Source organism: Nicotiana tomentosiformis, chromosome 3 (assembly GCF_000390325.3).
Source record: "Nicotiana tomentosiformis chromosome 3, ASM39032v3, whole genome shotgun sequence".
NCBI lineage: Eukaryota > Viridiplantae > Streptophyta > Magnoliopsida > Solanales > Solanaceae > Nicotiana > Nicotiana tomentosiformis.
The window spans coordinates 126,244,231-126,316,319 of record NC_090814.1 but is presented as its reverse complement, the minus strand read 5'-3'; the positions used below and the strand labels follow the sequence as shown (position 1 = coordinate 126,316,319).

At 37.9% G+C, this 72,089-nt stretch overlaps 2 protein-coding genes across 2 annotated transcripts; one reads left to right on the top strand and one right to left on the bottom strand.

Annotated features, from left to right (window-relative positions):
* Nucleotides 1–12,660: 12,660 nt before the first annotated feature.
* Nucleotides 12,661–22,972, bottom strand: LOC104108314 (uncharacterized). The gene is made up of 9 exons (XM_009617317.4): nt 22,836–22,972; nt 19,003–19,331; nt 16,409–18,924; nt 16,147–16,289; nt 14,051–15,955; nt 13,844–13,892; nt 13,513–13,757; nt 13,318–13,425; nt 12,661–13,213 (listed from the first exon to the last, which is right to left on the bottom strand). Exons 2-9 carry the CDS (start codon nt 19,190–19,192, stop codon nt 12,982–12,984), a joined length of 5,388 nt encoding a protein of 1,795 aa, XP_009615612.1. The 5' UTR covers nt 19,193–19,331; nt 22,836–22,972; the 3' UTR covers nt 12,661–12,981.
* A 19,289-nt stretch (nt 22,973–42,261) lies between these two features.
* Nucleotides 42,262–56,303, top strand: LOC104108315 (protein LEO1 homolog). The gene is made up of 12 exons (XM_009617318.4): nt 42,262–42,511; nt 43,521–43,885; nt 45,239–45,371; nt 45,459–45,641; nt 46,613–46,789; nt 47,996–48,127; nt 50,724–50,903; nt 50,990–51,121; nt 51,365–51,475; nt 51,564–51,800; nt 55,034–55,192; nt 56,018–56,303. Exons 1-11 carry the CDS (start codon nt 42,383–42,385, stop codon nt 55,163–55,165), a joined length of 1,911 nt encoding a protein of 636 aa, XP_009615613.1. The 5' UTR covers nt 42,262–42,382; the 3' UTR covers nt 55,166–55,192; nt 56,018–56,303.
* The last annotated feature ends 15,786 nt before the right edge of the window (nt 56,304–72,089 follow it).

Genomic DNA, 72,089 nt, shown 5'->3' with positions numbered 1-72,089 from the left:
CACGCCCTCCCCAGCGCACGCAGCCAAGCCATGATCTTCTTCTCAGATTTTGCATTTTGGGTGGCCAGTGCATCAACTCGAGTCCCCAAATCCATGACAGAAGTGCGTAACACTGCCATTTCATGTTCTAGGGCTGTCATCCGCGTATCCCATCTGACCACAGATGTTCGTGTGGGGGTGAACAGCCACAACCTCAGCCTGCCCTTCATCTCCCTCCTCTGGCGCATCAGACTCATCACTATTAGCTTTGCCATATACCACAGGATCCTTCCCAATGGTCACTTTATCTGCCCGGAACTTTGGTTCTTTTTTCACTCTTCCATCCACGTTCTTGTTCTCCGGCACCCGTGATTCCCGGCATAATCTAGTGACTAGTGAAGGGAAGAAGAACCCATACCTTTGCATTGGACAACAGATGAACATCTCGTCGTGAATTCTCTGGCACCCGTGATTCCCGGCATAATCTAGTGACTAGTGAAGGGAAGAAGAACCCATACCTCTACATTGGACAACAGATGAACATCTTGTCGTGAATAACCTTAGCCACATCAAAATCGTGGCCATTCATGAAGCACCAGATCAATGCAGCTCTAAGACCGTTCACCTCAGTGGTGTTGGGAGAAGGCAGCAGGCGGCTATTGATGATATAAGGCCAGCACTCCCCTTCAAAGGTGAGTGAGGCCAAGTGAAACTTCCGCCCCGGCGTAACCCACACTATGTCTTTGTTTGGCACACAGATTGTTCTGAAAAATAGGTTCCAGGAGGTTGGTTCTCACCTATACGTATCATAATAGTTCTCCTTCCCACCAAATACTGGCAGCTGATACGCCCTCCTAATGGCGTCTATCGATGCATCAACATTCTTTTGTCGCACAGTGCAAATATGGTCCTCATGTTCAGAGCAGTTCGCGTAGAACTCTCGTACAACCATCAAGTTGGCCTCCTCAGGTTCTTCAAAAAAAAATTATCCAGCCTGCATCGAACCAACTCCTGATACATATTGGGGAAATAAATCTGGAGGGACCCCCTATGTCATGACCCAAACCGATGGCCCGCGATGGGCACCCGGTACCTTACTCAACCGAGTACCAACGTAACGTATCTTTCTTATGAATCTCTCATTGCCTTTCACCATAGGGATGGATAAATATTCTTGCCTTAAGATTCCTTATCAAGAGGCTTACACGTCTTAGTATACACATGATCTGCTGAATACCACATATTTATCCATCATAAGCATGATGCAAAAATTGAGTTCCTCTGACTCAACTCTTCCACAGTTATATCTCTTACCAACCATCTTTCTGGATGTGCGCATCGTTGTATTACGAATAAGATAGAGTTTAGAAAATTGAGTTCTTACAACTGAGCTCTACCACACGATCTAGAGTAAAAAGAAATAGTGACAGTCCTAAATGCCATGTAGCCTCCTGCTTATAAGTGTGGTGCACAATACACCCATAAACAAGACTCTACTAGACACGGCTTGTAGACTCCCTAGGACAGAACTGCTCTGATACCACTTTTGCCACGGTCCATCGGTTTGGGTCTTGACACCCTATCAACACCCAGTTCCGGTATGGGCTTCTTAGGAGCCTTCTGACTAAAATGTTCCTAGGCTGAGCTTGATATAAATCTTGTGCTATCAAACTGAGGCGCATTGGTTGAGGCCCGTGCCCGAGACGAGCCTACATGACCACTAGAAGAGGCGCATGTGGTTCGTCTTTTCTTTGAGGGTGTTATAGTACCAACAAAACAAATACCACTATCAGTACAAGGCAGGATGTGTGAACCAATAGCGGTTACTCAGATTTCACCCACACAATTGGTCACAAATTACATTCACGAACTCACTGTGGCATTTAAACAAACACTTGATGTGCAAATTCATCCCAAATTCCCCAAACACCCAATTATACCTCAATTCCACCACAATTATAACAATGTCTAATCCAACCCAACAAGATAAAATTCCACTACCCTCACATACCGACAAGTATACTTAGTAATACAAAGCAAAGAAAAGAACAACAATGACTTCTACTACCATACAATTAAAAGAGAAAAAGAAAAGAAAAAAATTGGAAAAACTAAAAAAATAGAAACTAAAGGAAAAGGAAAATAGAAGCCATGGCACTTACCCGAAGAAGCTTGTGAGGAATAGAGATTGGTGAGTGATTGAGTAGGGAAGAGAGGAAAGGGGGGTAGGTTTTTGCTTTCGAAATTGGGGAGAAGGGAGGGTTTGAGCATATGTTTGTTGTGAGAGAGGAGGGTTTGTTTTGTTTTTATTCAGATTTTAGGGGAGGAATAAGGGGGGTCGGTTATTAGTAAGGGAGAAATAAAATAAATGAAAAGAAAAGAAAGGGAAAAAAATAAAAAAAATTAACTAATGAAATAACCTAAAAACGTCGCCCAGTGCGCGGCCGCGCACGTGGGGCAGTAGAGGTCAAAAAATACGCGGTCAGTGCGCAGCCGCGCATGTGCAACAGTAGGGGTCCAAAAGTGCGTGGCATGTGCGCGGTCAGTGCACGGCCACGCACATTTGTCCTTCGAAATTTCTCCCTTTTAGCCACTTTTTACCTATCTCCGGATGGATTTCTTCACCCCGAGTCCTTCCGTCGCGCACAATTTTATCCCTGCACACTAATAGACCTGTCAATACTTTCACTGTTCAAAATTAAATACGAAAAATAAGAACAAAGAAAAAAATATTGGGTTGCCTCCCAAGAAGCGCCTGATTTAACGTCGCGGCACGACGAACTACAACAAAATCATGGGTTGCCTCCCAGGAAGCGCCTGATTTAACGTCGCGGCACGACGCAGGCTTTCATGATTGCACTTCGATCACATATTGGGGCTCTTCTAAAGACATCACAACTTTATCCCCTTTTTCTTCAACCATTCCAAGGTAGTGTTTCAACCTTTGCCCATTCACTTTAAACCTATTCGTTCCATCTTCGGACTCAGTTTCTACTGCTCCACTTGAGAATACTTTTCCCAACTCTAAATGGTCCTAACTATCTAGATTTCAGCTTACCCGGAAACAATCTTAATTTTGAGTTGTATAACAACACTAGATCTCCGGGTTTGAAGTTCCAATCTAGAATGTGCTTATCATGCATCATCTTCATCCTTTCTTTGTACAATCTTGCATTCTCGAATGCATGGAACCGGAATTCCTCAAGTTCATGTAGCTTTGTGACTCTACTTGTGCATGCGGTTTCCATATCCAAGTTCAACTACCGCAGTGCCCATAAGGCTTTATGCTCAAGCTCCACCGGAAGATGGCATGCTTTTCCAAACACCAACTTGTATGGAGACATACCAATTGGAGTTTTAAATGTTGTGTGGTATGCCCATAATGCATCATCTAACTTCTTTGCCCAATCAGTCCTTGTCGCATTCACCGTTTTGGTCAGGATACTTTTGATTTCCTTGTTGGACACTTCCACTTGCCCACTCGTTTGTGGATGGTAAGGTGTGGCAACCTTATAGCGAACTCTATACATTTCTAACAGTCTTGCGAACGCTCTATTGCAAAAATGGGTTCCACCATCACTGATTATAGCTCTCGGAGTGCCAAAACGTGTGAAAATATTTTTCTTTAGAAAGCATGTCACTCCTTTGGCATCATTTGTTGGAAGGGCCATAGCTTCAACCCATTTAGAGACATAGTCAACTGCTACCAATATGTACTTGTTACCATACGAGCTGACAAATGGTCCCATAAAATCAATCCCACACATATCAAATACTTCCACCTCTTGAATTGTAGTCATCGGCATCTTGTGATGGCGAGATATGTTGCCTGTCCTTTGGCACTCATCACAACTTTTCACCCAAGCATGGGCATCCTTGAATAAATTCGGCCAATACAAACCCAACTCCAACACCTTCGTCGTTGTCCGAATTCCTCCAAAGTGCCCACCATATAGTAAAGCATGGCAAGCCTGCAAAACAGAAGATTGATCTTTCTCGGGGATACACCTCTGGATCATGTTATCTACACATATTTTAAAAAGTATAGGTTCATCCCAGTAATAAGACCGATAATCGCAAAAGAACTTTTTCTTTTGAATCGAAGAGAGTTCATAAGGTACAATATCGCTTGCCAAATAATTAGCAATATCAGCATACCATGGAGTCTCCTCAATTGCCACTGCTAGTAATTGTTCATCCGGGAATGTCTCAGTTATATCTTCAACCTCTACTTTCTTTTCAGCTCCCTCCAACCTTGAAAGGTGGTCTGCCACTTGGTTATCTGTCCCTTTCCTATCGCGGATCTCCAAATCGAATTCTTATTGCAACAGAACCCAACGGATCAAGCGTGGCTTTGACTCCTTCTTTGCTATCAAGTACCTAAGTGCTACATGGTTAGTACAAACAATCACTTTTGAACCAATAAAATAAGACCTGAATTTCTCGAATACAAACACCACAACCAACATCTCTTTCTCAGTCACGGTATAATTGAGTTGTGCACCGCTTAGCGTTCTGCTTGCATAGTAAATTAGGTGCACCAGCTTGTCCTTTTGCTGCCCCAGGATTGCTCCTATAGCATAGTCACTTGCGTCACATATGAGCTCGAACGGCTGCTCCCAATTGGGTGCAATGATGATTGGTTCAGTCACCAGTCTCTTCTTTAGCTCCTCAAATGCCAACCTGCAATCATCAGAGAACACAAAGGGATGATCCTTTTCAAGGAGTTTACATAAGGGGTTAGCAATTTTAAAGAAATCTTTTATAAATCGCCTGTAGAACCCGGCGTACCCAAGGAAACTTCTCACTGCCTTGACCGAAGTGGGCGGTGGAAATTTCTCAATCACGTCAACCTTAGCATGGTCGACCTCAATACCTTTATTGTACACTCGATTCCCCAACACTATACCTTCTTGTACCATAAAATGGTACTTCTCCCAGTTCAGCACTAAATTTGTCTCTACATACCTTTTTAGCACTCTCCTTAAATTGTGAAGACAGTCTTCGAATGAATCCCCCACCACTGAGAAATCATCCATAAAGACTTCCTTAATATCTTCAACCATATCAGTGAAAATGGCTAACATACACCTCTGAAATGTAGCCGGTGCATTGCATAGGCCAAACGGCATTTTCCGAAAGTCAAAGATGCCATACAGACAAGTAAAGGATGTTTTCTCTCTATCTTCAGGGGCTATTGAGATCTGATTGTACCCTGAATATCCATCCAAAAAGCAGAAGTGAGACCGCCCAGCCAACCTATCCAACATTTGGTCAATGAATAGCAAGGGGAAATGGTCTTTCCGGGTGGCTGTGTTCAGTTTTTTATAATCCATGCAAATTTGCCAACCCATGACTGTACAAGTCGAGATCAACTTGTTATTCTCATTTTGCACGACCGTCATTCCACCCTTCTTTAGCACACACTGAACTGGGCTAACCCAGTTACTGTCAGAGATGGGGAAGGTGATACCCGCATCTAACCACTTGATCACTTCTTTCTTCACCACTTCTTTCATGTTTGGGTTTAGCCTTCTTTGATGTTTTCTAGAAGGTTTGTGCCCCTCTTCCAAGAGAATCTTGTGCATACAAAAGGCCGGGCTGATACCCTTTATATCTGCCATGGTCCAACCAATAGCAGTCTTACATTCCTGTAACACTTGTAGGAGTTATTCTACCTGCACAACTAATAAACCAGATAAGATAATAACGGGTAAAGTAGAGTTAGGCCCTAAGAAAGCGTACCTGAGGTGAGCGGGAAGCGGTTTCAGGTCCAACTGTGGTAGCTCCTCTATTGATGGCTTCGCAGGTGGTGTTGTCCTTTCTTCTAAGTGTAATGGCTCGAACTGGGGTTCCCTTTTCCAGAACCCTTGACCTTCGAGAGCCATGACCCACTCTGCCAACTCTTCACCATCCACATCTTACAAATTCATCAAGCAAGCTTCTAACGGATCTCTGACATTAAGGGTCTCATCCTCCTCTTGTAGTATTACATACACCGCCTCCGCTAGTGAACAATTTGCAAATTCGCCAGGCCTCCTTATAGATTGTTGAACATTGAATATTATTTCCTCATTATTCAACCTCATTTTTAACTCTCCGATCTCACAGTCGAGCAATGCTCTCCCAGTGGCTAAGAACGGCCTCCCCAAAATTATTGGTATTTCTTCATCAACTTGATAGTAAAGAATAACGAAGTCGGCAGGAAATACAAACTTTCCCACTTGGACGAGCACATCATCCAGAATTCCTCTCGGCCTTTTGACTGTGCGATCAGCCAGTTGCAACCACATTGAGGTCAGTCTAGCTCTGCCAATGCCTAATTTTGTGTAGATTGCCAAAGGCATCAAGTTAATACTGGCTCCTAAGTCACACAATGCTTTAGCAAAAGCATAACTTCCAATTGTGCATGGGATAGTGAAACTACCGGGATTAGACAATTTTTGAGACATAGTTCTTGTCACTACCGCGCTGCAAGTTTGAGTTAGAGTTACAGTAGATAGGTCCTGGAAGTCAGATTTTTGAGGCATCAGATCCTTCATCATTTTTGCATAGCCTGGCATTTCCCTCAAAGCATCCATCAGCGGAACATTCAATTGAACTTGTCTAAGCATTTCCATGAATTTTCTGTATTGATCATCTTTCTTTTGATTTGCCAAACTTTGAGGGAATGGTGTAGGAGTTAGCTTCTGCCCACTGCTTGGTGTTTTTTCTTTATTAGGAGCCTTTTCCACCACCTGTTCTGGGAGTTGTTCAAATTCCTTCTCCTTGCCTTTGTCCACTTGTGCCTGTTCAATTACAACTTCTGTGAGCTCCGTTGACTCGTCGGACTCTAATGTCACTGGAGTAATTGGCACTGCGTCTCTCCTAGATTGAGCAACTTCTTGCTCTCTGTCTAAATCCCTTCCATTCCTAAGACTCACTGCCATTAGCTGATTTGGGTTCTGCTCATTTGGATTGATGTTTGTGTCTGCAGGCAACGTTCCTTGTGGGTGATTGTTCAAGGCCATAGATAACTGGCCTAATTGAGTTTCAATTCCTTTAATAGCCGAATCATGTGCGGCTAACTTTTCTTGCATCTTTCCATTTGTCACAATGATTTGTTGCAGCATGCCCTTAATTTCTATCATATTACTGTCCTGCTGTTGATGAGGCGGTTGGTAAGCCAATTGTTGTTGGTGCTGCTGATTGTAGCCATGCTGCTTTTGATAAGGCACGACTTGGCCTTGTGGTCGTGCTCCCCCTGGAATGGTATTGTATTGTTGTTGGATTGGTCTGTATTGCTGATTTTGAGGTCCCCATTGATATCCACCTTGCCTCTGATCCCCAAAATTATTGACGTAATTCATGTATTCTCTGAAGCCATGGTTATCATTCTCTCCACTCCACGAGCAAACATATGACTGATTTATGCAGGGAGTGCATAGGCCTCCATTTGTCGTATCAACAATGTGTACCTGTTTCGTACCCATCTCATCAATTTTCTTTGTCAATAAGCTCATCTGGGTCATGAGAATGGCTATGTTTTCTGCATTTGTATTGTTTGGGTCAAGAGCAACAGAATGTACTATTGGAGTGAGTGTTGTATCTCTCGTCATCCAGTCTAAATTTTGAGTCATCTTGTCAAGAAGAATCTTGCAATCTGTGAATGTTTTGCTCAAGAATGCACCCCCAGCTGAAGCATCTACATTGGCCTTTAGACCGTCAGCCAAACCCATATAGAATCTCTATCCTAGCATCTGATCTGGAATGCCATGGTGTGGATACTTCACTAGCATACCCTTAAACCTCTTCCAGGTTTCCTGCAAATTTTCGGTCGGTTTCTGCCTCAATTGCAATATCTCATCAATTTGCCTCGCAGTTTTATTGGGTGGATAGAACTTGTTTAAGAACTACTTGACTAGTTCCTCCCAAGTAGCAATGGAGTTTATTGGGAGCGAATTCAGCCAAGTTTGAGCCTCCCCAGTCACTGAGAATGGGAACAGTAATAATCTGATTGCTTCAGAAGTCACATTCGACTGTCTTTGAGTGACACATATTGATAGAAAGTTCTTCAGATGTTGTTGTGGGTCTTCGATGTACGAACCAGAGAACAGCCCTTTATTCTGCAGCAAGTGCAGCATGTTGTTGGTAATCTGAAACGTCTCCACTTGTATCGGAGGGACTGCAATTGTGGTGGCCAGGTTATCAGTAGTTGGTTGCGCCCAATCATATAGAGCAGCTTCCGGCATAAGAGGTGCTACCACTCCGATGTTTGGGTCAACTCGGTCATTCTTATTGTTCTCGTTGACGTTCTCGACGTTGTCCATTTCAATTTCGAATTGTTCGTCTTGTTTTAGTTGTTTGCCCTTCTTGTTAGCCCGATTCATTGCCCTGAATGCTTTCTCGGGATTTGAGAGTCCTTCAAAAAGTTCACCGGTTCTCAAGGAGCTTCTAGGCATGCACCTGAGTCACAGAAGAGTTCAAACGTGAGAATTTCAATGGAAATATTTTTAACACCACAAAAAATTGATCTAAACTAAAAATCCTAGCAATTCTTCCAAGTTGTAATAAATAACACCGTTAGTTCCCCGGCAACGGCGCCAAAATTTAATCATGCCTAACTATGCCTTATAAAAAGGATTAAGCAGTCGCTGCAAAAATAATCTGGTTCAAGAGTCCGGAGTCGAATCCCACAGAGAACTAACCTATTTGCTATAACTTTTAGGATCGCTAATGATAAGCTCAGACAATTTTCAAAGTTCAAGATTTTATTTGATAATTAACAGAAATTATTTAACTAAGGAAAAATGACAATAAAAACTATCAATAAGCAAGAATGAAGTTGAATTCAAGGGTAAAAGAATCTAGGGTTATTGATTTTTCCAATTGTCGGATTAATTCCTGACACGTTAGCTATAATCTCGTTGTAACACTCTATAAAGACAATGAGTTCTTGCTTACCGTACTTATCTCTCAATCAATTACGATAATTTACTAGAAGCATTCTCTCGAACTACTCTAGTTGACAATTTGTACAACTCATAAATATCACACCAAAGCTTCGTTATCTCTAATCCCGCTTTTAAATTTAAGTAATTAATTTCTTAACTTACTCGAAAGTGGCGTTGTTCAACAACAATCTAATCAAGTGTTCTTTCTCAAGCAACACTAGACAACTAGACATGATTAATCAAGGGACCTTTCAATTAATCACAAGAAACACATAGTTGAACAATTATAGAGTAAAAACGGCTCAGTTATATCAAAACATAATCAAGACTTCATCCAACAATTAGTTCCATCAACCCTAGATGACGGGTTTAGCTACTCATACTACTATGCACGATTACAATATAAAAAGTCATAACTAACAATGGAATTAAGAAGAAGAAGATAAAAAACTCGTAGGAGAATTCTCCGTCTTGCTCTTTTTGTGTTCTTGCCTCCAAAGTTCTTCTAAAAATAGAGATACCCTCTTTTTGGGCGAGCTGGGCTTCATATAAGTCAAGGTTAGTCACCTCTCAAATTACAAAATTTGCCTTAGATGATTTTTCTCAAAAGCACGTGCGCGGCCGCGCATCGACCGCGCACTTTGGCCAGTTTCTGCCTGACATGCGCGGCCCGCATAGACCGCGCACCTGGAGGATTTTCTGCAGTGTTTTTTCTTTCTTCTTTTTAAGCACGCTAACCTCCAATTGGTCTTCAATGCTCCATATTAGCTCCAAAACACTTTTTAACGTCCTCATAGCCCGAAATTGCTCCTGCAAAGCATAAAATTCTTAATTAAAGCAATTTGTTATCATTTAACATTCAAATATCAATAAAGTACAGCTAAGTTAGAGTGCAAATAGTACCTAAACTACATAATTATAGCCTACTATCAGCAAACTATGACAAAGTTTTCAATACACTTCTGGATATGAACTTGTCATGGTTGGTTATGACCTTGTTGTGTTTCTGTTGTAGGTTAGTTATGGATCGATTATAGTTTGTTGAAGCCGGTTGTGAGTCGGTTGTCCTTTGTCATGGTAGATCACATTTATACAATATCTTTCTTTAGCACCGTATTTTACTCTGCTTTAGCTTGTCCATTTTTCTGCTTTTTCCTCTGTAATCTTCTCGCTCTCGGACCAATTCTTCTTTAACCTTTCCTGCATGATTTAGACAAAAGTAGGGAAGAAATATGATAGTTTTTTGTGTTTTTACAAAGAAATTATATGTTTAAAAATCAAGTAAAATGCACTTATCAATAAGCAATTTTTTTTTTATTAAAATGACTTAAATATCTATAAAGCTATTTATAAAAAATATGAAAGTACTTTTATATAAAAAAATGACAATTGGTGGAAGTGGAACGGAGAGGGGATTAGTGGCTGTGTTTAGGAAAGGATATTTGAAGATTACAAATATATTAGAGGTAAAATAGTAAAATATTTGGTCAAACTAAAAATGCTTATAACCTAAAGAGTCCTACATTAGGGATAACTACCAATTTATTGATTTTGGTTTTGTCGTAAAAGCACTTCTAGTACTTAGTAGTAGATAATTAAAAGGGGTATAAACTAGTACATAAATTATGCATATAGAATTAAATATATGTCGATTATTTTTAGTTTAAGTTATTGATTGTACGACTATTTAGGATAATTTTTCTCTTTATAATCGCATAGCATTATTTGCTGTCAAAGTTTTCAAAAATCGGTGCACATTTAGTCATAGCCCATAGAAAATGGATCCGTATATTTTTCAACTTTGATGCCTTCTCCACTTCTATGGTTGCTCTGCTCCCTCCTTGTCAAATACTTAGTAACAGTACGTTTTATTTATGGTTGTTGCAAGGAGGTTTTGCTTGAAAAAATAACATTTTCTTTCTGTAAAAAGCATTTTTGTGAGGTAGCAAAATGCCACTAATTCATGGCATCACGATTTTCTCTGCAAAATGTTCTGAGGTAGCAAAACCGGAAGATTATATTCATCTGTAACTTGAAATCAATTAGAAATGAAGAAACTTCGTTTACTTTAGGACATACTCCAACGTTCAAGGTATAAAGATGGATATTCTATCAAGAAACTAGGAAATCTGAAAGGCAATAATGATATTATAGAGACCCGTAATTATTTTATTGGATGGAAATTTTGCAAATTACAAATGATGTCTTTCATTATCCCGGCAGGTTTATAATCGGTTTGGTCAAGTTTCTGAGAAGTCAAAAGTATTTTCTTTTCAAATAAATAAAGTGCTTATTTTGTAGAGTTGAAGTGTTTGATCAAACTTTCAAGAAAAAATAAGCCCCTTTGAATAGTAGCATAATGATTTTTCAAAAGCTAAAAAAATAACCTTTCACCAAAAACACTTTTTTGAAATCTTGGCAAGCACTATGATATTGGAAAAGTACTTTTTATTGATTAGCCAAATACGAACTAATACAAAAATACTTTTTTGTTTCAAATAAACAAATTTTGGAAGCTTAGGCCAAACAGGCTAACTTATTCTGGCTTGCAGAAGTGTCTTTGTGACTGGTATTTTTTCTTTTGTCTCATTTAGGGGCTGAATCTATTACTCCATTTTACGTATCTAATGTTGATATTGGAGTGTACAAAGTAACAAATTTCACCACATTGCTCAGTACAACGTAGGAGCTAAGGCTTTTACTGACCATATTTTTCTTTTACTGACCCAAAGTAAGAGAGAAAATGCACGTTACACTTCCTTCATTTAAGCTTTTCTTCTTTCTTTTTCTTTTTTTCCTTCAATGTCAGCTTCACAAAAAACTTCAGAGGATTTGAAGATGAAGATGGTCAGCCAAGTGAGCACGAAACAAGCCGACATTTCATTAGCAGAGAGGGAGAAAATCATCCTTGGTACGTTTACTACACTGAGATATGCACGCTGATAACGAGATTAGACTGGATTCCAAAATTGGCGACCATTCATTTACGTAAAGCTTCAGTGAAAGGAATTTGTTTTGAACAGTTTAAAGTATCTTTTATAGCAGCGGCATAAAAAGATAACTCAAGTAGATGAACGGAGATAATCCCAGCGACTTAAGTGCTAAGTTATTATTCCAAACTTGCTTTTTGGGAATCGCTGAGAACAAAACAGTTCCTCTTAACCATCATTTTACCGTACATTATCGCGGCGCTAACACTCAATCTAAAACGATGCAGCTACCTGCTTTCTGGTTAATTAAAGAGTTAATTGTGTTGGAAACATTTCACAGTATTCACTTGGCTTCGATGCAAAATGAGCAAATGCCTTCTCGGAGAGCAATTTTAAGGTCAAATGGAGCTGGAGACTGGATAATGGTCGATATCTTAGTCATTCTATACACTTCCTTACTTTATGTAAGCAACCGCATAAAACAAAATGTTAGGTCAAACTAGTCAAAAATTTCTTTCCAACTCATACCATGTAAATATCAAAGCCTGGCTCAACATGCTGCCATTCATTGCCTGAAGCAGCTTTGACCAGAGAAAACGTGGCCACTGACATTTTAACAGCTTTTACGATGTTCTATTTTATGGGGGTCTAAAGAAATCCTTCTTTCTTTTGGGGCCCGGATGGGAGGAGGGGAAGAGGACTGTTAGAATATCAAAAAGGTACAAACAGCCAAAACAGCAATTTCGCAAAAGCTGACATTCATATTTACCTACTAAGATAAGCCTAGGCATTATATATTTACCTAGAAGATGCGAACGTACACTAAACCTGACTTAAATAATTACCATTACATTCACAACACTGAACTAACTATATATGGACATCTCTCTCTCTAGCTTGGGAGAGATACACATCGAATGAACCACATTTCTTGACAATGTCTTAATTGGCTAACATGCAAAATGGACTGCCTATATTGCATTTGAGGTGGCAATTTAGAGACTGTTCTTTCTGCAATTGCATTTGTGTGGTTCTATTCATGCTGCTGCTAGTGCCAGTACATAATTAGCGACAAAACTTCCTAGGGAGCTAGTGGATTGATGACGAGAACGCGGAAAAAATATTAACTAAATTAATGATCATAATGAAAGACATTGTACCCTATCAGGAAGATTTTTAGGCATTGGAAGCGCAGTGACATATCTTTGCAGAAAAGGTTTATGGCTATGTGCAGCTCCATCTGTTGATGATGACTCAGCACCATTGAATTGCCCCCGACCATGAAACTTTGCAAATCGATAGAAGACCGAGAACTTCTCCAAATCTTGTCCTTCCACTATCACGTCTAATACCGACGCTCTCTTGTCCAAACTGCACCATAGTGGTAGCAAAATCAGAACCATGTGAAATTGATGGAAGCTGCTTTTGTTAGTATCAAATAAAGACAGAACCATAAACGAATATGAACCAGTTACCTAACAAAGTCACTTTCTAACTTCCTCACTCTTCCCGTTAACGTTTCCATAGCTCTGGTAAACTGGTGCCAATTTTTCTTCTCAGATACCTTGCACTTGTCAGGAAATCTAATAATGCATCAAACAAATTATTAGGACTGAAGCAACAAATTTCTAGATGCAATTAATCAATCTCAAGTAATAACTAGAACTTACGGTTCTTTTCCATCATGAGGCATATTGGTATCACCATCCGAGCAAGAGACCATGCTGCATGCATCCCCTAATGCCAATCTGGATATGAAGTAAGCCACACTCTCAAACTCTGATTTAGCATCTGCAGAAAGAATTGCTGCAGGCGGAGGATAAAATAGTTGCTGCATAAGCTGAGTGGTCAATATAAGCCTTCTTCTAGCTTTAAGCCTAGGTGGCCCATCATCCACCAACTCAATTTCTTTAACCTATTATTAGAAGAATATAGGCTGTCAGAACTGAAATGCAACCAAATTGTAGAAATAATAGGATTTTAGTAGGCAAATCAAGATACCTTTTCGGTAACCCTATTAACTGCTTTGGCCCACTCAATATCCACCAGGCTGCCAACGAAAAAATTAACACGCATCAATAAACATGAAGCTGGAAATAACATAACAACCAAAATGAAAACAACAAATGGAATAACAGAAAACATCCGGCAGCAAACAAATAGCTTAAAAGGAAAGGGATCTATTAAAAGTTGCTGTGAAACGAGAACCTGATTGTCTGATCGCTCCATAGATCCAGAAAAATTTCTTTGTACCAAGGAGTGAGTTCAGATGTAGAACGTTTCCGCTTTTTGGGTTTCAAGATTGGGTGCTGCTGACCAATGTTCACAGGCAACGTTTGTAGAGAAGAAAAATGTTCAGTTGCAGCAGAGCTGGCAATTGAACTTGGCCCAAGATTACCAATTTGACTTCTATCAGCAGTTGCATGGATTACTTGCTGAATAGAATTAAATGCATGCAAACCACTGGTAGACTTCGCAGGAGTGAAAGGTTGTTCAGCTGTCTTCATGGCGTCAGCTCTGTGTGCATTATACATCTGTAACATCTGCCCATTTTTGAAGCTTCCGTACCGATTGAACCAAGATGGTGCCATATGTGGACTGATCTGAGTTTGCTCAGGCATGACAGAATTAGTATTACTATTATGAGAGCCAGTCTGATATTCATCCTGACGGAAAGCAACATCCGGAGGAGTCATCCTTCCTCCATGTTGAAATGATACACTTCTTTGCAAATCGTCTTGCCCAGAGAAGCTTAGCATTCTAGAATCAGCAGAAGGAACTTGCTGTGCAGCTGCACTGCTGTCTGGTACCCTCATTCTTCTGAGGGCCATATTGCATGGATCGGTGTCCGCGTTTTTCATGCTCCACATTTGGTTTAGTAAGGAGTAACTTTGATTGGGAAAGCTATTTGGTTTCAGTGATCGGCCAAAGGCTTCAATATCTTTCTGCATAGAGGCCGAATTTGAAGGAGATCCTTCGGGGAGATTCTTGATAATAGATTCTCCACCCTGTGAATCAATCATTTTCTGCACTAAGTCCACATTATCCGAAGTTGCTGGCTCAGAAGTGCTCTCCTTTTCTCGCAGTTCTTCTGCCTCAACAGAACACAAAGAATTCACTGAACTACTACCAAGCTCAGACATGAAAGCCCCTCCTCTATTGGCATCTTGATCACCTTGCCTCTCTGGAGCAGATAATGATGACTCCATAATATTCATCTGATTTGGCTGGGGAATATGGGAAGGCTCCTTGCTATACTGACCACTAAAAAGGTGCTGTGGTGGTGGGAAATTCATCCGCATATTAGCAAACTTCTTGGAAGATGCACCCTGCAGAGAGATCCCAGGCGTTAAAAAAGATGGAGAGGCTGATACTGACTCCTTCGCCGAAACTCGATTAGTAGAGACGCTTCCTTGGGGACCACTGGCATTACTTAACTGAGACTTGCCCCCAGAAAGAGCAGGGCCATACGGTATATTGCCAGCCCCATTCGGCAAGGGTCCTCTGCCAGAATCTCCTTTTTCTGTTGAACGGGGAGCATGTTCATCAAAAGATACACTAATAGACTGATTTGTGGAGTCTTGCCCACTAGCCCTAACCATGTGGGGATTTTGAAGTTGATTTCTCGAGTGGGTAAGAACAGAAGCTGATTCAAATGTTGAAGAGAAGTTCCCAGGCATGGTGTGCATAGTAGTTTCATTAGTTGTACTTCCTGGAACTCTAGATGTGCTATTATGCTTCAACTCTTGTGGTATGAGGTCTGAAGGGGCAGGCAAAGATTGAGCCTGATGAGGACGGGGCATCTGCCCCTGACTTTTTTCTCTAATCTCAACGGCAGCATGGCTTGAATGTGAAGAGCTAACAGCTCTGGTAGGACCCTGAGATGACAAGAGATGGGTTTTGACAGAGATCTGCTGCGATGGAGGACCAAGCTGAAGACCAAAACCTTGAGAGGCAGAAGACTGATTTCGCCTGAGGTGTCCAGCAGACCAATCAGCATTTTCGGATTCAGGCACCTCAGATGATGCTTTCTGTTCAGAATTGCTGAATTGAGCAATTGGACCATGCTCTCTCGATGGATCCACCTTCTGAAGAAGCTGTAGCATGTTTGGACTGCAATGAGAAAACCAGTCAAAAACAACAGCTCTATACAGCATGAACAGATTAAAAGAGTAGTACAGCTGATTTTACAGTCAACATGGTTCCAAAGAACCATGTAAAGTTATGAAGAGCTTAGAGATATAAGCTATCGTTGTGTACCTAAGAGATTAACTAAGTAAGCTATAGAATAGTGAATTGACAACCTAGATTGTGGAGCCGTATTTGGTGATAGCCCAACAGATCTATTTAACGGTGAAGACATATTAGATCCACCACCAGGAAAGCTGCCGCCAGAGCGCACCTGCCCAAAGCCTTTGCCATCGGCCAGAACATCAAATGAACGTGCCTGTAAATCAGGAAACATTGTCCTTTCACTACTGACCAAAGGTTTACAGAACTTTACAGTATTATATTATCATAAATCAGATATAACGCCTTTTCAAATTCTGCCAGAATATTAGGAACCTGAACAAACATTGACTGGCCATGGTGGGCAGTCTGCCGCAACATAGGCTGAGAATGAGTAGGGTGTTTCATTCCATAAGAAGGATCTGCATCCTTATCCAAGTTACCCATAGGATGGTACTGAAACTTGTTAGCCCAAGAATTTCTCCGACCAACATGATTAGACAACTGCTGCTTCCCAGCTGGCAGAAACCTTGAATCCCTGGCATCTGACAAGACATTTTCCCCAACACCACCAGCAGAAGAATGAGGGGATAAGTTAGAACGATGGCTGTCATTTGAGTTCTCCTGTTTATCACTGTTCTCCATCTCATGCAGTTTATACTCTTTGTCACCAATATCCAGAGATGAGTGCAAAAGCTGGTTGTCCTCAGAAACATGATGCTGTAAGACCTCCAAGCCTTTGCTGACACTAGATTTTACCAGTGGATCAGCATTCTTCCAAGAACTAGCTTGATGATTATTTTGGAAAAATTGACTGGTTTCCTCGCCACTCCTCATGGTACTTGAGTTTGGTATAGCGGAAGAACTATGCAGGCTAAAGACCTCCAAGTTTGCCTGGGGACTACCCACAGATGATTCTGCGCGCTCCATAGTAACTGTAGTATTATGGCCAGGATTAGAATTCCACCTGGCACCCCTATGAACAACTTCACCTTGAATGAATTTCTTCTGATTGTAATCTTGGGAACATTTAAATGAGTTCTCTCCTGAGACACTTACTGCATCTCCGGAAGGCACTGCTGATTCAAGAACGCTCCAACCAGCTGATTTGTTGTATTGTTCCCTAACTCCACCAAGCTCGGGCGTCAAAGGACTAGAAATGTTTTTTGAGATCATTTCTCTGTCAAGAGGATTTGAAGTCTTCTCAACCATCTGGTGACCTTCTAACATCTGTGATTGACCTGACTTAGACCACTTATTTCCTTCGTCTGATGACTGCACAAGTCTCTGAGAAGAATTTGATTGCAGACTCTTGCCTGGCTCAAATGGAAACCTGTGTCCCTGAACATTGTGATAGCTATTTCTCATATCAATATTATCAGAGGGATGAACAGAAACAGATTTCAAAGATGAGGCTTGGGGGAAATTGTCTTCAGCAGAAGATGTTCTATGTCTCTCGCTGTTATATGTCAAATTCTGTCTCCCAGAAGGAATTTCAGTACTGTGAAAATTTAAGCCAGTCCACTGCTCCTGTAGTCCAGTATCACTACTAGAAGTTTCTGCAACAGCAGACTGCATAAGAGCACTCCAAGTACCACCTTGGATAGACGGAATCCCATCTAGCAATTCAGCACCATCAAAAGGATTACCACCTTCACCACTCATAGGACTCTTGCCAAATGCAGCCCATATATTATCATCTGAACCAAATAAAATTCTTTCTTCTGTAGGATCTAGTCCAACCTCGTTCTGTGCGGAAGAAGCTCGCACTGCAGCTTCCTCATGTGAGGTCTCTGAAGGAACAGCTATATCCTGTCTGCCACATAAGTCCTGGAGAGCTGAAGCTTTTTGCATAATATCGGCTTGCTGAAGGTTACCCACATCTACTGCATTAGACAGAGCTTGGCTTGGAGCATCTCCATATACATTTTCAAGGAGGCTCTGACTAGAGATGAAAGTCCCATCCTGCCCACTGACTTGATCTGCTAATGGAGCATATTGATTAACTGGAAATGAACTATTAAAGGTCGGCATTGGCTGCACAGCTTGCTTATCTGTCACCCCTTGTGAAAAATGGTTTAGAGACGGTCTTGAACTAGAAACAGGAACCCCATATAGAGATTGATCATTCTGTTGAGGAATCAAACCCATTACACATTGTGCTTGGCCATTATTGGTTGGAATGATTCCACTGGAGGACCCTTGATGTACTGGAGAACCACGCTGCAACCAATTTGTGTTGCCAAGCTCATTTCCCCAGGAATGATTTAGTGTACCAGAATTTGCAGTGCCATTAACTAATGCTGGGGAATGGACACCAGATGCCACCTTAGAACAGGAGGAAACCTGATTTAATGTATTTTGTTGCCTCGCTTCTAGTTGATGAAGTTGCTGCTGTCTCTGAAGCTCTTGCATCTTCATGAACATAACTTGCTGTTGAAATTGCTGCATGTCACTAATCCCAGACTGCTGCCGCTGCAAAGAATGCAGCATGTTTGATTGCTGATGAGAGATTTGCTGACCACCAAAAAGATCAACACTGACAGGACTATCAGAAGGTTCTGATCTAACAGGTGCTCTTGCGTGCTGCTCAGGACCCAACCATTGCTGTGACTCAAAAAAAGATGAGCCTCCTGAGGCTATATTACATTGATCGGAACTAGTATCCACAGCGGGAAAGTTTGTTTCACCCTGCCTTGTCTGGTAAAACTGATTACCATACATGTAACCATTCAAATTTGGCTGCTGGATTTGTGACTGATCTTTAGCATACTCAGGCCTCGGAATTGACTGTGTAAAATTTAAACCATGCTGCCCATTGAATGGATAACTGCTTAGTCCTCTCCCAGTATCTGCGTGCAGGAAAAGTAAGAGATCACACAAACAGCTACTCAGCAAGCAAATAGAGAGCAAAAAACATGTTAAATTACCAGAGTTCTGCAAATTGTAATTTTTTGTGTTGGAACTCAGTACACCTGTCTGTCTCTGGCCTCCAGCCCACATATTGTCACTTGAAGTTGGCCAATTGACGTCCACTACCGGTGAATGAGGCTGTACTTGTGATAAAATGTCTTGTGCGAAAAATTTGTGAACTCTATCTCCAACTTCATTGCCAGGCATAGATGATTTAAATCCAGAACCTTTGACCGTAAAATGTTGCAACTGACTATTCTAACATTTGGCATTACAATCAATGTACACTTCAGAACATATACATAGTCACTTTGGATAACTATACCAGCTGTCTGTCCTGAAACTCCTGCAAAAGGATCATTAAAGTTTACTTAAAAGCTGAAATGTTCATGCTGCTAGTCCCACTTGGCTGGTTCTTCGTGATATTATTTGAGACTGAGAAAAGGTGGTATGGATGTGAGAATTAAACATCAACATTAATGAACTACATCCATACACCATCTATACAAACTACATAGATAGAAATCATAAAGAATAAGGTGGGGAGTTGCTCTGATGGTAAGCAACCTCCACTTCCAACCAATAGGTTGTGAGTTTGAGTCACCCCAAGAGCAAGGTGGGGAGTTCTTGGAGGGAAGGATGCCGAGGGTCTATTGGAAACAGCCTCTCTACCTCATGGTAGGGGTAAGGTCTGCGTACACACTACCCTCCCCAGACCCCGCTAGTGGGATTATACTGGGTTGTTGTTGTTGTAGAAATCATAAGGAATAACTGCAGGCATTGAAGCTCAATGCTATCCTTTTGCACAAATCAAAGAAACAACATATATGGTGGACCAAGGGGACATGACATCAACAGCAAAAAACGAAGGTAAGAATTGGAAAAGATCCAAGATTAGATATCTAAAAAGCATCTACATGAGACTACAGCAAGCTCAATAGACCATCTAAATTTACATTCGAAAAATGCTCTACTTCCTAGGTGAACAATACAAAGGGGAATAAGTGGAAATATCTCTAAAAACTGGGGGGCACCAAACATTCAAATAATGTGCTCGCATCTGACAAAAATGCAAGTAGCACAGAGAGGGAAAAAATGGAAAAGGTCGCCTGAAACAATTAGGCCATATCTTACGTAGACCTTCAAATGCACCGCCTGTTGGTGCTATCATGATGATTGAAAATGTTTAAAAAGGACGATGTAACCTTAAAAATATATGGAGCAAAATTGTCTTGAAAAAACTACAACCTCTCGAAAGCTATATGAATAATAAAGAGAAAGTAGAGCACAATGAAGCAAAGTGCCCATACATACGATACATATTAGTTGAGACTAAGATTTAGTCGTTACTGGTTCACTTACGCTGGTCTGGTGTTTGATTGGAGTGTGTTTAGTTGGTTAGGGATTCTACATAATCACATGGTCAAGTGTGAGAGTTAGAGAATCTCTAATTTTAGAGACACGATAATTTGTCCGAAAAGACAAAAAGAGCCCAAAGGAGTGAATGGCTAATGTTGATTAGTATAGTCAAACAAACTAGTCTAGGTTTGAGGCATAATAGTAGTTATTTGTTGAGTCTTCAAGATAGCTTTTGCCTGCCACAATTAAAATCCCCCCCCGGGCACAGTCAAAGGCAGGCCATTAGGAGAGTATTGGATTCACGGACATCCTCTCAACCTCCCCGCAGTGGAAAATCAAAAATTGGACCTAACAATCTAACATACATGTCAATGCTTACTTTCCTTTGGACTCAGATCTATAATTCCACGCGATGAACAGGACTAGCATGTTGGTTTTAGGAGCTTTTAGTTTGACTGGCTTAGAAAGGAACACAGTGTGCACATGATCTCACAATGTCCCTAATGCTAACTTGTGGCATACATCAGGACACCTACAAAATAGCACAGGTCTTTGGTCAAGTTGAAAACTGATCCTCATAGTCATAGTTAGTAATTTGTGATGCTATTTTCTTATTTACCAAGGCCAAGTAGTCCCAGTAAATTTATCATAAGGCACTACGACCTCATCGAGACCCCACGACCCATCTTGCTGCTCTCTTCAACTATGTTCACCCTTGTATCAACTCATTCCTACTGCAAAACAGTGGGATCACATTCCTAACGTGCGAAAAGTTTCCTAAGAATTAAACTAATTTACTTTGTAATGCTATATGGTAATGGCAACAAGTTTTTTCCATATTGCTGTGGTGGAGATTTTTTTTTTTCAATTTGGCACTACTGGCAACTTGAGCTGCAAAATCTATGTAATTGTTTTCTCCTGAACCATATGGAAGAATTGTCAGCAAATGACAAGCCAAACTACTCATGCTAACAAGCCAGTTAGACGGAATCCACCATATCACCTTAAGAAAAAACATGGTAGTTTTGGACTTTGTTAGCTCTTTAGCGATTGCATAGGTTCATTGAACAGAGCTAACAAACTCACTCCTTTTGTACTTATTTTGCTTCCATTCATCTTGATGTCATTTATAATACTACTTACTTCATAAAAAAAAACGTGGTCCTTATTCCACTAAATCCAAAAGATATGATATTAGGTATGATATTTGATATTTAAAAAAATAATACCGAAATACCGACACCGTACCGAAATATATACTAAGTTACACAATAAACATATTTATTGATTATAACATGCTAAGTTACACAATACTTTTCTTTGACATTCATGTTGAGGTTGGTAGTAACGCCCATGTACTTCTTTAGGAAAATGGAGGAACAAGGTAGGCTGCAGATTCTAACTCAGTAACTCTTACTCTCCAGATTGCCAAGCAAGGTTGCCAAGCAGTTTAATGTAATGTTTCTAAGGTTGGATTAATCCTTATTATATTCTCTAAGTTCAGCAACTAACAAAACATTTTCAATGAACAAATTTATTCCTTTATGTACCTTTTTTCCCTCTATGGCTTGATACTTGCTGGTTTTGTACAAAGATTTTATCCGCAGTTGAGTAAACTTAGAACATAATTTTTTTTGCATTTGTGGATACTTTAATTAAGAAAATTACAATCTATGGCTCTATGCACCGGTTAATATTCAAGCCGAACAAAGTGAAGTTACCGGACCGAATAAACTGAAACCGAAAGGAGAAAAGTCGAACCATACCGAATTTAACTAGGTATGATATTGGTATAGTATTTTAAGAAACCAAATACCGAAAATACCGAACCGAAATGTCTAAATACCGTATCATACAGGCCGCACCCCTAGTTGCAGGTGCCACGTAGCAGATACCCCGTGGAATAATTGAGATGCGTGCAATTTGGTCCGAAGACCACCATTGTAAAAAAAAAATGTGAAAGATTCTTTACTTTTGTAAATCCCTGTAGATGGGGTTTTCCTTTTACAGTGATACAGTTATTTTATCCAAAAAGTAGCTTCTAAGTTTCTGATACAGTAACAAACTTTAAACTATCACAGAAGTTACGAATTCAGACTTCATACTAAATTCCCACCTAAGCCTACAGACTAGTGATAATCATCCGCTCACATTGCACTCATTCAGCCCAACCTTGCTCGTCACTGTCAATACAAAGAATATACATAATTTCTAAATTGTGTGTTAGAGCATCTAATTACAAAAGGCGATTTTTAAAACAACTCTGCGTATCATCAGAAAACACTAAAATAGCATCAAAATGCAGAGATTTACTCGACAATCAAGAACAAAACTGATAGTACAAACTATTTAAAACACTGTACCCGGACCTCAAAAACTAATAACCTAAAGAAATCGAGTTCATCGAATGAAAAATAGTGTATTCGGCAGAGATGGAGAAAATTAGGGCTCGTTATAAGATATGGAAGAGAATTGTTAAAAAAAAACTTACCAAATGTCGACGCTGATACCAATGGAGCTTACAACCGACCCGTTCGGTTATCTGAATTCTAGGGTTTTGAATCGGCGATAGGAATTGGAGAGCTGCGAGAGAGAAAAAGAGAGAGAAATTGAAGTGCCCCGTAGGGAGAGAGATAAAGTAATCGAAATGGGTTTTTATCCGCAACAGTCCTCTATGTTTATAGTTTAGTAAACTTGGTCCTCAAAGATTACATTGAGGATAAACTATACTTTTTAAGTTTAGACTTTTGGTGCACTTTGGTCCTTCAATGACGGTCCAAACGGAAGAAGTTAGGCTTAGACGGAAGTTAGGTCACGTGCGGGCATCTCTAACAACAGTTGAAGAGCATTCTCAGCAAAACATATGTATCATACTAATGATCCACGAAGCAGTACTCCTACGTGGCATTTTATGTCTTAAACTAAAAATTCAAAGTTGTATCTACACTATCAAAAGCGTGACCGAGTATTGTTGAGACTATTAACGGGGAGAAAACGAAATGATTTATTTGATATGCATTATTAAGCTTACTTTAACTAGCGTTTATAGAATCTAAAGTTATGTATTACAACTATTGCAGGAAAAAATGAATTAATTGATGACTACATATTGCTAAGTCCGTGTCTAAAGAAAGTTGTAACAAAAAAAACTTGAAAATGATATCAATAAAAAATGTGTTATAGGCAGTTGAATACGAACAAAGGTACCATGATCGATTGTTGTTGATTGATTGGATGTATTTTATAAGGTATTTCTTTATATATAGAGAGAGAGACAAGTCGTGACGAGGAGGATTTTATTTGTACAAATTAAATACAAATCAGACTTTAGTCGCCATAGGTACCTAATACGCTAGACTTGCTTGGCTACTACTACATACTTGTGAGGAAGATTTAATATTACATATGTCTTTCCTGTTATGAAATATATGTTGATTGACCCAAAAATTGATTTTGAGAATAAACAATTAAATTTGTATTTTTTTAAGGACACTAACAATTTGTTTGATCCGAGATAGTTATGAACAATAAACAATAATAAATAAGTGCGGAATAGATTAAATAGAGTGATAAAGCAAAGGAATTTTTTCTTGAATTTCAATACAAGAGTAATCGAATTACTAAGCTATTGAAAAAGAATATAATACAAGATGATGTTTCGTATCAAGAGAGTTTTTCTTTTTAATTTTCGATGCCCCTTCTTTGGAGCGTTACAACGGCCTTACAGTGTAGAGGGAATGATGTCGTTCTAAGTTTCGAGCCAGTACGCCAGGAGGGTAGGTAGTGGAAAGCGACATCCTCAACAGTAATAATTATTCGAGCATAACAACGTTGATATCCGCGATATACGGATAAGGTTGACTGAATTTTCGAATATGCGTATCCACATTGCTAATGCTTGGCCATTATTCCCATATCAAAAGGGCATGCCGAACTTAGCAGCATGTCCCATCACTTTTCTCGATCTCTGGATCTTGCTTGCCAAGTGCGACTCTCCGGGCGCGCCACATGAAGAGTGTAAATTTTACCCATACATATATAACTTTGTAGTTTTTCTGATAAGGTAGCTTTAAATTAAACTATTTTGTAAAAATTGGCCGTCCTTTATCCATATTATTATTTGTGAAGGACAAAAGACATATAGCATATCTCAATTGTGAAACTTGTCATAATATTATTTCTATAAGTTCTTAGAAATAATTCATAACAAGAAAGACAAAAAAAAAAAGTTTAAAGATGAAAACGGGCAAGGTGAATGCAATTGGAGGCATGAGAGCTAATACGTCGGATAGATAAAGATAATTTTAAAAAAATACTTAAATTTGGGGGAAGGGGGTGGGGGTGGGGGAGGGAGTAATTATATTGTGAATATAATATGGTGTTCACACCAAAAAAGTTGTTCTCTCGTCACTAATCAAATAACATGAAAAAAAATCATATTTCATGCATGGCTCCACGTAAAGTTGTAATTATATTATTAATCAGACTTGGTAAAATTAGCTCGCATGGTAAATTATATTAATTCTAACTCACTCTCCTATAATGTAAGCACTTACTTTTAGAAATAACGTAGGTCTAATATTTGTGCCTCTCATTAATTTAACCAACATAAATATATGAATTCCTCATATGAGTTCAACAATACACTCACCATCTTGAAAACACTTAACCACACCATACGAGACCAGAAATTCAAAGAAGAAAAAAAACTGCTTGAATATAACCCTCCATTTTAAAGAACAATGACATATAAAACTTGTCTGTTTTAAGATAAGAAAGTGAAAAGAAAAAATCTTAAATTGGACATGTATATAAAGAGTGATAAGGCACATTAAAAACATAAAAGCTGCTATGTGACATAAGAAATTGCACTTAAAAGAATTTGACTTATCGATTATCATTTTTTAAACGTGCTAAATCATTGATTGGTTTGATTCGACATTTGCATTTATTGGTTTAAAAGTTGCATATTTGTAGAAGGCCTAACATTATTATTCTCTCCATGTTTCTCTACTTTGTAACAAAGTAGAGAATAATAATTTTAGGCCTTGACTAAAATTATTATCGAACAAAGACGCAATTATTATAATTTTGAAAGTTTTTGTTCGCTACTCAAAATTATAAAACCAAGCAACCTTTAAATAATTTACTTAAATTAGGTATATTGCCGTACAGTTAGATTATGCATCATCAACTTTCAAAAGTCACACGTAGTTACTAGTAATAATTAGTTTATAAGAATTCTCTTAACCCTTTGTGTATAAACAAAATATTATACTCAAGAGATATTACCTCGAAAAAATTCATTCTCTATTTTCTATAGCTAAGAATAAAATTGTATTATTGAGTAGAGTTGAATGAGTTATGGATTAGCAATATAAAAATCAGACAAAATTTAGTCATATAATTTTAAATTAAATTTAAACCTTTAATTCAATAATACGATACTATAATACTTTTTGATTGACATGATAAATAATGAACAATTCTAGATTCGGCCTCATTTGCCATCTCTAAAAGATAAGTGATCTTTCAGTCTCCACTAATTTTTTGTTGTTTTATCGTTCATACTTTTGTTATTCCTTAATACTTAACAAAATTTAAAACTTATCAAAGAAAATCTCTCTCTCTCTCTCTCTCTCTCTCTCTCTCTCTCTCTCTCTCTCTCTCTCTCATATATATATATATATATATATATATATATATATATATATATATATATATATATATATATAAATACTAATACTAATACTAATACTAATACTAACTATATTAAAAGTACGAAGGTACTTAGCGAAATGCCGTTCGTCTTTTTTATCCTTTTAAACTAGTGTTCACACTAGACAAAATAGTCATTTAAGTATTTCCCTAATATTGAGTATTTTGAAGTCAACTAAAACTTTCTTATTAAAGTTTCCTTATTTGAACGACTATACAAAATAATCCTATTATGTAGGACATCAAAATTAATTAAGTTTACTTTATATAATACTATAATAGCGTAATATCAAAAATATAAATGTTACGTACTATATTTCCTAAGATTTGCATATAATGTAATGGAAGAAAACGGTCAAAATTACAATAGAATAGCTTGACCATAATTTGAAAACAAAGGCAGCAAATTTTTGATAATAAAATGAATAAATAATTGAGCTCTTAATTAACTGATTAGAGAAAATATTCAATTCAATTCTTTTTCAACTTCATCATATAAGTAAATTTAATTTTTAAGATGTCAGATAACATTTGAAAGACAACTTGATAAGTGTATTTAATGTTCAAATAATCTAATTTAAGAGGAGATAAAGAGATATATCAGTACGATCTTATCATTCCGCTTATTTATATGATCAAGCATATGCTAATTAATCCAAAAATAAAGAAGATAATTAATTAACTTCGGTAAGTGGGGACAAAACGAGAAATCATAATAAAGTATTTGTGGACTTATGTAAGACATAATTTCTTCTTTTAAGCTTGCTAAATAAGATTAATATTTATCATTTTTAGGATCTTATACTTTTTCCTGTAATATTTTTAATAACTCTTAAACATTGGTTAATATGAATTTGAAATACTTAAAAGTTATGTACTCATGAATATATGATACACGCGCAAAGCGCGTACCGTGAGACTAATTATCACTACAACAAATGTGATATTTAGCTACGAAATTATTAGCTACAACACAAAATTCGTCATTAATTGTTCAATTTTTGTGACAAAAAATATAATTTGTCTTTAAATACATGAACCACATACTTTTAGTGATGAAACACAAAATTTCGTAGCGCAGTTTCGTCCACTAAAGTTTCCCACCAAAAAATGAGTTGGCGCCATTTATTGAGTAATATTAGCGACAAAATTTAAAGTTATCAGTGACACATTAGTTTGTCACTAATGATGTACCCAATTAGCGACGAACCATTATTTGTCTAAGAATTAGGTAAAGTTTCCGACAAAAAAGTTCCGTCACAAAAAATATGTTGTTACAATAGCGACGAATTAGAATTAGTAGTTAAAAATTGTTAACTTTAGCCATAAAATTTTACATTTAATTGTGACCATTCATTTTTGTCACTAATAGTGCAAACAATTAGTGACAATTATTTTACTGTCTCTAATTACCCTACAATTTAGTTACAACAAAATTTTGTCACAAAATGTACAATTTTAAATGGTGACGACTTAACTTTGTAGTTAAATCATGCTATTATTGGCGACGAAAAAGATTTATAGTTAAAAACTAAATGATCATACTTTTATGTTCAACTATGAATCTATAGTTTTGTTCATGCAAGATACACATACTTACTTTTAGACTAATTGAACTTGTGATTAAAATAACCATCTTTTGAAAAAACTGTCGAGCTCGAGAAACTAAAATCCCATTTTCACTTATATTAGAAATTTTAGGAATATTTTTCTTTCTACTTAGCTTTGAGCACAATTCACTTTCTTATTGAAAAGTATTAAGTTTATTTATTTTCGTGTCGGAGACGAACCACTTAATTTGGTTCTTTATAAAATTATTTATGCCATAAATTTGATGCTAAGTGTAACGATCCGACTTATCGTTTTGAGTAATTACTCTTTTTTCTACTATTTGAAGTCTTGAATAGCTTCATATGATGTATTATGACTTGTGTGCAAAATTTGAGGTCAATCGAACTTGATTTGCTATATTTCGGCATCGAACCTAGGATATTTTGACGTCACTTCTTCGAGTATATGTGGTATCGCATTAAGAAAACGAGCTCCAAATTCAGTTTTGATTGAAGTATTAGATCCGTATTGAAATTACGGAGCCATAGCAAAAAGAATCGTCGAATTCGGACATCGTATGAGAGAGTTATGCCCGTTCCCGTGTCAGAAAAAATAATTTCCCGTCGCCAGCGCCCAGGGAAGCATGGGGCGCTATCCCTGGCGTTGGGATTTCTTTCAGGTACTGGAACCAGCGCCACAGGTAGCCCCGGGCGCAACTTGTGGCGCCCGAAATGCTATATACTCATTCGGAGCCCCCCGACGCCACCTGTGGTGCCTGAAACGCTATATACTCATTCGGGGTTCACTTTACCCCATTTTCTTGGCCGAGCTTTGGGATTTTCCTCCACTCTCTCAAGACCTCCAACTCCCCCCATCTTCAAGGTGAGTAATCTCTACTAATTTGGTGTTTCATTCCATCAATTCCACTCTAGAACTAACTCAATCTGCCATGAAATCCTTAGATCTTCAAGAAATTTCTTCAAGAATTCAAAAAAGGGTTTTGCAAGATTTCTTCCAAAAGGTAACTCTACACCCTTAGAATTACATGTATGGATATATTATGGGAATATGAGTATGAACTAGGTATTTGAACTTATGGTATGGTGATTGGAAGCCATAAGTTCCCAATTTAAATGTATAACCATTGTAGAGATTGAAAGGTAATTAATTGATGTAATTTTGTTGGTTGGGTGTGGATGAATGGTCACACATGTGATGATTGGAAGTTATAAATTGTTGGTAAATAGTGTTAGTTGGATGAACTAATTCCATGGTTAAGAGATGTAGAGATTTATGCACTCTAGGTATTTGATATTGCGACGCTTCACGCAGCTGAAACCCCACGAGAAGAATTATCCGGTACATAATTTGGAGTTATCTGCGATTGTTCACGCCCTAAAGATTTGGAGGCATTATCTGTATGGATTGTCTTGTGAATTTACACTGATCATCGCAGCTTGCAGCATTTGTTCAAGCAGAAGGACCTAAATTTGAGACAGTGCAGATGGCTTGAGTTACTGAAAGATTTTGATATTACTATCTTATATCATCCGAGCAAGGCAAATGTGGTTGCAGACGCCTTGAGTAGAAAGGCAGAGAGTATGGGTAGTTTGGCTTTCATTTCAGCAGAGAAGAGGCCATTGGCTTTAGATATTCAGTCCTTGGCCAACAGACTTGTGCAGCTGGATATTTCAGAGCCTAGCCGAGTTCTTGCATGTGTTGTAGCTCAGTCTTCACTATTTGAACAGATCAAGGCTCGCCAGTATGATGATCCACACTTAATGATTCTTCGAGAAACGATACTACGGGGTGGTGCCAAGGAAGTTACTATTGGCGCGGATGGTGTTCTGCGACTCCAGGATCGTCTATGTGTTCTTAATGTGGATGTACTGAGGAAAAAGATCCTAGAGGAAGCACACAGTTCCCGATATTCTATTCATCCAGGTGCTACGAAGTTGTATCGTGATTTGAGGCAGTATTATTGGTGGAGACGAATGAAAAAGGACATACTTGAGTATGTAGCTAGGTGTCCAAATTGTCAGCAAGTTAAATATGAGCACCAGAGGCCAGACGGCCTACTTCAGCAGATGACTATACCAGAGTGGAAATGGGAACGCATCACTATGGACTTTGTAGTTGGGTTGCCGCGGACCTTGCGGAAGTTTGATGCAGTTTGGGTCATTGTCGACAGGTTGACCAACTCGGCACACTTTATTCCTATTGTGACTACGTATACTTCAGAGAGGTTGGTCCAGATATATATTCAGGAGATAGTTCGGTTGCATGACGTACCAATTTTCATCATATCAGATAGAGGCCATCAGTTTACTTCACATTTCTGGAGAGCAGTACAGAGTGAATTGGGGACCCGTGTAGAGCTCAGCACAGCCTTTCATCCGCAGACCGACGGGCAGTCAGAGCGGACAATTCAAATTTTGGAGGATATGTTCAGGGTATGTGTGATTGACTTTGGAGTTCAGTGGGATCGTTTCTTGCCCTTGGCCTAGTTTGCTTATAATAACAGTTACCAATCCAGCATCGAGATGGCTCTATTTGAGGCTTTATATGATCGACGATGTCGTTCGCCTATCGGGTGGTTTGAGCCCGGTGAGGCTAAGTTATATGGTACTGATTTGGTGAAGGATGCCTTGGAAAAAGGTAAAGTTGATTCAGGAGAGAGTTTGTACAGCGCAGTCCAGACAGAAGAGTTACGCAGATCAGAAAGCGCGTGATTTATCGTTTATGGTAGGTGAAAAAGTTCTCTTGAAAGTTTCGCCGATGAAGGGAATCATGAGATTTGAGAAAAGGGGAAAATTGAGCCCAAGGTTTATAGGCCCATTTGAGGTGTTGAGACGAGTTGGGAGGTTGCTTATGAGCTTGCATTGCCTCCCAGCCTATCGGGAGTTCATCCGGTTTTTCATGTATCTATGCTCCGGAAGTATCATGCCGACCTATCACATGTGTTAGACTTCAGCACAGTTCAGCTAGATAATAGCTTGGGTTATGAAGAGGAGCCAGTTGCCATTGTTGATAAACAGGTTCGCCGGTTGAGGTCCAAGAGGATTTCTGCAGTAAAAGTCCAGTGGAGGGGCCAACCAGTCGAGGAAGTTACTTGAGAGGCCGAGGAAAATATGCGGAGCAGATATCCACACTTGTTCATCACTCCAGGTATAATTCTAAACTCGTTCGAGGACGAATATTTGTTTAAGAGGTGGAGAATGTAATGACCCAACCGGTCATTTTAACTTTTAGAACCCCGTTCCCTAAAATAAAACTTTTCGTTTTATGATTTATAACTTGCGGGAATGGTTAGTTCGGGATTTGGAAGCGCCTGGGTTGAAATCGGAACACTTGATTTCTTAAGTTGGTTTTAAAAGGCCAAGTTTGAGTTCGGTCAACATTTTGAGAAAACGACCTCTTAATAGGATTCTAACGAATTCAATAGCTCCGTATGGTGATTTTAGACTTAGGAGCGTGTTCGAAATTTTATTTGAAAGTCTGAAGTTAAATTAGGCTTGAAATGGCTAAAATGAGAATTTAAGTTTGGAAGTTTGACCGGGGAGTTGAATTTTTGATATCGGAGTCGGAATCCAGTTCTGAAAATTTTTATAGCTCCGTTATGTCATTTATGACTTGTGTGCAAAATTTGAGATCAATCAGAGTTGATTTGATAGGTTTCGACATCGAATGTAGAAGTTGGAAATTCTAAGTTTCATTAAGCTTGAATTGGAGCATGATTCGTGATTTTAGCGTCGTTTTATGTGATTTGAGATTTCAAATAAGTTCGTATAATATTTTAGGACTTGTTGGTATATTTGGTTGAGGTCCCGAGGGCCTCGGGTGAGTTTCGGATGGTTAACGGATCAAAATTTTGATTTAAAACGCTGCTGTAATTTTTTCTTCTGCTGGATATTTTTGGGTTGTGATCGATCCCAAGATCGAGCCCAAGGTCGACGGCCTGAGGCGAAGCCAGGGACGAGGCTCAATATCAAAGCCAAGATCGAAGGTCCAGCTCGAGGGACATGATCAAAGGCAATGCTCGAGGACCATGATCGAAGGCAATGCTCGAGGGTCATGATTGAAGGCAATGCTCGAGGGCCAGGATCGAGACCCAAGATCGAGGGTCACAATCGAAGGCTCAGGCTCGATGCCATAATCAAGGCTATGATCGAAGGACCAGGCTCGATGCCATAATCGAGGCCATGACCAAGGTCCAGGCTCGAGCTTGTGATCGAAGTCACGATCGAGGCCTAGGCTCGAGGGCCATGATCGAAGCCACGATCGAGGCCCAGTTCGAGGCCCAATTCCGAAGGCTGTCTCGGCAGTTTTATAAAAAGAGGATATTCATCCCATTTGCCATTTTTAACAAATTGGAGCTTGATCAAAGACGATTTTGGATAGAGTTTCAAGGAAAGACATTGGGGTAAGTGATTTTAACTCGGATTTAGTCTATATACACAAATATATCATTGATTTCACCATTTAATATGTGTTTTGAGATTGAAATTTGGGAAATTTTTTAAAATCTCATAGAAACGAATTTTCGAGATTTCGGTATCGATTCAGAGTCGTATTTGAGTGAAACTGGTATGGCTGGACTCGTAATTGAATGAGTTGTCGGATTTCGAAACTATCATCGGATTTCGAGACGTGTGCCCCATGGATGAATTTTTAATTAATTTCGGGATTTTATTGAAAATGTAGTATTTTCTTATAGAATTGATTCCTATAAATTTTAATGATTGTATCGAATTATTTTAGCTAGATTCGAGTAAGACAGAGTTGGATAATCGAGGAAAGGGTCTACTAGTGGATTAAATTGGAGAAAGACGAGGTAAGTCTCTTGTCTAATCTTGTGAGGGGAAAAATTACCTCATAGTGATTAAAATTAAATAATTATTGCTAATTGTGGGGGCTTCGTACGCACGAGGTGATGAGAGTCCGTGCGTAGCTACTATTAATGCTAAAGTTCGGGTAGTTTAGGAGTCAAAGCATGAATTACTTGTGTAAATTGTATTCTTTGTTTAATTAATATTATTTGATATATATATATATATATATATATATATATATATATATATATATATATATATATATATATTGTGAATTGTTAGATAAAAATATTAAAGGATGAAAATCTCATATACTTGATTTTCTGTTTAAATTAATTAATTGATAAGAGAAATTGTTCTTCCTCCTGAATTTATCATATAATAAATATACTCTCATTCCGGAGGTTCAATAAGAAAATGTCTCCTTTCTTGTGGAGCGGGACGAACACCTCGGCATGATAGATGCATCTATGGATCATGACGCATGTCCCTATAAGCTTGATCTTGTGTATACATAATATCAATCGTAACATTTTTTCCAAATAAAACCCCTCAATCAAAAAAGTGTTGAAATCATATTCATATACAAAATTATAAAGATAAAAATATAATCTTAATAATTTTAATGAAAAGTCATTAAAAGGATGGAAGTGCTAAACATGGAAATATACATGAAAATGTTGGGGGTGGGGGTGGGGGGTGGGGGGAAATAAAATAACAAAGTTAATTTTCAATTATTTTAACTTCCCTCCAATATTTTCGTGTAAAATTCTCTTTCACTCATTCCCTCCATGTATAAACCCTGTAACCCACGATTAGCCTCCCACAAAGATAAACTTAAGTATCCAACTCAAATACAACTACAGACTCCAAAAAAAAGAAAAAATCTTGCTTGTATTTTCTGCCTATTCTTCTTTTTCTATGAATAGCTTTTTATTACCAGATAAATCAACACCTATCTCTCATGTGGTTTTGATTTACTTAATATCTCTATCTAATAAAAGTTCCTAACAACATTTTTATCAATACTCTATTAGTCTCTATGCAGGAGTTGACTAGCACAAGAGCAATTCCACAATCTTTTGTTGTGAAAATTGTCTTTTGCTATAAATTGAGGGCCTTGATTCATCCCTTAATGAAGTATTTCTTAACATTCTTTTGATGAGGAGGTGAGTTTCTATATATGTCAAGTTGATCGTGATAATCTACTAGTTAATGATTTTGCAAAGAAGTTACTATATATTTCTGATTTTATTACTACTATTTTCTTCACTAATTAATGTTAGTTTTATCATTTAAGTTTGAAAATATATTTTGTTTAAATCATGAAATCAAAAAGTATATATTCATTTTTTTCCTTTTAATATAGGTATATGAAGGTGCAAAAAGCGTCAATGAAGTTATAAGATAAGGGACGCTGCGTTGGCACATGATCCGGAAGCAACATACTTTTTTTTTCGTTTACTATTATTCATGTATTTCAATTAGACTTTTTATGTTTGAGTGCTTTCACTTTATTTACTCGGTGAGTTTGTACTCAGATGTTATCTCATTGTAGATGTAATTAATATATGTTTTGTATGAATTTTGGTATTACATTTTTCGTGATGTTTTTGATATACATAAGCTAATTTTAAAAAATTAAAATATACATGTAATTAATAACAAACCATTTAACTATAATTTTAAATGTTATATAGTATATAATTTGTCATAAAAAATATTTAAATATCTATATATTTTAGGATCACTACATTTTCGTCACAAAAAATGTCCCCTTCATCTATAGAAAGTAAGTCATATTGCTACATTTTCATTCGTCACAAATTGATTACATTTAGTGACAAGAAATAATTTGTCCAGAAATGGTCTTTATATTATAACATAATTATATTTTTATCTATAAATTAACTTAATGCTTGACGACAATTGAAATTGTCACTAATTAAGACAACATATAGCGACAAATTAGTATTATCACTAATAGCACCATTTGTCGAGACACAAAAATAGTTTCAACTACGAAATTGTTGTCCTTTTTGGACAAACAAATTTGTTGCTAAGACGAAAGTTTTTTTGTACATAAAAACATAACCATTTAGCGACGTAATCACATTCTTTTAACTACAAATTATGTATATCTTTAAAGACAATCGACATCGTCACTAATCAAAATTATAGTTAGTGACAAAATAGATTCGTCAATATTGAAAACCCTTTTAGCGACGATTCAAAATTTTTAACTACAAAATGTTTATACTTTTTATGACAAATAAGTTCGTCATAAATAATACATATTTGAGGACGAAAAACAATCGTAGTTAATGTAACTTTATTTTGCAACGAAACGCAAAGTCGTCTTTATATATTATTAGTGAGGTGTTTTAGAGACAAAAGATTGACAAAAAAAATTCTGTCACAAAAAGTCTTTTGCGACGAAATATGAATTTTAGGCGACAAAATAATTCATCATTAATAATCAAATTTGTTGTAGTGTATATTAAAAACATGAAGGCCCTTAGCAAAATATCGATCACCTTTTTTACCCATTTAAAAATAGATTTTACACTAGACAAAATAATAATCTAATTATTTTACCTAATAGTTAGGACTTTTTATTTTCCTAATATTTGGGACGTTTAACTTAACTGAAATTATGGTTATTAAATATTTCCTTATTTCAACTATTTAAGAAGTCCTAATATATCCAGACCCTACTCGTGGGATTATACCGGGTTTATTGTGAGAAGTAATATTTAAGAATTTTAAATGCAAGTAAGCTTTTGCTTATATAAATTAATCCTCTTCTTATTTGAATTGAATAAAATAACTATTAGTGTGTAATTATTCTTCCATATAAAATAAATAATCCTAATAATTCCAAAAATAGAACGTTTGATAAGCATAATTAATTTTGCAACTACGAGTGCTTTTCTTCCTCTAGATACCAAAAATACCCTTAATATAAAATGAAGCTTAAAAGTATAAAAAACAAAGCTAAATATTCTATTTATCGAAAAATAACAAGGATTTTGGATTTGCCAAAAAATAGTTAGTGTTAGTTGGAAGAATTATTTTGAAAATAACATTTTGGTTATTTGTCATGTGTTGAATTTGAAAACCAGTATTCTCAAATAGCAAAAATAATTGTTGATGTTCGAGAAAATAAAAATAACAAAAATATAAGTATTTAAGATACTTAACAACCTGAAATTTTATAGAGTGAGTTATACAGAGTTAATTGCCACGTAATCAAAATTGATCAACACATCAACTTTTATACCTTTTGAAAAGACTGATTTTTTCTTCAAACAATAAATCTACTTTTAAAATATTACATATGATTTGTCTAATATGTAGAACAAAACCTAATTTTGATTGTAACATGAATTTTACATTTTTACTGCTTCTAGGATAGTATAAACATAGCATTTTTAGAATCCGTGAATTGTATTTGTATGTAATTATATCACAATCGTAGACGATTAGTTCCTTATGAATTTGTTGAAAACAATTACTATATTTTTTCTTATTGATTAAAGTAATAGCACATTTTATTTTCTCATCGAGGAAAAAAGGCATATTCTATTAGTTAATTGACTTTGTTTGTGTCTTCTACGACGAACTTAAGAATTATTACTTTTCAAATAAAATTTAACAGAATAACTCTTAATTTTTAAAGGGTTAATGCGTTCTTGCTAAAACTAAAAATGAAAAATGATAACTTGTGAAATTGAAGTGACGATATTATAAAAAATTGCAATAATTTTAAGTTGAATATATTGACTTATATGATTGAAGGCTTATGTATGGTATAGTTTCTACAAATTATGCTAGTTAGATAGGATCAACAAATACTATTTCAAGAACTCATATTTTTCTATAACTTTTATTTTATCACTCAAATATAAATTTTAATATAATATTTATCATTTTTTAATAGTTCATACTTCACGCGCAACGCACAAGACTGCAACAACAACAACAACCCAGTATAATTTCACTAGTGGGGTCTGGGGAGCGCAACGCACAAGACTAATAATTTTAAAAGTTTAAACCAATATTATTTTAAAATATTTTGAGACCTCCAACTCAGATTTTAATGCAACAAAAATCCAACTCATATTTTAATGTAACAAAAAATCCAACTCAGATATTAACGGGAGCCACAATTTGTTTCGCACCCATACAACCTTCGTCACAGCAAATTACGCAATGGTCACTGCCTGTCACAAAGACAAAAAAGACAAACAAAGTAGTAGTAAAACAAATATCCGAATGAAAATCGGAAAAGAGTAATTACTGTTATAAGAAAAAATCAAATTACGGTGGATATCTACTCCTCTTCCGTGATCTTCTCAAATGTTTAATGACATATTCAATGACATATTTCTATGCTTAATGACATATTCAATGACATATTTTCTTCACTTTTCATGCCTATATAACGGCCTTGTACTAGATAGGATAATACACACAATTGAAGAAGAAATAAAAATCTCTCATCTCTTTCTCTCTGTATCTCTTAGCTTGCTTTTTCTTGTTCTATATTGTTACTTTGAGCTATATTTCATAACACGTTATCAACACGAAGTCTCTAACCTCATGGTTAAATTCTACTTCTGTGTTACATGCACGTCTTTCTGCTACAACAACAAGTCCGAGCTTTAAACCAGATAAGTTTATACCAATATTTGGAATAAGCAATGGTATGGTTATTAGCAAATTTGATTTATGTCGTTGCTAAGAACGTTACCTTGTTAAATTTTCATGAACTAAATAATAGGTGACATGCGGTATACTAAATAATCTACAAAATTAAAATTATACGTTATTATGTATGCTTATGGTTTTACCTTATAATACGATTTTAGTATGTCTAGTATAATGATTATATATTAGTTTACTGTCAAATATAATATAATAATAATAATACTCGTAACTATTTTATTTTAATAAGATAAAATATTAGTACAAGAAGTATGTACTACACCAAATTTTTCATTGATGATAGTTCTTATCAAATTAATATGTTGAATCATTTCTATATGGAAATCATATAGCAGTAGATAGTAGACAGAGATTTGTCCCCTATTTTTTTTTTGATTCCCTGATTAACCTAAAGGTTCTGCTATATCTCTTTGTTTCTCTAGAGAGCATAATACTTAGTTTCCACAAACGTGCATGGTAACTAGTAGTACTATATTATTCTATTTGATACATCATTTTTCTTTAATGTTATTACTTTCATCTTGAAGTTATCTTATTGCAACAAAGACTACATGTGGAATTTCAATATTATTTTGCATTTTCATATATTTATTTGACACTAATTACTTAGCTGATTTGAGTAAACTAAAGTCTATTGTTGAGAATTATATCTTAATGACATTATGAAGAGTTTAACTCAAGATGTAAGCATTTCCTTCGTATTTGAAATTATTTTTGTCCTTTGCTATTAATGATATCAACTTCAATGAGTTCAAGTCGCAATGCACCATGAGGATAAGACATCATGATCAAGTCTTGATGCTCCATGATGATAAAAGTTGAGTTTGAGTCCCAATTCATTGTGGCCTAACATGCCTTTATAATGGTAAGACATTGGGTTGAGTCCCACTATACCATATTGATGATATAATGATGACTAAAGAAAAATAATATATTTTTCATGAAAAGGCATGAATATTGTCCCACTTGATTTGCTCCATTCTTGAAATGAATGTGGTAACAGCGCATAATAAGTCTAAATGAAGACAAGTAGTTGAATAATGAATGCGGGCGTTCCAAATATCAAAATAATAATAATCATCACTATGATTATAAAAGGAAAACAATAAGGGTTCTCAAGATAGTCCTTCAAAATGTGAAGGCAATGTTTACCATCAAATTGGTATGAAAAATAATAAAGCATACCGCTGATTATGATCCATTCCTTAAAGAGAATGTGACTTGTGATAAGCATTGAGAATGCAGACCTATTCTTAAAGGTGAATGTAGAAATACGTGATAAAAATAACGTAAAGACATGCAATGTATGATTAGATGAATGCCACACATCTCACATCTAAGTGAGGTTGAGTGAAATAAAGAGAATAACTATTATTGTGTGGTTACATGAATATGTCATTAGTCGCGTACATGCGATACACCAATATATATACATGAGTATATTGTTATGCCTTATAAAAAGTTATTAAAGGTAAAATTAAAGCAAGAAATAATTTTGCTTATGATGATTTTGACCATGACAATTTATTATGACATAATTTTCTCCGTGAATGAGACATTTACCATATGAATGGTGTGACAAAAGATCTTGTAGTACAAATATTGTTAAGAGCTTCGGAAAAATTAATTTGTTACTACCCGGATGAATAAAATTATTCACGACATTGATATTGTAAAGTCTCAAAAGAAACTTTTTGAGTTTCAAATGTATAAGCTAGAGTGGTTGGCATATTGAGACTATAAATGAAAGGAGTATTGAATATCTTCATATTCCTATAATCATAACGAGTAAATATGAAAGGTTACCCGATTTTCTTTCTATTTGTACTACACAAATATAAGTATGATGATGAAATCATATGTCACAAGTAAACTAGAGGTTTACTGAAACAAATATTAGTTGGCATGAACGATTGACCATCCCGGTTCAATTATGATGCAAAAAATTAATTGAGAATTACATTGGCATATATTGAAGAAATAGAAGATTCTTTAAGAATTCTCTTGTGTTGTTTATTCTCGTGATATACCAGTTAAGGTTGGGATTGAATCCCTTGATTTCTGGAACAAATAAAAGGTGATAAATATATGGGTCCAGTCACCTGCCATGTGGACCGTTTACTATTATATGAGTTTAATAGATGCATTTATTCTATGGTCACATGTGCATTTGTTATCAACTTGCAGTTTGGCTTTTGCAAGATTGATTGCTCAAATTATTAGAGCACAGTTACAGAATATAAATTATGATGATATATCTTGATAATACTGGTTTAAATCCAAGTCGGTTTAGCAGAAATTGTATGCCTCCGATTATATCTAAACCATTGGTTATGAGAACAAAACTGCCAAAATAAAATTTGGTATGTGATTATTATTTAATATACAATATCACTTGTACGCATCTAGCCAAGTTATGATAAGTTTTCCCTATCACAATTGGTTCAGGGTCAGGAACCAAATAATTCCCATCTAGAAATATGAATGTGCTATATGATTTAATTGTTCAACCACAATACACAAAGATGGGTCCCCAAATAACCCTAGGGATATGTGTTAGTGATCCCAACAACAGGGGGAGAAAATAAACAGCTGAAAAAGTAATGCATATAATGAATTATTATGAGTACATCTAGAATTCTAGATCCTCGTACGAAAAAATGTGAACTTGAAGTTCAAGTAATAATTTATTTGCAAAATATTGGCAGTCGTATTTGCTGACCCAAAGCTAAATATCATATTAAGATTCTAATGCTTCTAATAAAATAAAGTTCATATTGAGCAGAGTTTATGGCATGCATGAAGCATAATAGACTAATCGGTTCTAAAGTTAAAACTCCTTGAAGAAGGAGAGGAGAAAATGTTCAAGATGGTCATAATAAGGAGGCAATTGCTCTAGAAGAGCACCACGACATAACATCATAAGACCTCATGGGATAGGCTCAGGTACCTGAAAATAATAAGATAAAGAAATCTTAATAAGCTATGTCTTTATTGGGTAATAATAGAACCGATATAAAATGATCGTCGGCTATATTGTTAATATAATGTAGCGCTCAATATTATTAATATTAACGAGGATCTTGAGCTCAAATCTGTCATGAAATCTGGACAGATAAATGATTGGCTAAATGAAATATACGCAATAAAAATTGATTTCACCTGAAAAATATGAAGTTGGACAGATAGTCCCAACACCTGAAAGTATAAAGCCAGTGGAGGTATAAATGTGTTCTTGTGCGAAAAAAGGTCAAGTCGATAGACATAAAGACGACTCACGTCACAAGAAGATTTGTAAATATCGTGGCACTGATTATATAGAGACGTGTTCTCATGTGGTGGATGTCGTCATTTCAGTTTTTAATCTGACAATACAAGAAAAACGTGACATGCGTATAATGGAAATCATTGAAGGATTTAAATTGTTGTGAAGCATATTAAGGTTTCCAAGAAATTTATTAAATAAAGCTTCAAAAATTCTTATACAGATTGAAACAATTATGTCGCATGTGGTATAATCGCCTGAGTGATTACATGTTGAAAGAAGGGTACAAGAATGATTCAATTTGTCCGTGTATTTTTATAAAAAGATCTGGATCTAAATTTGTTATAATCGGCGTGTATGTTGATGATTTAAATATCATTGGAACTCCTAGGGAGCTTACTAAAGCAGTAGACTATTTAAAGAAAGAATTTGAAATGAAAGATCCTGGAAAGATAAAAATTTGTCTTGGTCTACAAATTGAATATATGAAAGATGGAATTTTTGTCCATCAATAAACATACACTAAAAAATTTTTAAAACGATTCTATATGGATAAAGCACATCCATTGAGTACTTGAGATCACTCGATATAAATAAACATTCATTCCGACCTCATGAAAATAATGAAGAGCTTCTTGGTTCCGAAGTACCATATCTTAGTACAATTGGTGCACTAATGTATCTTTCTAACATTACAAGACATGACATAACTTTTTCAGTTAATGTCTTAACAAGATATAACTCTGCTCCTACAGAGAGACATTGGAATGGAATCAAACACATATTGTTGTATCTAAAAGGGACTATCGATGTGGGATTATTTTATGGCAATGATTGCAGTCCCGATCTTGTTCGTTATGCCGATGCTGGGTATTTATCAATCATGACTACTTCATCTAATCATGCTGAGATAATTGCTATTCACGAAACAAGTCGAGAATGTGTATGATTGAGGTCTATAATACATCTTATTCGAGACAAATGTGGTTTTGGAATGTGACAAACTACCCACATTTTTGTATGAAGACAATGGAGCATGCATAACCCAATTGAATGGAGGATTCATAAAAGGGGATATGACAAAGCACATTTCACCAAAGTTATTTTTCACACATAATATTCAAAAGAACGGTGATATCAATATGCAACAGATCCGTTCAAGTGATAATATGGCTGATTTGTTCACCAAATCTCTACCGACGTCAACCTTCAAGAAACTAGTGTACAAGATTGGGATGCGAAGGCTCAACGATGTGAATTGATGCTCTCATCGGGGGAGTTAATATGCGTTGTACTCTTTTTCCCGTATAAGTTTTTGTCCCACTTGGTTTTTCTTACAAAATTTTTAACGAGTCAACCAAAATGCCTATTTCTAAACATGTGTACTATTTTTCCTTCACTAGAATTTTTTTTCCCATTGGTTTTTTTCCTAATAAGGTTTTAACGAGACACATTATCTATGAACATCAAAGAGGGACTGCTATAAGAAAAATCAAATTATGGTGGATATCTACTCTTACTTCGTGATCTTTTCAAATGCTTAATAACATATTCAATGACATATTTTTATGCTTAATGACATATTCGACATATTTTTCTTCACTTTTCATGCATACACACAATTTAATAAGAAATAGGACTCTCTCCTCTATTCTTTCTATATTTTTTAACTTGTTTTTACTTATTCTATATTGGTACTTTAAGCTATATTTCATAGCAATTATTTCGTATGTATTTTCTCATTGGCTTATCATATTTTAAACCTAACAGGCAGTCCGTTTAGTAAAAACTTCGAATACAGGTGTGATATTACCCAGCTTCACAGTTTCTAAGAGGCGTTACAAAACAGTATCAGCAACTCAGAAAAAGGCCAAAAAAACACCGAATTGAAGAGAAAAAGAGAGAGTAAAGCAAAGAGGAAGAAGAGAGCAAAGAGGAGCGATGGTGGGAGAAGAGAAGAGGCATCAGATGATGCAAAACCTATTCGGAGACCAATCCGAAGAAGAAGAAGAAGAGGAGGAGGAGGTTGAATCCGAACACGAATCCAACCGTCAACCCGATTACGCTTCGGTTCGAATTTTTATCTCAATCCCCTCTTCTGATTCATCAACTTCTTCTTTCTTTTTAAAATTTTTGTTAATTAATTAATGTGATATGGTTTTGTTTGATTTTTCGCTGAAGTGTTAATTTGGCCCTAATTGGCCATCATCGTTTATATTTATTGTTTAACGTGTGGAAGAATGATTTCAAGCTGGTTGAATCCAACTACTCCCTTCATTTCAATTGGTCATCGTGTATATTTATTTGTGAACCTATTTGAGGAACGCAAGAATTTAAGAAATAAAGGAATACTTTTAAAACTTGTGGTTTAAAAATGCCGTTGGCTATTAGACTTCAGATATAAAAGTTTGTTATTATGCATAAAATGGGTAGGTTCAGTAAAATTATTTTCAAATTTAGAAAGAGGCTTTTCTTTTTGGAACCTTCTAAAAAGGGAATAGGTCACGTTAAACGGTAATGGAGGGAGTATTTTTTCGAGCAAAAAAGCAGGAAAGAGAGTCTTGATGAGTTGCGGTCCTCTTTAGTTGATATTTTTGAATGTGTATAGTCAGCTCAGTGGTTTGAACGAAGTGGCTTGTTCTATGGCATGCCATCCGAGGGAATGTTGAAATGTATGCTACTTTCAAGATAAAGTTGGATTTCCTAAAATGAGTACGTACAAGAAATCCTATTTAAATTATGAGGACTAGGGAACATTTTTTGTATCGTCATTGATACATGCATTGGCATTATTTGTAGCTGTAGCATATGAAGATTTGTTGGGACATAGTAGTTTAGTTTGATTGCTTTAATTTTTTAAAATTCTGTCTTTCACCCTCTACTCGATGATGTTTCTTGAAGTGATCTGACATGATATATGTTAATGTATTGGTTAAAAGAAAAGAAAGCTTCAGAATTTCAATCGATGTAAGCTTTGCTTCTTGGGAATTGGAATTCGCATTCTTCATTCTTATTTATGTCTGGTCACATAAACATTTCGGACTTTGAAACTGTTCTTGTGCGATTATTTCGTCTTCAGGATGATGGGGATGGAGGGCTGGAGCCAGAAGGAGAAGGTGAAGCTGATGTTGAAGGTGAAGGAGAAGTAGAAGTGGAAGGCCAAGGGGAGGCTGAGATGGAGAGTGAAGGTGAAATGCAAGATGTTGATCCTGGTCAAGGAGAGAGTGAGGGTGAAAGAGATCAGAGTTCTCAGGAAATAGAGGTTGGTGATCAAAGGGTAGAAAGTGAAGGAAGAGACTCAGAGAGTGATGAAAAAGAAGAATATGGTCAAAGAGTAGTGACTAGTAGGAGGAGGGAAGTAATTGACAGTGAATCAGAAAGATCTGAGGAAAACCGATTTGGTGACAATGAAGACGAGGAAGTAAATCAAGCAAGAAGTCCAAGGTAATTGGTTGCCTGTTCCTTCCTCTCTCCACTTCTTTTCTTTTTTTTTTCCCTTTTTCTTCTAGATGTTTTTTGCTTTGGAGAATGTACAGACATGTTCTGCTCTCTTTCATCACCAGCCCATGGTTCAAGTTGTTGATCATTTGGATTGTAAAGTGTGCCCACTCTCTTTTTACTCTCATCACTCGAGTACATGTACTGGCAGAAATGCTGTTTTACTTTGCGTGCTAATCAAACTTTTATACTCCAAGGATCTAGTGGCGTACTAGGTGTATGTTTGAGACAACAAAACTCAATAATCATGTGGAATTGCTTGCATTTTTGGCTCGTTATAGGAGCATTTTGCAAAGTCTTACTATCTCAATTGTGTATATGTTCAATGTGACAAGGAGTGTGCAATTTTGATAAAAGTTATTTTTGAAAGGGAACCACTAGATTGAAAGAAAAGGTATCTTGGATAATGGCATCGGCAATAGTTTTCTCAATCTCTCTCCATCCTTTTGTGATTCTAAATCCAATGACGAGTCCTATCAAAGTTAAGTTTCCACTACCATGCATGGAACGGAATTTCATCTAAACAAAATATTTGATCTTGCCTTCTCTTCATATTTGTACATTAGTCATGATTTGCCTTTTGAACATTCTACACCTTAATTCTATCCTGCAACCTCTGTTCTCACTTTTTCTTAGTCTACTTATCTATGAAAGTCCTAACAAATTAAAGTTGCTTGTGCTCATACCTGAGCATTTTAATCCAGTTTGCTTCCTTTAAGCCATAGGAATGAAGAGGGAAAACTGCCAAACCACCTTAACCATAAAATTAACAGGAAAAGCCTGGATCCTAATGGTTGCTCCACGGGTTGAGTGGTTCCCGCGAGGGTTTGAGTAACTGGTGTAGAACTTCAGTTTGGCGTTTAGAATTCAAGAACTACAACACTTATATGTAAAGAAAAAAGGTTCTCAAGAACTACAGTCTTGCAAGTTTGACAGTTGACAATAGCCTTTGTTTTATTTCTCAAGCGTATGGGTTTCCAAAAGGTAAGTTTGTAAGACATCTGGACAGACTATCTGCTTATTGAATTTGGAGTTGGCACATCAATTACTTCTAAGCAATCTACTTGATGGATGACAACTACATGGTGGCAGATTGTGCTTGAGTTGTAAATCCCTCATATCACTCTGAAATATTATCACATACATGGACAAATTGTAAAAAACCCAGACGTAAAAGGTTTGGTTACATAAGTTGGTCAGTGAAATTTTGATTTCTTATCGTGGAGAAAAGGAATTATCTTTTGATGTTGTTTTGTTGCATCCCAAAGATTTTGAACACAGTGATTTTTTGTTTTGCAGCAAGTCCCCTGGGGAAGAGAAAGATGAGGCTCACATATCCTCTGCCCCAGAGATTCGTGATGTATTTGGGGATTCAGAGGATGAAGAAGAGGCTGATTATGTTGTTCAGGATCAAATTGATGAGGAGCAAAATGTTTGTATAAGTGCTAAATGAGCAGTGCTCTTCAACTTTAGTTCTTCTGCGGTACCACTTATGAGTTTAAAAATATTTCCATTGCAGATATCTCCTATGGAAGAAGAAACTAGCTATGGGAAAGTGAGGCCAGAAGATATTATACCTGAAGATGACGGCGGATACGAGTCTGAAGAAGAGCAAGTGGAATCTAAAACTAAGGAAAAACCAGTTGGGCCCCCATTAGAGCTGGAGATTCCATTGCGTCCACCTCCAGCTTATTCAGATAAGGCCAGTATTCTTTCTTGTTACTTCTAACCTAATTCAGAACTTTTTTTTCATGTTTGTTCCTTTTATTTTTCCCTTTTGGTTGCATCAGTTTGCAGCTAAATTTTGAATAATAAGAAAACTTGGTTGATATTGCTCAGTGGTTGTAGTTTTTTCTATGATGCTCTTGGTAGTTTACATTTACCGATTAGCTTTAGAGAAGCTTGATCATCTTTTCTGAGAAGGTTCAGAAGTCCAGTCAACTTAAATTTGTAGGTCCATTTTTGCAGACTGTATTGCACGAAATTTTCCCGAATCATTCATATCTAGACTAACTAGTGGAACACACACGTCTTTTATATTTCTCAGTACATCATTACCATCAGCATCTTCTAATTCTATCATCTGTGATAGAGAAGGGGGGAAAAGAAGAAATCTCACTCATGGTATTTTAACTACTTTTTCTTTTGAAACCTTTTGGGCTTGAAGTTATCAAAAGCTTGATCAGAGAACGAATGAATAGGGGGAATCATTGTGTCGAAAGGATGAGAATAGACTAGTCACTGGAAAGACTTTTTGCAAATACGGAAATACCGTACTAATGCAAGTTTAACAACAACAACTAAGTCTTCGTCACAACTTAGTCTTTTGTTGTAAAGCTAATAAATTATTTTCCTCCCATATGTAAGCATCCAATTTATCACATGGATTCTTTAGATCCAAGAATGTTATATCATGGCTTATCCTCTGAGAACCTTAAACAGATTTTAAGTTTTTATTGGGAAAAGAACTTTCAATCGGACTAAACTTTAGTCCAGTTATTTCTTTTACACAAGCAAGTTCAGTTGATCCATTTGATGCTATGGCTCATGTGGGGTTGTCAAATATTGAAAACTTCATTCATGCTGGTCAGTGTTGTTGCTGCCTTTTCTGTCGACCCCTGGAACCTTTAATGATTGAAAAAAGTTTTACTCATTGACTTTCTTATAATGCAGATGAACATGATCAAGGTTTCTAACATAATGGGCATTGATCCTAAGCCCTTTGATCCAGCGACATATGTTGAAGAGGACGTCTTTGTGACTGATGAATCTGGATCTAAGAAACGCATCAGCTTAGTTAACAACATTGTTCGATGGAGGAAAGTTAAAAAGCCCGATGGAACAACAACTGTAAGTGAATTGTAACTAACTTGGTTGTATCTATATGCCTGGCATGGATCAGAAAAGCAGATCTATCTCTGATTTTCCTGATGAAATAAGCAAGTTTTTTCCGTTTCTCCTTTTGCACATTCTTTGATTCATCAGATATTAATTTAAGCTTTTAAGATCGTTGGCATGGCGTTGTCTGATGCTGATAGGGGACATATTTCTTTAAGAAAAAGGGAAAATTTTGTAGTTCTGAAGTTATTCTACATAATTCACCTTATTAAACAAAGTCTATTCACATAATTAAAGCAATTAAAAATCGTAGTGGTGTTATTCCTTGATTATAGGAACTGAATCAAACAATTGGGAGAAGGAAACATGAATAATGACAAGGGAAAGGGAAAAAAGAAAACAGACCAGAAGACATAAGGTACATCAGGTAAACATCACGTCATCGAAATGGTGTTATCAAATTCAAATGAATATTTAATACATTATGTTGAAGATGATGTTTCTGTGACAGAAGAATCTGCAACTAATAAGCGAATTTGCTTAGTTAATAACATTGTCTGATGGAGGGAAGTTAAAAACCCTAGCAAAATACGCAAGTGAATCTTTGAATAAACTCTGTTATATTTATATGCTGTGGTGTGGTTTCAGAAAATCAGATCATGTCTCTGGGTGTCCTGATGAAATAAGCAACTTTACGCTTGTTTACGTTGCATAGCTTGATTCATCAGATATTACTGTAAGTTAAGCTCATCCGCTTGGTGTTGACTGGTATTTTTTCTTTTACAAAAAAGGGAAATTTTGTTTTTCTGAAGTTTATTCCACATAATTAAAACAATTAAAATGTTAGTGGAAGGAAAGATGAATAATGACAAGGGAAAAGGGAAAAGGGAAAAAAAAGAAGAAAAGAAACAGAAGACATAAGGTAACATCAAATGAACATGAAATCTAGAAAAGGAGGTAATTATTTAATTGGTTATATTTCTTATCTTTGTAAAATATTAGTAGGCTATCTTGGCTTTAACATTTTTGCTGTGCTGTCAAATATTGCTGATGTGTATTTTGGAATAACTCAAGAAGCTGGACAGCTTGTTCGTTATTTATCTCATTTGTGTAACTTTGTGATCACTTTAATATCGTATGGATTCAAAGATCAATGAGAAAATTTCTCATTCATTTAGCATTTGTTCGTACTGACTGAATGAATGTTTCTATATGTAGGTAGAAAGCAATGCACGCTTTGTGGAATGGTCTGATGGCAGTGTACAATTAATGATTGGAAATGAAGTTCTGGACATATCTGTGCAAGATGCCCAGCATGATCAAGCCCACCTGTTTCTAAGACACGGAAAGGTGAATCTCATGTCTGTTGTCACTTCTCATATGTGATGCACAATCCTAGTAACGTGGGATGGGAATTTCAGGGAACATAGTGATCCTTTCGTCAAAACAGCAGATATACACTCATAGATTCACCAAAAAGAAAGAACTTGTAACAGTTTAGCCTTATGAGGTTCTCACAGTTTGTTTAATCACTGGATGATTTGTAGGAGATTAAAATATGCAGTAGTAATTTTTACTCCGTATTAATTAGGAAATTGTACTTCGGGCTTCATAGATAATAGGATTAGTAATTGACTGATATCTGGATTCTGGACTGTCTTGCTTGTGTGTGTGTGTGGGGTGGGGGTAAGTAGATTATGAGGTTTAAAATCAAAATGAATATTTATTCCTCTAGCATCAACAAGTTAAGCAAACACTCTCTGCCCATCTCTGTCCTTCCTCCTCCTGTCAAACCTAGCAGCAGACAGTAACCATCTTTTCCCTGCTCCATTCTGCGGTACTGGTCCTACTCTGGTGACTTTCCTTAACCCCAGTTCTGATCACCTTCCCCACTTTCCTCGTCCCCGTTCTCTCTTCCCTCCTTCCCTACCTGGTTGTCTCTTTATCCGTCCACAGATTCCTTCCATCCCAGATTGCTCATCTTTCCTTCACCACCGGAAGACTCCTTTCCTCTTTACTTTTTCGCCAGATCAGTCTCCTCCCTCAACCTGTGATTTTTATCCCTTTCGGAGGAAGCTTGGCTGCATGTCTCCATCCGTTTCATTCCGTCCCAATTTATGGGCTTTTTCTATATTGGGATGTCTTGGATATCATTCAATTATTTTTTTTCTTCTATACAACTTACACGACTTTGAAGAATTTACAGCCATTTAACTATTCAAATTTAAAACTATGATAGTGATATTTTTCTCTATCAAACTAACTCCCACTCAATACATTAATACTTCTTTGAGTACCAACTAATATTGTAAAGAAAATGTACGTTGGGGGACTCAACCTTAAAAGTTAGCTCATGAAGTTAGAATTGTCCAAGATCATACAAGGAGACAACAATTTATTCATTCAACTTATGTGGAACACTCTAACACCTAGTCGCTGGCCAAGATTGGACATCTGGAGTGAGTATAAGTGTATAACATTACATGGAGCTTCACTATTCCCCTAAGGCTTTGGTCTAGTGGTAAGAGCAGCGCGTGATGTGTGGGTTAGGCACACATCACTGTTTTGAACCCTATCATAGTCCTGGTATTTAAGTGGAGAAGGGTAGAGGGGCTGGCTCGACCGAGTTTTAAACCGTGCATCACTGTCCCTTGGGTTTTCTCGGTCAATAAAAAACTTGGGGTGCAGTATTGAGAAACACAACAGCATGGTTAAGCTTTGGTACCATGCCTAACTCAATCTCAAAAACTAGCCATGAGATGGGGACTGTCCATATGAGGAAATTACAGCCCATTCCCTCAATCAATGTGGGTAAAATGTGTAATTCATATGTCAAAGTAACATCTTAAACTTTGTTTCCATTCACATACTGTGATGTGAAAAGGATGGAAGGGGTACTTTTTCTGGGTCAACAATTTTAGTACTTTTTCCTTCCATTATTTGCTGTACTTTACGTATAGGAAAAATGCCTGAAGTTGCTGCAAGTTTCTCAAGGGAAATATGATGGATGTTGCCTGACTATCGAAAGGTCTTAAAGAAACATGTTGAATTTTGATGACCGTTGTCAAATTTGTGGCGAAAATACAACATTAGTTGGTTGGGAAATCAATTGGTTAAATTACATGATACAACTTTTGAACGCAAAAGATGGAACTGTGCCAAGGGAATTTGAGTAGGAAAATTTTCTCATATTTCAAATTAAATGCCCAATGGAGCTACAGACTGGATATCCCATTTTAATTCAATTCCTTTGTCCATGGATTATGATCCTGTCATCTCCTGCATTCCACAAACAAGACTTACTTCTTGGTGCTGGTGTACTTTTAGGGGTCGTTTGGTTGGGAAACAAGTTATCCCATGATTAATTATTCCGGGGTTAGTTATCCTGGGATTAATTATCCCACCCTCCCATAGGGATAAAAAAATACTATAATCCCGGGATAACTAATCCCGGGATTAGTTATACCACGATTTTATCCCAACCAAATATGGGATAAACTCATCTCAAATTTAATCCCGGGATTAATTATCCCTTATCCCTCGTACCAAACGAGCCCTTAAGGTGTTATCAATGACCCCATCCTGCTTCTTTATTTTCAATGAAGACTACCATTAAAATGTTTTGGCTAGCAATGGCATTCATTTGCTAGTTATCAATTGATTCTTTTATATTTTTGCTATTGCTATATCCTATCAAAGATTAAGTGAATCAGAAGCTGGAGGCTATTCCAATTTCAGTGAGGTAGTATTAAGTGTGAGATCAGCTTACATACTCCTATTGTGATTAGATTGACGCCTATGACGTGCAAATATAAGCATTTGCTGCAATTGATCTTGATGATCATATTAGGTTGAATACTGTTTACCTTTTTGTCTTCATTCCAAAAGTCTGTAATTTATGACGTTTATTACCCAGTGATCCCTAGCATAAACACTTAACTCGCAGGGAATACTACAATCGCAAGGGAGAATTTTAAGAAAGATGAGGTTTATGCCTTCATCCTTGACATCAAACTCTCACCGTTTATTGACTGCCCTTGTTGATTCACGTCATAAGAAGGTATACAAAGTGAAGAACTGTTTCACTGACATTGACCCTGAGAGGGAGAAAGAGCAAAAGGAAAAGGTAAAATTGATGAGTAATGGATTATGTTTTGCTTTTGTTATGTTATAGCTGATAAGTTGACTTTGACATTCCTTTTGTCTATGAAGGCTGAAAGCCAAACAATAAGAGCAAATGTAATCCTCAACCGGAAAAAGGAGAAGGTCAGCCGTAAATACATGCCTGCTGTACGTAGGGAGCGCCAACTCTCTCCTGGTTTCTTAGAGGATGCGCTTGAGGAGGTAAGGTTTTCTATTTTCATCTACCATACATATTGTAGGAAGCATTATACAGTGGCATTGTGCATAGAAACCTCCTGATCCCTGCTTTCTTTGAAGTGGATGTATTATATGTTCACATGATTCAGTGTTTATATGGGTGTTGCCTTGTGGGAGACATTAGTTGAACTGCTCGGCATTCCTTAGAAGAATTGCCACTCTGATCTATCTTGATATCTGCCTATTGGAATTTTCTCTCATTATCAGGAAGAGGATACTGATTACTATGACTCTCGACGGTCTGCTGCTCGACGTCGCTTTGAGGAAGATCTAGAAATGGAAGCTCAAGCTGAGAAACGAATCATTAATGCAAAAAAGGTGCAGAAGTCTTGTAGAATTAAAGAAATTTCCCCTTATTTTCTTTGCTACTTCTTTCAGCTAACATGAAGATTTTCCCCTTGGTCAGAAAGATATTCCTAGACAAACATCATTGTCTGCTTCAAAACATTCTCGGCGCCCTATTGATTTTGAAGATAGTGAGAAGGAGGAGTCTGAGTATGAAACTGAAGAGGAGGAAGAGGAAGAAGAGAGGTCTCCCCCACGTAGAAGGGATGTGCAGGAGGAGCAGGAATATGAAGAAGAGGAAGAGCGTGATCAGGGCGAGGAGGAAGAGGCATATGAAGAGTCAGAAGAGGAGGCTGAGGTAGGAAACTGATCTTCATTGTCCAGTAAATCCCATCTGAACCTTTTTGATCATGTATTGCGTTTAATAAATAGGTAATTGCGAGAAGTTTAAACTTTTACTGGAAAGTTCTCTATACTTTTGAGGGTATTTCTTAATCTGCTAGTTTGTAAACTGCCGTGCCAGAACTGCTGTAATCTTTCCAGACACATAGGCCTTCTCATATAAATCAATGAGATGGTTCAGCCAGATGCATATAGTGTTTGACTTTGCGTGCCATTTTCCTGGGCAGCAGAGTCAGATGTTTGCTTAGTAAAATATTGAGGATAGTTTTATAAACATGTTAATCAGGGTAAGGATTCCTTATAGATGCTGGAGTGGCTTAGCAAGATATTGACCTAATGTTTGCTAGATATGCTAATGAGACTTTCAAGACCACGTGGGCTCCTTGCTGTATCCCTTGTGCAGTAAATTGGTGGCACTACAAGCTATCAGCTGCAATATCTGGTTATTTTGTGTGCTGCCAGTGTAGTAATTTTGAGATAAGATTGTCTGAAGTGTGAAACTTGTTATGTCGTATTAAATTAAATATCTAGGAGCAGGACAAAAGCTACAAAGCTGCCAGCTCGAATTTTGGAACAGATAATTAACTTATCTACCTTATTCTTCTTCAAATTTTTAGAAAATACTAATTATTGTGTTAGATTAACAGCGATAAGTACTTTTAGCTTAAAAGAACTCTTATGCTTATAAAGCAATACTTCTTGGTAGAGATTTTGAAGAAATTCTCTCTTGCTCGCTTATTTAACATGTGGAATTTCAATTTGAAAGTTTATTTTGCTAATGAACAATAAAAGTGCGCCATAGAATAATTTTACCAAACATAACTAACGGATGGCATAACGATAGAAGGGCTGGAGACCAGGAGGACCAACTTTGGGAACCAAGGTTCGAATCCCCGCAGAGCTGACTCTAGGTGACTCTTCCTATCAGCCTTAGCCTTGGTGTGTAGCAGGTACCCAATAGCTTAGTTGAGGCATACACAAGTTGGCTCGGATATTACTCTTGCCAAAAAAAGAAGAAGAGAAAAAGAGTAACCATATCAAACTTTTAATTAACTGTTGCAGGGGCGGAGCTAGCCCATCGATTACGGGTTCGGCAGAACCCAACCGCTTTCGTCCAATCCATGTATTTGTCTTAAAAAATCCATTGAATATGTACAAATTATTAATTTAGAACCCAGTAACTTAAAAGGATTAGAACCCGAACCCATAAGCTTCAAATCCTGGCTCCGCCTCTGACACTATGCTCTCCAAGACGCACTGCCTCCCAAAATGGGTAACAAGGGAGGTTGACTATTGTAGGTAAATTTGTTAACAAGGGAGGAAGAATATTGGACGATGGATGCTAGCCTTTTCATCACTCATGAGATATGAATATCTCATGAGGTGTTCCTGGTGTTGCATTTTTTGCCGTCGCTTGTGAACATGCAACGAGGCTTTTATGGCCTGTTTCTAAAGCTGTCTGTATTAAATGCGAAGGCACATTTTTCTGGAAAATAGTTCGTATAGTAGCCTCTAGGAAATAGATGGTTTTCCTCTCGATGTTTCTAAACCATTCCACTTTTAGAAGTCAGCATTACTTAATTTTACTTGTATGAGTGAGCTCTTGGTGTCACTTCATCTATCAGATTAGGGCCTAATGCTTGGATATGAAGTTTTTGAGACGCTGGATGGCACAATAGTAAATTAGATATATCGGTTCCGTGGAGAAGTTGGTGAAATCAAAGCAAAGTGTAAACCGTTGTCAGTGCCAGCAGGTGCAAATATCCATTTTCGAGAAGTTAGTGGTCATGTGCAATGTCTAGTTATTTGAGGCGTGGAATATCAATAAATCAACATAGATTAACGTAATGTAGGAGTTAAAAAATTTACCTGCTCAGAAAAAAATATGACTTAACAGAGGTTTCTTACGAGTTGGCTATATTGATGTCTCGGATAGTTCAGCTCATATTATTTGATAAGGCAGGATACTTGAGCTCATCTCTTAATTTTTAATGCGTTCCAATTTGGGGCTGGCTGTAGACTTTTTTTTAGGTAGTTTGTTTGGTGTGGTTTTCTATGAAATTGTCTCTAATTTCCTCCTTTTTAAAAAGTGAAAAATGTATCAAGTTCCATGAATAGGAGAAGTTCTTGAAGTTGAAAGGCAGAACTCCAAGTTCGATGTTTCGGTGTTCTTCAACAATAATGAAGAATTTGGAGTGCTACTCAAAAATCGCCGAAATCCAAATTCTGTGCTCACCTACCAAATATCATCCCGTTTCTTTGTATATACTGCTTGCAGATTGCCACCATCTCCAACTTACCAAATCGTTGCATCGCATTTACCTAAGCCAAAGACTGCAATCAGTGGCAGTTTCCTTGTCAGCACATAAATTTGCCCAATCTCCCCTCTTCCCTCTTTCCGAATAATCTCAGTATGATTAGCAAAGATTTCTGCAATGACCGTTGATCGCCATGTGCGAGCCAGAAGAAGATGCGTGTTCAGTGTTCCGTGCTCCTATGGTCATGCCGAGGCAGCATCAGCGACATCAAAGGTTGAAACAAGGGGGAGATAAGCATAGTGGAAGAGAAGTGGAATCTAATTTCTAATCAAAAGAGATCTTTTCAAAAAATAAAATGAAATCAATGAATTTATAAATTTTAAAGGAAGATGGAAAAACATTTATGGTACTATCTTGTAATATTTTTACTGCATGTTTCACTCTCTTTCTGTGCAGCCTTTGTTTAATTTCCCTTCTGAAGTTTGATTCTTCCGAGCATGATAATCATGGTCGTCATGTTTGGTGATCAGTCCTGTTGAGATTCAAACAAATGCAACAATCAGGGGAACTCCCGGTATAATTTGATTACTCAAGAGGGAAGATTGGAAAGGAACATAGATTACAGCGAAATCAATCTAATACGTCAACCTTCAGAACCAGAACATCCCCCCGTTAATATACTACCTGTACAAAAGTGATGGATCACAGAAATATGCTTTCGACGGGGACCTTCTAGTTCTCTGTTGGAGTTCCCTATTATGGTTATAAATCTTTGTTCTGGTGCTGATTAACACTGTTTTGTATGCTAAATCTTTAACTAGGGTTTTGATGCCATGCAGTTTGAAGAATTCACTTATCTGAAATTTGATTGTTAAAATCATTTACTTCATATCTCTCACTTTCCTTTCTTGTTTTTGTCAAAACTCGCCAGGAGCCGAAGCAAAGTGCTAGGGAATCAGCACCAAGTAAGCGAAAAGGGATTGAGTCGGATGAAGAATCTCCTCCAAGGAAGACGACAACTCATCGCAGGATGGCAATTGTTTATGACAGTGAGGAAGACTAAGATGTAATTGCATGGAATCTCAGACAGGTGAGTGTTGGATGTGAACCATTTTAAGCTCCCTGTATGACATGCTTCTTCTGTGATAAGATGTCAAGGCTTCTTTTGTGATGGATGTATAACATGCTGAGTTTTGTTTTCATCTTGCATATAAATTTCTCTACTCTTGAGAGAATTTTTCGCCCCAATCATCTTTTTTCTTCAGCTCTACTAAATCAAAATTTTATTGCATCCATTGAAAGCTTATATGCTGAATGTTCTGTTTTTCTTGTTAAAGGATTACTGGAGTTTTATTTGTTACCATCTCAAAAAAATGATTACGGGACTTTATGCATAGTTGCTGACGTTTAGCTGTAGCAATTGAATTAGGTCAGGTTTAGGAGTTTTTGGTGATATTTGTAGACTGGTTGCAATAGATTTTTCCATTCCAAAGATCGATTGATGATAGAATTGCAAAGTAAAAAGTTGAAGAACTTGTTGATAACTTGATATTGATAATGTTTTTGGCTGCATAGTGGTCAAGTAGTTCTGGTGGTTGTAGTAGTACTGTAGTCATATTGGTTCTAGCATAATCTAGTGGTATATCTGTATTATAATATCTCTATCTGTAGCTAATGTGGTTCTATACCAGAGTTAAGAACGATGGTGAAATCCTGATGCTTCCTTTTCTTCGAGGTGTACATCTTTTTATCCACTTTTAACTAGAGTTCCTTTGAATCTTGAGTACTAAATTCTCATCTTAAAGAGATCTACTTTTCTAGTTTTCACAGAGCTGCGCGCGACCTTGCAAATTTTTCAGATAAAAAGTTTGAAATGTATTCGTAACCTTTCTTGATTCGGGTTTGTATTTGCCAGGAAAATTTGCACAGAAGATTGTCACATGATGGAATGGAACGCTCGAAGTCCTGGGGACTTGAAAAGAGGCATCGAGTGCCTGAATGTTAGTTCAATTATACACCACCAACCTTATTTAGATTTATACTTTCAGATGTCTTTCTTGTGCTGAAGTTGCTGAATAGCCGTAGCAGAACTGATGTTACCTTTTTGTTTTTTTCAATATGTTGGAATTGCTTTTTAAGATGGATATAACCTGGTTTCTTATCAGCTACCTATTTATAGATGAAACTTGAAACTTAGTACAGCTTCCTGTTTGTCTTTTCTTTACATGTTCAGCAGTTTTTTTTACCTGGTTCGATTCAGCAGTTACTCTATAACCATACCAAAGAGGCAAGGAGAGGAGTAAAAGCATTCTCACCTGCTCCTCCCTTCAGTTTCTGTTCTTTTAGTTTGCCTTCTAAAAATCGTCTCCTTAAAATATAATATGAAATTGCTTCACTAAAATCTGGTAAGCTTGATTTTATTCTGGCCTCAAAGAACCAACAGAGCAGCTTGAGCTTGTGTAATCTGCTGTTCTTGCTAAGAGAGTTCTGAACCAAAGGTGCCAAAAGTAAATGCGACCTAGGTTTATACATCAGTGGGTATTCTTAACTAAGAACGTGCTTGTATTCTATTTGGCACTTTTCAAGGTATATAATTGTGAAAAGATTTTTTCTAATCATTTTTCCAAATGACTTACATCTTAGTTTTAAGTTCTAGACTTATCTATATCTATATCTATCTATACTATAGCGAAATGTCACTAGATAAAATAGTCATTTAATTATTTTTCTAATATTTAGAAATAGCCATTTAAGTAGTTCTACACTATTTATGAAGTCATTTAATTATATCCATAAATTATTTCCCACAATTTAGGGAAAAAAAATCGTACATACACACTAGGAAATATTTTGGTTCAACTCCATTACACATTATGAGAGCTTTTCGTTAAACTCCATTTATATTTAATCTTCTTTTAAGTTTAGGAGTTTTTTTAGTTAATAAAATTTGGCCTAATTCATACAAACAAGGAAAGTTTCGTATGAAAGCTCACACACAAGGAGAGTTATGATAAACTAATCTTCTACAGAATATAACGGTTTTAGGTTCTCTTTCTTTGAGCAGAAATTTTTTGCATTAGTAGTTGAATTTTGTATGCATATATTTATATTAATATTTGAATTTTATATTCACGTATTTATAAATTTTATATTAGTAGTTGAATTTTGCATTCACGTATTTGATTAGAACTTTGAACATAATAGCTAAGCAATTTGTATTATACCCGGTCTTTAATTTGTATGCAATATTTGTAGGCATCTCTTACAAGATTAATGTGTTATATAACCTATCATCCGGAAATTTCTTTCAACAATGGTTTTGGTTTAAAGTATAAGGCAATTGAATTTATATGCTCTTTATCTTGCAAACTTTTGTTAATTTTTATATAATTCTCTGTTTCGTACTTTGGATTTGGATTGGATGATTTCATATCTGACATCTTACGAACTTCAGTTAATTTTTATATAATATTGTGTTTCATATTTTGGATTTGGCTGGTTTCATATCTCACTTAGTTTATAAATTTTACATAGGTTGTTTGGAAAATTGCTATTCGTAACAGAAAAATTGTTAGATATTCGATCTAAGTCTTATTAGTAAATGTTGTATAATACTAATTGCTGTGCCGGCCAAGTTACTTATTAAACTATATATATATATATATATAATATTGCCTCCTGTAATATCGATTTCACACTAAAAATATAATTATTTAATTATTTCCTAATATTAAGAATATACATCTAATTATTTTCTAATATTTTAGACATTAAAATCAACTAAATTTTATGTATTAAATTCTTTCTTATTAGAACTACATAATCTAACATTTTTTGTTTAAAAAAAAATAACACACGAAAATCACATTAGAAATTTTGCTCATTTTCAATTTATTTTAGGTTTAGGAGTCCTTTATTTTTCTAAAAGAATTAATAAATGTTAGTTGTTAGGTCAACTGAAATCCATGAAAAAATAGTACGTTATCTTGCATAGATCAAGAGAGCACGTCCATGAATGACGATTTTGACTACATTTTTTAAAATATAGATATGGAAAGTAGGATAAATAAGCAAATGTTGAACGAAGTTTATAAATTAAATTTTTAGCAATTCAATTAGATATTTTTAAAAATAAATTTATCAACAAACGATTTTCATATTTATTTATAATTGTATTATTTTAAAAACCTATACACAATAAATTAATTAACTTTTTACGCTTTGACAATATGCTCATGTCGGACAAAATTGTAATTATGATTAATATAACTAATTTGATTTTTTCTTGAAAAGGAATGTTAATGCTAGCTAATATCTAAGAATATAAAGTCAGCTAAAAATTGCTACTCTAAGTCTTGGTAAATTAGCAAAATCTTGGCATTGCTTGAATTTTTTTAAATTAACAACTTGCCAAGAAGTTTGTATCGCATGAGAACCTGAAGTTGGTGAGAATTATTTATGAACTAATATTTTATTCTCCAATAAAAGCAATTACGGGATATATGGTTACGTAACTACTCAATGATTGCTTATTAAGATTTTAAGTGTGATGACCCGATAAGTCATCTTTAAATTTAATAATTATTTCTGTGTTCTTAAACCTCAAATAGCACCATTCAACTTTTCTCGACTTTCATGCGCAGTCAGTAAATTTTCCGAAAATTTTTTATGTGAAAAATTGATTAAAATGTGAAATAGTACTTCAAAACTCATATTGAGTTGACTTCAGTCAACGTTTTGAGCAAACGGACCTGGATCAGTGCTTTGATAATTCCGATAGGTCCGTATCGTGATTTGGGACTTGGGCGTATACCCGAAATTTAATTTGGAGGTCCCTAACTTGGGTTATCGCCATTTGTTGAAAATTGGAAGTTTGAAAGCTTATAGATTTCAAAGTTTGACCACAAATTGACTTCTATTGATATCGGGGTCGGAATCCAATTCTGAAAATTTTTATAGGTTTGTTATGTTATTTATGACTTGTGTGCAAAATTTGAGGTCAATCGGACTTGATTTGATAGGTTTCGACATCGAATGTAGAAGTTAAAAATTCTTAAGTTCCTTAAGCTTGAATGGGGGTATGATTCGTGGTTTTAACGTTGTTTGATATGATTTGAGGTTTTGACTAAGTTCGTATGATATTTTAGAACTTGTTGGTGTATTTGGTTGAGGTCCTAGGGGTCTCGGGTGGATTCCGGATGGTTAACGGATCAAAATTTGGACTTAAGGAAAATCTGAAATTTTGGCTTTCTGATGTAATCACACCTGCGGATTTTTGACCGCAGGTGCGAGATCGCAGAAGCGAGCCAGGCCTCGCAGAAGCGGATAGTCCGTAGAAGCGGAAGGCGCATCGCAGAAGCGCGACCGCAAAAACGACGCAATGGTCGCAGATGCGGCCTGGGATAAGGGGGCCTTGGACCACAGAAGCGAACGCTTCTTCGCAGAAGCGGACTATTGTCCGCAGAAGCGAGCCAACCGCAGAAGCGACCTCCACCCTCGCATCTGCGAGACCGTAGATGCTGTCACGACCCAAAATCCGTTAAAGGTTGTGATGGCGTCGGACACCATGGTCAGGCAAGTCAACACTAAATAGTTAATTAAATTCTCATTTTAATATTTTTGAAATCGTAAATTTACTTCAATTTAACTAGTAAAAGATGAATTTACAGAATAGATAACAAGGTTTTCCAATTTCAATACTGAACATCCCATAATCATCCTAGAACCTGGCGTCACAAGTGCATGAGCATCAACTAGGAAGATAAAATAAAATACAACACCTGCCCAGAATATAAATTAGACAGAAAAATACATAAGTAACTCTGAAGGGGACTCTGCTGGCTACGGATCGTAGATGGCAATGCAGCTCACCTAATTCTCCGCATTGACCACACCTCTGCGCCCGCAAGGGTGCTAGACATATATGCACCTGCACAAAAATACGCAGCAAGTGTAGTATGAGTACGTAAATCAACGTGTACTCAGTAAGTATCCAGTCTAACCTCGAAGAAGTAGTTATGAGAGGTCGACTCCAACACTTACTAGTGGTCCAATAATAATATACCGATAATATAATAAATTATGGACTTTACAAGGCAACGATAACTCAATAACATGAAGTTGATAAATAATTCTTTTGTTAACAGGGGATTTCCAAATTTATTTTCATCTTTTAACAATTTATATCTTCGGCCAATGAGGCCATATCAATTATCAATAATTCCAAAACGATCAATTAAGTCATGCGCAAATCATGCCGAGGTCGTACGACCCGATCCAACATAATATTAAATTGTGCACTGCCGGAGGGTCGAACGACGCGAACCATAGATACATCTATTTAATCTGCCGAGGCGTTCGGCCCGTTCCACAAAAGATAAACACATTCAGACAACCAAATCAAGGATTTATTTAGGTTTGATATTTAAAGAAATATCAATTCTCATTAATGGTCAAGTGACCCGTCCAAAACCCAAGTAGGTGAAGTCTAACCCTTTTGAAATTCCTTTATCAAGTTCCAATCTGTTTTAAACGGTTAAATTAACAAGTAGGATGCAAGCATCGCAAGTATAACGTGATTTGGGTCCTAGACTTCCCGGACATAAGCATAATAGTAGCTACGCACGGACTCTCGTCACCTCGTACGTACGTAGCTCCGACAAATAGGAGCACATATTGAATTATTTCACCTATAGGGAAATTCCCTCTTACAAGGTTAGAAAAGAGACTTACCTCGCTCCGAAGTTCCATAACTGGCTCCCAAGCCCTTCCGACGACTCAAACTGATGCCCAACGCTCCAAAACTAGTCAATAATTATGCAAACCCATTAATATATACTCAAATACTCATTATAATCCTATTTACAATAATTCTCATGTTCAAATCCATATAAACTCATGAATTTAACTCAAAATTGTGAAGAAAGCACTTACCCCATTATGATTGATGAAGATGGCACTCCAATGTGATCCAAAATCGGCTCCCATGGGCGAAATAAAATGAGATAGAGCCAAACCCTCATTTTAAAGAAGACACTGCCCAACCCCGACTTCCACAGCTGCGGTCACTTGACCGCTTCTGCGGTTCCGCAGGTGCGGCCCAACTACCGCTTCTGCGGTCTTCCACCAGACCCCTCAACTCCGCATCTGCGGCCACTATCCGCTTCTGCGCCTCTGCTTCTGCGGCTCCACGCGCGCAGGTGCTGTCACGACCCAATTTTCCCTCCGTGTGATGTCGTGACGGCACCTGGTCTCTACAACTAGGTAAGCCTAACATTTTGCGGAATAATGAAATAAAAATATAAATTTAACCAACTATTCAAAAATACACAACAAATCCCAAAATCCGGAACATCGTGAATCACAAACTACCGAAGGAAAGATCTAGTGTCTCTATACATCAGAGTCTAACAAGGAAAAATACAGAAGATAATGGACATGGGAAGGAGTAGAAGGGGACTCCGAGGTCTGCGGACGCGGCAGCTATACCTTGAAGTCTCCAAAACTGTCCCGGCTCACTGATAATGCGGCTGATAAGGTGCACCTGGATCTGCACACGAAAAACATGTGCAGAGAGTAGCATGAGTACACCATAATCGGTACCCAGTAAGTGCCAAGCCTAACCTAGGTCGAGTAGTGACGAGTTCGGGTCAGGTCCCTACTGGTAAATATATAATAAAATAATATAGAGTGAAATACCGCAATAAAATAAAGGCTGAAATTGAACAACAATGAAATCATAGAAGGTAACAGCTTAGTACACAGAAACACAACAGGGGATCTCCCGAGATACCGTCTCGTAGTCCCAAACGTAAATGAGTAGGGGGATCTCCTAGAATACCGTTCCGTAGTCCCAAAGTAAATATGCAGTACAGGGAGATCTCCCGGAATACCGTTCCATAGTCCCAAAGTAAATATGCAGTACATGAGGATCTCCCGGAATACCGTTCCGTAGTCCCAAAGTAAATATGCAGCGCGAATGATAGAAATACAACTACATCACGAAATTCTTACAATTTAGACTAAGTACCAGTCATGGAAGAAGCAGGAAATTCACTAAGCATGCTGCACATAATTCACATAAACAATTAAGACACATAGACATGTTGTATTAGACTAAACATGATAGCTCCACATATTGAAATAACTCAATTAAGAATGAAAATAGATTAGTACTCATTAAAATGGTATAACTCAAAATAACATGAAAACATGTTGCTGCTCGATAAGAAAATCGAGTTTTACCACAACTAGCCCGTGTACGTACTAGTCACCTCACGTACACGGCACTCACATAACACAATAGTTCCAAATCTTAAGGGGATTCCCCCCCCCTCCCCCCCACAAAGTTAGGCAAGCCACTTATCACGAACCAAACTCAATCAATCGGTCACAATGCCTTTCCCACGAATATCCGGCTCCGAATGGCCCAAATCTAGCCAAAAGCAATTACATATCATAAATACAACAATAATAGACTCATCTAATTAATGAAATCAACACTTTAACAAAAATCCCGAAATTAACTCAAAAATTGCCCGTGGGGCCCACGTCTCGAAATCAGGTAAAAGTTACAAAATAGGAACACCCATTCCACCATGAGTCTAACCATACCAAAATTACTAAATTCCGATAACAATTCGGCCCTCAAATCCTCAAATTTATCCAAGAGGGTTTTCAAACTTTTCCAACTTAATTCATCAATTAAATGATAAAAATAACCATGGATTCATGTGATTTAACCAATATTGAGTTAAGAACACTTACCCTGTTGTTTCCTCTGAAAATCTCCCAACAATCACCTCAATCCGAGCTCCAAATTGTTAAAAATGGAAAATGGGACGAAGTCCCATTTTCTGAACTTAAACTTTCTGTCCAGACCTCTCTTCTTCGCGAACGAGACAGGTCCCTCGCGTTCGCGAAGCACAACTCGACTGCCCACAAATTTAACCCTTCGCGAACGCGACCACGGCTTTGCGAATGCGAAGATTTACCAGCTCAGACCTTTACGAACGCGACCACCACTTCGCGAACGCGTAGAACAAAGACCTGGGGTCCCCAATAGCCTCACTCCTCTTTGTGAACGCGACACCACTCACGCGTTCGCGATGCACACACAGACCATACCTTCGCGTTCGTATCCTCCCCTACGCGAATGCGAAGAACAAAACCTCACACTCAGAAGACACTCTTCACGAATGCGTCCTACTCCTTGCGTTCGCGATGCTTCCACTATCCACACCTTCGCGAACGCGAGCTCTCTGCAACAAAAGCCTGAAAAATCGGCTACTTCTCTAAGTCCAAAAATGACCCGTTGAGCATCTGAAACACACCCGAGGCCCCCGAGACCTCAACCAAACATACCAACAAGTCCTAAAACACCATACAAACTTAGTCGAACCCAGAAATCACATCAAACAAATGCTAAAATCACAAATCATCCTCCGATTCAAACTTAAAGAACTTGAAACTTCCAAATTCGACAACCGATGTCGTAACCAACCAAGCCACGTCCGATTGACCCCAAATTTTGCACACAAGTCATATTCAACACTACGAACCTACTCCAACTTCCCGAATCAGATTTCGACCACGATATCAAAATTTCTACTACCGGTCCAAAACTCCAAAATTTTGACTTTCGCCATTTCAAGCCTAAATGAGCTACGGGCCCCCAAAACACATTCCGGACACGCCCCTAAGCCCAAAATCACCCAAAGGAGCTAACAAAATTGACGGAATTCAATTCCGAAACCGTCTTCACACTGTTTCGACTACGGTCCAAATTCTAAGACTTAAGCTCTCATTTAGGAACTAAGTGTCCCAAAATACTCCGAAACTCAAAACCAATCATCCCGCCAAGTCACAATAGCAGAAATAGATATGGAAAAAATAGTTAATAGGGGTTCGGGGCTCTAACTCTCAAAAAGACTGGCCGGGTCGTTACATCCTCCCCCTCTTAAAATAATCGTTCATCCTCGAACGAGCATAGAGACATACCTGAAATGGTGAAAATATGAGGATAACGACTGCACATATCCTGGTCGGTTTCCCAAGTTGCCTCCTTGACCGACTGTCCCCTCCAATGGACCTTCACGGAAGCAATGTCTTTTGATCTTAGCTTTTTGACCTGCCTGTCTAAAATAGCCACTGGTTCCTCGACATAAGATAGATCCTTGTCCAATTGAACTGAGCTGAAATCCAACACATGTGACGAATCACCGTGATACTTCTGGAGCATAGAAACATGGAATACCGGATGAGCTCCTGCTAGACTGGGAGGCAATGCAAGCTCATAAGCAACCTCCCCAACTCGATGCAACACCTCAAATGGACCAATGAACCTTGGGCTCAGCTTGCCCTTCTTTCCAAACCTCATAACGCCCTTCATAGGCGAAACCCAGAGCAAGACTCGCTCTCCAACCATGAATGCCACATCGCAAACCTTTCGGTTCGCATAACTCTTCTGTCTGGACTGGGCTGTGCGAAGTCTATCCTGAATCACCTTCACTTTTTCCAAGGCATCCTGAACCAAGTCCGTACCCAATAATCCAGCCTCACCGGGTTTGAACCAACCCACTGGGGACCGACACCACCTAGCGTTTAGAGCCTTATACGGCGCCATTTGAATGCTGGACTGATAACTGTTATTGTAAGCAAACTCCGCTAGTGGCAAGAACTGGTCCCAAGCACCCCCAAAATCTATGGCACACACACGGAGCATATCCTCTAATATCTGAATAGTGCGCTCGGACTTCCCGTCCGTCTGAGGGTGAAATGCTATGCTCAACTCAACCCTAGTACCCAACACATACGGTACAGCTCTCTAGAACCGTGATGTAAACTACGTACCCCAGTCAGAGATAATAGATACCGGTACGCCATGAAGCGTGACGATCTCACAGATGTAGATTCGAGCTAGCTGCTCGAAAGAATAGGTAATCATCACATGAATGAAATGAGCCGACTTGGTAAACCAATCCACAATCACCCAAACTGCATCAAACTTCCACTGAGTCCGTGGGAGACCAACAATGAAGTCCATAGTGATCCACTCCCATTTCCACTCTGGAATCTCTATTTTCTGAAGCAACCCACCTGGTCGCTGATGCTCATACTTCACCTGCTGGCAATTTAGACATCTAGCCACATACTCTACTATGTCTTTCTTCATCCCCCTCCACCAATAATGTTGCCTCAGGTCCTGATACATCTTCGCGGCACCCGGATGAATGGAGTACCGCGAGCTGTGAGCCTCCTGAAGAATCAACTCACGCAAACCATCTACATTGGGCACACATAGCCTGCCCTGCATACTCAATGCACCATCATCTCCAATAGTGACTCCTTAGCATCACCGTGCTGGACCGTGCCCTTAAGGACAAGCATATGGGGGTCATCATACTGACGCTCCCTGATACGATCATAAAGAGAAGACCGAGAGACCACACAAGCCGATACTTGATTCGGCTCAGAAATATCCAATCTCACAAACTGTCTGGCTAAGGCCTGAACATCCAACGCCAATGGCCTCTCTGCTGCTAGTAGATATGCTAAACTCTCCAAACTCTCTGCCCGACGACTCAAAGCATCGGCCACCACATTGGCCTTCCCAGAGTGGTACAAAATAGTGATATCATAATCCTTAAGTAGCTCCAACCACCTCCGCTAACGTAAGTTCAGATTTTTCTGCTTAAACAGATGCTGCAAACTTCGATGATTGGTGTAAATCTCACAAGGAACACCGTACAAATAATGTCACCATATCTTCAAGGCATGAACAATAGCTGCTAACTCAAGGTCGTGGACAAGATAGTTCTTTTCGTGCACCTTCAGTTGTCTGTATATGTAGGCAATCACCACACCGTCCTGCATCAACATCGCGCCGAGACCAATCCGCGATGCATCACAATATAAAGTATAAGACCTCGAACTTGCAGGTAATAACAATACTGGTGCTGTAGTCAAAGCTGTCTTCAGCTTCTGAAAGCTCTCCTCACATTCCTTTGTCCACCTGAACGGAGCACCCTTCTGGCTCCTGCAATAGATGAGAATCCCTCTACAAAGCGACGGTAATACCCCGCCAAACCAAGAAAACTTTGGATCTCTGTCGCTGAGGACGGTCTGGGCCAACTCTGCACTGCTTCAATCTTCTTTGGATCCACCTGGATCCCCTCACTCGATACTATATGACCCAAGAATGCCATTGAGTCTAGCCAAAACTCACACTTTAAATTTTTTGCATATAACTTCTTTTCTCTCAAGGTCTGAAGTGCAGTCCTCAGGTGCTGCTCATGATCCTCCCGACTCCGGGAGTATATCAGAATGTCGTCAATAAACACAATGATGAATGAGTCAAGATAGGGCCTAAACACATTGTGCATCAAGTGCATAAAAGCTACTGGGACATTGGTCAGCCCAAAAGACATAATAAGAAACTCATAGTGACCATATCTGGTCCTGAAAGCAGTTTTCAGGATATCCGGCTCTCGAATCTTCAACTGATGATAACCTGAACGTAAGTCAATCTCGGAAAACACTCTGGCACCCTGTAACTGATCAAATAAGTCATCAATACGAGGCAATGGGTACCTGTTCTTCACTGTGACTTTGTTCAACTGGCAGTAATCATTACAGATCCGCATAGAACCATCCTTCTTCTTCACAAATAAGATAGGAGCACCCAAGGTGACACACTGGGCCGAATGAAGCCTTTATCAAGCAATTCTTGTAACTACTCTTTCAACTCCTTCAATTCAGGAGGAGCCATACGATATGGGGATATAGAGATGGGTTGAGTGCCCGGCAACAAATCAATGCCAAAATCAATATCTCTGTCGGGCGGCATGCCCGGAAGATCAGCTAGAAACACATTTGGAAAGTCTCTCACTACTGGAACTGACTCAACTGTAGGGGTATCAATACTGACATCTCTCACATAAGCTAGATACGCGTCACACCCCTTCTCAACCATTCGATAAGCTTTAAGAAAAGAAATAACTCTGGTGGGAGTATACTCTAAGGTACCTCTCCACTCTAATCGCTGTATACCTGGCATAGCAAGCATCACAGTTTTAGCATGACAACCAAGAATAGCATAATGGGGCGACAACCAGTCCATACCCAAAATAATATCAAAGTCCACCATGCTGAGCAATAATAAATCGGTTCTGGTCTCAAAACCACTAAGAGCAATCAAACACGACCGATACACGCAGTACACAACAAGAGAATCTCCCACAGGAGTAGATACATAAATAGGGGAACTCAAAGAATCCTAAGATACGCCCAAATACGGGGTAAAATAAGAGGACACATAAGAATATGCAGAGCCTGGGTCAAATAATACCGACGCATTTCTATGACAGACTGGAACAATACATGTAATGACAAAATCAGAAGCAACAACCTCTGTACGAGCAGGAAGGGCATAATATCTGGCCTGGCCTCCCCTTCTAGGGCGACCTTTACCTCCCCGACCTCCACCTCGGGCTCGCTGAGCAGGTGGGGTGGCAGCTGGTGCTGCAATCATGGCCTGAGGACCCGATGGAGCATGCTGTGGCTGAAAAGTCTGTAGAGGTGCACCCCTCCTAATCCTGGAGCAATCCCTCACCATGTGGAGAGTGTAGCCATACTCAAAACAAGCTTTGGGAGGGCATGGCTACTATGACTGGCTCGGGCCAGGTCTGCTGGACTGGCCGCTAGGAACACCCCGTGCAGGAGGCATACTAGATACTGGCGGTGCATAATAAGGCTCCTGGGGTCTAGAAGGAACTGGAACACCGCTGGAGGCTGGAAGAGCTGAATGAACGGGGCATCTCACATAATCCCTACCATGGCGAGCTGCTGGGGCACGAGATCCCGAATAATAACCAGCCTCTCGAGACCTCTCAACCTCCCTCTCCTCTCTATCCCGGGCAAACATGCCCTCGAACCTCCTGGCAATACCCACAACCTGCTGATAAGAAATATCCATCTCTAATTCCGTGGCCATACTACTCCGGATGCTGGGATGGAGACCCTCAATAAATCATCGAACCCTCTCTCGAACTATGGAAACTAAGGTCGGTGAATGTCGAGCCAAATCACTAAAGCGAGCTGCATACTCTGACACAGTCATAGCACCCCGGCGTAGCTGCTCAAACTCCGCGCGCCATGAGTCCTTGAGGCTCTGAGGGACATACTTTCTCAAAAATATATACAAGAACTGAGTCCATGTAAGTGAAGCTGCCTCAGCCGGACTACCTAACTCATAAGCACGCCACCACTGGTAGGCTGCTCCTCTAAGCTGGAATGTGGTAAAAGAGACCCCGCTCGTTTCTGCTACACCCATAGTACGGAGAATACGATGACACTCCTCCAGAAAACCCTGAGCATCATCTGTAGCCAATCCGCTGAAAGTAGGTGGGTGGTACTTCTTGTACCTCTCAAGTCTGAGCTGCTCTGCCTCAGAAGCTGCTTCCCTAACCTCGGGCTGAGCTGGAGCTATCGGCTACATTGGTACAACCTCTGGAACCTGGTCGACCTGAACCCGCTGCTCTGGAGTACCGGCAACGGGAGTCTGTGCTCCTCCCCCGGCCTGAGATGTGGCAGGAGTAAGTGGAATCAATCCAGCCTGAGCTAAGGTGCCGAACATGCTCTGAAACTGGGCTAGAGTCTCTTGGAGGGCTGGTGCAGCAACAGGTATCTCAGGTGTCTGCCCTCCAACTTGAGCTACTGGGGGCTCCTCTGTAGCAACTCGTGCGGGTGCTCTGGCTGCACCACGTGGACGTCCTCGGCCTCTATCCCGGCCCCGGCCTCTCGCAGCTCTAGCAGGGGGCGCGGGTGCCTGTTCATCAGATCCGCTTGTACGTGTACTCACCATCTGTGAGAGAATAAAATACAAAAATTTAGAATCTCTGAAGTCAACAATTTTCGCACGACAAGGAATCAAAGTAGTAAAATTTTCCTAACAGTTCCATAGCCTCTCGAAGATAAGTACAGACGTCTCCGTACTGATCCGCGAGACTCTAAAAAAACCCAGCTTGTGACTCATGACACCTGCGAACCTAAGGCTCTGATACCAACTTGTCACGACCCAATTTCCCCTCCGTGTGACATCGTGACGATACCTAGTCTCTACAACTAGGTAAGCCTAACATTTTGCGGAATAATAAAATAAAAATATAAATTTAACTAACTATTCAAAAATACACAACAAATCCCAAAACCCGGAACATCGTGAATCATAAACAACTGAAGGAAAGATCTAGTGTCTCTAAACATGATAGCTACACATATTGGAATAACTCAATTAGGAATGAAAATAGATTAGTACTATTAAAATGGTATAGCTCAAAATAACAGGAAAACATGTTGCTGCTCGGTAAGAAAATTGGGTTTTACCACAACTAGCCCGTGTACGTACTCGTCACCTCACGTACACGGCCCTCACATAACACAATAGTTCCAAATCTTAAGGGGATTTCCCCTACACAAAGTTAGGCAAGCCACTTACCTCGAACCAAGCTCAATCAATCGGTTACAATGCCTTTCCCACGAATATCCGGCCCCGAATGGCCCAAATCTAGCCAAAAGCAATTGCATATCATAAATACAACAATAATAGACTCATCTAATTAATGAAATCAACACTTTAACAAAAATCCCAAAATTAATTCAAATATTGTCCATGGGGCCCACGTCTCGAAATCGGATAAAAGTTACAAAATAGGAACGCCCATTCCACCACGAGTCTAACCATACCAAAATTACAAAATTCCGATAACAATTCGGCCCTCAAATCCTCAAATTTATCCAAGAGGGTTTTCAAACTTTTCCAACTTAATTCACCAATTAAATGATAAGAACAACCATGGATTCAGGTGATTTAACCAATATTGAGTTAAGAACACTTACCCCGTTGTTTCCTCTGAAAATCTCCCAACAATCGCCTCAATCCGAGCTCCAAATCGTTAAAAATGGAAAATGGAACGAAGTCCCATTCTCTGAACTTAAACTTTCTGTCCAGACCTCTCTTCTTCGCGAACGCGACAGGTCCCTCGCGTTCGCGAAGCACAACTCGACTGTCCACAAATTTAACCCTTCGCGAACGCGATCACGGCTTCGCGAACGCGAAGATTTACCAGCTCAGACCTTTGCGAATGCGACCACCACTTCGCGAACGCATAGAACAAAGACCTGGGGTCCCCAATAGCCTCACTCCTCTTTGCGAACGCGACACCACTCATGCGTTCGCGATGCACACACAGACCATACCTTCGCGTTCGCGTCCTCTCCTTCGCGAATGCGAAGAACAAAACCTCACACTCAGAAGACACTTTTTGCGAACGCGTCCTACTCCTCGCGTTCGCGATGCTTCCACTGTCCACACCTTCGCGAACGCGAAGAACAAACTTCTGCAACAAAAATCAGAAAAATCTGCTACTTCTCTAAGTCCAAAAATGACCCGTTGAGCATCCGAAACACACCCGAGGCCCCAGGGACCTCAACCAAACATACCAACAAGTCCTAAAACACCATACGAACTTAGTCAAACACACATATCACATCAAACAAATGCTAAAATCACAAATCATCCTCCGATTCAAACTTAAAGAACTTGAAACTTTCAATTTCGACAACCGATGTCGAAACCAACCAAGCCACGTCCGATTGACCCCAAATTTCGTACACAAGTCATATTCAACACTACAGACCTACTCCAACTTCCGAAATCGAATTCTGACCCCGATATCAAAATTTCAACTACCGGTCCAAAACTCCAAAATTTCGACTTTCGCCATTTCAAGCCTAAATGAGCTACGGTCCCCCAAAACACATTCCGGACACGCCCTTAAGCCCTAAATCACCTAACGGAGCTAACGAAATTGACAGAATTCCATTCCGGAACCGTCTTCACACAGTTTTGACTACGGTCTAAATTCTAAGACCTAAGCTCTCATTTAGGGTGTCACGACCCAATTTCACCTATAGGTCGTGATGGCGCCCAACACTACAGCTAGGCAAGCCAACTAATAAGTCAAACGTACATTGGTTAAACTTTATTCCAAGAAAATAATAAAATATCAATTTTCACCAATGTGTGTGCCAAGACCCGGTGTCACAAGTGCATGAGCATCTAATAGATTATAAAAAACTCCAAATACTGTCTGAAATGAAATAGACAGAATATAAATATAAGAAGAGACACTGGTAGCTGCAGAACGACTCAGAAAGGCAGCTCACCACTATGCCTCAGGATGACGTGGGTATGTAATGATAGGTCCTCCACTAGTACCTGTCTCAGATCCTGCACAAAAAGTGCAACAAGTGTAGTATGAGTACGTAAACAACATGTACCCAGTAAGTATCAAGCCTAATCTCGAAGTGGTAGAGACGAGATGGCCGACTTTGAGACTCACTATGGGTCAATAATAATAACTGAAATAAAACTAGGATATTTAAATCAGCATGATTTACAGAATTCACAATAATTTATTTAATTAGCAGAAATAATCAAATTCCTTCAAATGTAACAATTCTCAATATATTAATTAAATTCCTTCAATTCAAATAGTTTCCAATTTATCAATTAAACCTCATTTACAAGAGTAACAATTAATTCCTTAACAAGCAAGAATAATAATTCATTAAATTCCAAGGATTTTTCAATTTATTAATTAGCTTCACAAGCTGAAATAAATTATTAAAGTATCATGTAATTATTATTATTAAGCACGATTTCTGCCGAGGACGTACGACCCGATCCAGAGTGTCGTGTACACTACCGAGAGACGTGCGACGCGATCCATAGATGCATCTATCCACCTGAGGCGTTCGGCCCACTCCACAAGAAAGGAGGATATTTTCTTATGTGCCTCCGGAAGGAGAGTATATTTATTATAAGATAAATTCGGGAGGAGAACAATTTCTTTTAATAATTAATTGATTTAAACAGACAATCAAGCCTATGAGATTTTCATCCTTTAATATCTTTATCTAACAAT

What these genes read in the sequence shown, in the direction of transcription:
- LOC104108314 (XM_009617317.4), bottom strand. Translation starts at nt 19,192, where the DNA reads ATGCCTGGCAATGAAGTTGGAGATAGAGTTCACAAATTTTTCGCACAA. An exon ending in TGGAGCGATCAGACAATCAG is followed by an intron (nt 13,893 to 14,050) that starts GTTCTCGTTTCA and finishes TTTCGTTGGCAG; the next exon opens with CCTGGTGGATATTGAGTGGG. An exon ending in TTAGAAAGTGACTTTGTTAG is followed by an intron (nt 13,214 to 13,317) that starts GTAACTGGTTCA and finishes ACTATGGTGCAG; the next exon opens with TTTGGACAAGAGAGCGTCGG.
- LOC104108315 (XM_009617318.4), top strand. Translation starts at nt 42,383, where the DNA reads ATGGTGGGAGAAGAGAAGAGGCATCAGATGATGCAAAACCTATTCGGA. An exon ending in AGAAAGAGCAAAAGGAAAAG is followed by an intron (nt 50,904 to 50,989) that starts GTAAAATTGATG and finishes TTGTCTATGAAG; the next exon opens with GCTGAAAGCCAAACAATAAG. An exon ending in TAGAGGATGCGCTTGAGGAG is followed by an intron (nt 51,122 to 51,364) that starts GTAAGGTTTTCT and finishes TCTCATTATCAG; the next exon opens with GAAGAGGATACTGATTACTA.